At 39.6% G+C, this 72,089-nt stretch overlaps 2 protein-coding genes across 4 annotated transcripts; one reads left to right on the forward strand and one right to left on the reverse strand.

The window, feature by feature from the left end:
* The first annotated feature begins 21,521 nt into the window (after positions 1 to 21,521).
* Positions 21,522 to 22,880, forward strand: LOC149851598 (UPF0481 protein At3g47200-like). The gene has a single exon (XM_090008851.1). It carries the CDS (start codon positions 21,522 to 21,524, stop codon positions 22,878 to 22,880), a length of 1,359 nt encoding a protein of 452 aa, XP_089864977.1.
* A 5,225-nt stretch (positions 22,881 to 28,105) lies between these two features.
* Positions 28,106 to 47,429, reverse strand: LOC149851599 (heparan-alpha-glucosaminide N-acetyltransferase-like protein (DUF1624)). Of its 3 annotated transcripts, none has more exons than XM_090001565.1 (13): positions 46,753 to 47,429; positions 39,940 to 40,077; positions 39,541 to 39,622; positions 39,273 to 39,349; positions 37,630 to 37,736; positions 36,416 to 36,533; positions 36,164 to 36,280; positions 35,382 to 35,473; positions 34,700 to 34,766; positions 34,247 to 34,325; positions 34,064 to 34,155; positions 33,558 to 33,701; positions 28,106 to 28,424 (listed from the first exon to the last, which is right to left on the reverse strand). In XM_090001565.1, exons 1-13 carry the CDS (start codon positions 46,966 to 46,968, stop codon positions 28,398 to 28,400), a joined length of 1,356 nt encoding a protein of 451 aa, XP_089857691.1. In that variant the 5' UTR covers positions 46,969 to 47,429; the 3' UTR covers positions 28,106 to 28,397. The 3 variants fall into 3 exon arrangements, with proteins under 3 accessions (XP_089857691.1, XP_089857699.1, XP_089857709.1); XM_090001573.1 differs by lacking the exon at positions 46,753 to 47,429 and adding an exon at positions 41,656 to 41,846; XM_090001583.1 differs by lacking the exon at positions 46,753 to 47,429 and adding an exon at positions 40,237 to 40,426.
* Between the last annotated feature and the right edge of the window lie 24,660 nt (positions 47,430 to 72,089).

Raw genomic sequence — 72,089 nt, forward strand, 5'->3', positions numbered from 1 at the left:
GGAGATGGAGTGCTCGTGTTTTTCTTTGTTTTTTTCTCTCTCCTCTTTTTTTCCCTTCTCTCTATCTTCGTTCTATTCTCTTAAGTCCTTGTAAACATGGATGACAATGATAATGTCGCCATAAAACCCATCAAGCTCAATGACACAAACTATGTAACATAAGCTTCAATCATGAAGCACCTTGTATGGAGGAAAGGGTTGTGGGGATTAGTGGATGAGTCCGATTCGGAACCCAAGCTAATTCTTACTAAGAAGAAGAAAAAGTACCTTACGGAAGTGGAAATGACCAATGCTATGGTCACTTATGAGAAAAAATAGAAAGAATGGAGAATGATGCATGCCAAGATTATGTCTTGGCTCATTAGTATTGTTGATATCAAGAAGTGCTCGAGTCTAGCTAAATTTGAACATGCAAATAAAGGGATGCAGGGCAGGATGGACTCAGACCCTACTCTAAGACCCGTGACCCAGATCCAGATCCATCAAGAAGAAGACCCGGATCTCGTCTCGGGTCCATGACTGGACCCGAGACCCGGATCTGCCAGCTGAATAGTTAAAACCCTCTCCTAGGGTTTTACGAAAGCAGAGAAGATTAATTCCTGGGCAGCAGCCTTTTCGTTCCAGCATATTTTTACTTTCTTTCCCTTTTGTCTCATTCCTTTGCCTTGTTTGCTATTTTCATTTATTATTCAACATTGTTTCTCGTTCATTGAAGTTCTTGATTTTCAATAAAAGGAGGTTTTAACCCAGTCACCATCAATTTGGGTGACTGTCTCTTATTTTCTGCCCATTGCTGAACGTGAGAGTCATATTTCCTCTTCCGGCCAGCCGGTAAGTTGCAGCCGACCCTCACCACTGCATCAGTTGGTATCAGAGCCAGCGCCTTTCTCCCCGACAGCAAGATGAGTTCGGAGGTGAGGGGCGATCCTGTGACAGAGACCGAGCAAGAGGATGTCGGCAACACAGACCCAATGCTACGGATGATGGAAATGATGACGAAGATGCAGGAAAGCGTATTGCGAGTCAGCCGGGACGTGGCCAGTATATCACGACGATTAGATGGGGTAGAGAGTCGAGTTGCAGTGATGGATTCACCGGCAGTACCACCATCAGCGTCTACTCAGCAGGTTGGTGTTGTCCCTGTCGAATATGTGGCTGTGACCCAACAACCCTTCCCATTAGTCGTGCCATCTGGTGGTACAGGGAAGGAGTTAGGCAGGGACGTCGGCCAGCCATTGCCCCACCAAAGGCCACTGACGATGATTCGTGGAACGCAGTCCACTCGAATGGGGGAAGACAGCCTGCCCATCAGCCACGTTGGCGCACAAGCATGGCAACGACCCACGCAGCAGGGGCTGCCAATCGGGCACGGTCTGCGTGGGCCGAACCCAGAGTTCCTCCCGAACCTGATGTCGAGTCAAGCTGCAAACACACCCACCTCAGTCCAGACTGGGGTGGGTCTGTCAATTTTCCCAGCACCTGTGCGCGGGGGCATTGTTGCAGCGCATTTGCAGACCAAGGGGACTGAACCCCTAGGGATCGGACCTGCTCCAGCAGGGTCCGGTCGAGATCCCACTAGGATCAGACCCATACCCGATTTCCAGGGACCACCCTTTGGGTTCCCGGTGGCGGGTACGGGTCCTGCAAACCCATATCCAGCCTACCCAGTTGGGTTTGGATTGCAGTTTACTACGAATCCAGCCCAACCCGTTATTTTCGAACCCAAAATGGAACCCCATACCGACCCAAACCTGTATCGGACCCGGACGGAGCTCCAGCTTGATGTTGAGCCGGGTCAAAACCAGACCCATCATTGTATGGATCGTGGATCGAGTTCAAACCAAACCTTTTACCACAGCTCGATCCCCGATCCAACCTATTCAAATTTGGGTCTGACAAATAGTCTAGGATTAGGCCCGATCCATAGCCAGTCGGGCGAATCATCTCAGTCCAATACCAACCCAACCAGATACCCGAACCAGAACCAACCCCGTAACCCACTTCAGATCCAAAACCCAATACCATATCCTACCCAATACCGTTATCCTAACCCGACCTATAACCCAAACCCATACTATCCAATTCCTACCCACCTAGAGCCCGAGAGCCGACCCATCCTTCCGCCTATCGCAGGACCACCTGTCATACCGGTACCCCAACGTCGGACACAAATGGCTCCCGCCCATGGGCCAGCCAGACCGAGGCAGATTCAGCAGGGACCGGCGCGACCTGAGTGTCGTCCACACGTCATTGGAGTAGCACAACACCAGCAGCCAGGCGAGCAGAACCACGATGATAGGGCAGTGTGGGACGATACTTTTTGGGATGAATACCCTGCAGGTTTGGTGGAAGCCCGTCAGCAGAGAGCACCAGAGCGCCCCTCCACGTATGGGGTGAAGTTAGAGCTTCCAAAGTTCGCAGGTCGGTTTGATGCAGAGCAGTTCTTTGATTGGTCATATGCCGTCCAATTCTTCTTCGACTACCACGACGTCGCCGAACACCATCGTGTCTCCCTAGCCTCTACTCGGTTAAGAGGTCTAGCACAGACATGGTGGGTTGAGATGCAGCGATCGAGGGAGCGACAGAGATTAGAGCGTGTACAGACTTGGGGAGAGATGCAGCGGTTGATGCAGTCTAAGTTTGTGCCGTCAGATCACGCCGAAAGAGCCTACAAGGAGTACCTGACCTTGCGTCAAGGCACCAATACTGTGGCGGATTACACTGCGGAATTCCATCGTCTCTCCCTATGAGTGCAAATCGAGGAGACCGCCCGCCAGTAGGTCACGAGGTATATTTCTGGTCTTCGTCCTGCTATTTTTGACGACTTCAGTTGTATCACAGTCGAGACACTGGATCAGGCAAGTAGTTATGCTATGAATGTAGAGGAGAAACTGAAAAGGAGGCAGGAACATAGGACATCCCGTAGTGATCAGTCCAGTCAACCCAAGTTGAGTTTCCCAACCAGGGGAGCGAGCTCCCCTAGGAAAGAAGACTCAAAGTCTACCCAAGGAGTCGACCCTAGCAAAACCGATCAGTCTGGACCCGCGTACCACACCAGATCCAAGGGTAAGCCCCATGAGTCCATTGTTCGTTGTTTTAGGTGTCAAGAGTTAGGTCATATTGCGTCCAAGTGTCCCACCATGAATAAGAACACTCATCTAGCAGAGGGCATTGTTGAGTCTGCGTCCGATAGTGAGAGCGAGGGTGAGTCGCTTGTTGAGGGGAATGACGAGGTGAAAGTCGTAGAGTTCGATGGCAGCATTGAAAATTTGTTAACCATCCGTCATGCGTTGACCACATCCCAAGAATCGGCCCCCACGAAATGGTTACGAAATAATATTTTTAGAACCTGGTGTAACTGTGAGGGGCATACATGTGATGTTATCATTGATACTGGAGCATGCGAGAATATGGTGTCCGAGAGTGTCGTGTCCACCTTGAACCTAAAAACAGAAAAATTGTCCCAACCTTATAAAATGACATGGTTCAAGAAAGGTCACGAGGTGCCCATCACCTTGCATTGTCTAGTTCGGTTCTCTATGGGGAAGCATTACCACGATGAAGTATGGTGTGACATGGCGCCCATGAGTGCGTGTTACATCCTATTGGGACGTCCCTGGCAGTTTGACAGTAAGACCATCCATGATGGCCGTAGGAATACGTACACATTTGTCTTTCAGGGTCATAGGATAGTTCTCCTTCCCACCAAGGAGACCGGGTTGCCCCGGCTAGCGGGCCTATTTGACCGATCTTCCCTCCTTGGGCTGCCCAAAACTTGGCACTTTTCTCCTACATCTAAGGTGTCTGATCTATATGCTTATTGTGGAGACAACAAGTCGTCAGAGCCGACTTCTTTCCCACCAGGAGAGAATGATGCAGGGCAGGATGGACTCAGACCCTACTCCAAGACCCGTGACCCAGATCCAGATCCATCAAGAAGAAGACCCGGATCTCGTCTCGGGTCTATGACTGGACCTAAGATCCGGATCCGCCAGCTGAATAGTCAAAACCCTCTCCTAGGGTTTTACGAAAGCAGAGAAGATTAATTCCTGGGCAGCAGCCTTTTCGTTCCAACATATTTTTACTTTCTTTCCCTTTTGTCTCATTCCTTTGCCTTGTTTGCTATTTTCATTTATTATTCAACATTGTTTCTCGTTCATTGAAGTTCTTGATTTTCAATAAAAGGAGGTTTTAACCCAGTCACCATCAATTTGGGTGACTGTCTCTTATTTTCTGCCCATTGCTGAACGTGAGAGTCATATTTCCTCTTCCTGCCAGCCGGTAAGTTGCAGCCGACCCTCACCACTGCATCAGTCCCTCACCACTGCATCATAAAGCATGAGACTATCTTAAAAGAATGTATTCTCTTAAAAATATTGTACACATGCAATTTGCAAGACAAAGTATGCACTATGACTCAAAGAGAAAAAAGTATTAGAGAATACTTTATTGAGTTATCCAACCTTTGGAACGAGTGACTCTTCTTGAGCCTAGATGACATTGTCTCGAAGACATAGAATTCCACCAAAGAAAAATTGATGCGGAGCATTTCTATCAATTCATCAATGGTCTAAGATCGGAGTTTGAGTCTACTAAATCAGTTGTTCTTCATAGAGGGAAAGTCTCCTTTATTGAAAATACCATTGAAGAGCTAAGTTTGGAGGAAAATAGACTAAAAAATAAGACATCTAAAGAAGATGATGACTCGGTCCTAGCCGTATCTAGGTCACAAAATCATGTCCATGCTTACAAACCATCATAATATATAAGACCAAACAATGATCACTATGGAAAACAAAACAATAAGTTTAAGAAGAAAAAAATTATTTGTTATTATTGTCGCCATTCGGGACACGTCAAGATGTATTGTCCTAAATTAAAGAGACTCTATGAGAAGAAGGCTGCTTCAGTTACACAAGAGTCAAGTGAGATCAAAGCTACACAAGAATCAACCACTGAGAGCATGTCCTTGACTCAACTTGTAGAAGCTCTTCAACCTATACTCAAAGGGGCTTCATCAACCAAAGCTGTAGTTTCTTCTGTTGGCATCTCTGATCCCGATAAATCTCTTTGACTTCTTGACTTAGGTACCTTATTTCATATGACACCAAATGGTGATATTTTATTCGAATGTTATAACTCAAGCCAGTCATATGTATTTACTGTAGATGAAATATCTTTTGAGATAAAGGAAATATAAGATTTTATAAATATTTTAAAAAGGTTTTTTATTTGAAAAATTAGATACATTCCCAAGTTAAACCTAAATCTTTTATATGTCTTTCAATTATCTATGTAATACCTATGATTTTTTATGGATATTTTGCAAATAATAAGAAGATAATAATAAAAAGATATGTGAAATAAATAAGTAGATTAAATTCCAATATTTTTTATTAAAGAATTTTAGAAAGAACCAGTTTATTTTGCTCGACCCTAGTGAAATCGTATTCAAAACCTAATTAAGTAAAAATGTCATTTTTTGAAAAAAAATATTAGAGAATTGTGTCAAATTAAAATTTTAGAGAATTACACATGAATTTAGAATAATTTGACATACATATAATGTCATTTCAATAAATTTGAATTTAGTTTTATGAATTTAAAATCTAAATTACAAAATAATGTTAATTAGTAAATTAAATTTCTATAGAATAGAAATTTTGAATTTAACCAAAATTTATATTTCAGTAGGGGCCCATAGGTGGGGCATCCCTTTATGGAACGCATCCTATGTGGCACCTCAAGATTAATTCAAAATCTTAAAAGTTTAAAAACAAAAAGTATTTTGAAAGCTTTCCTAAAAAAATAAAAAGTGGTTAAAAAATTTCAAGCTTACCAAAATGAAAAGAAAGGGAAAATCCCTCCTGGGAGGGGGTGTCCCATCCTAGAAACTTCTAGGGGGCTGTCAAATAAGAAAGAAAGATAGAAAAAAATGTAGTAATATAAAGTCAATGCCTTGCTATTTAAGCAAGTGTATTGGCTTGTTTAAAAAAAAAACAAGTTTTTAGTAAGTAGACAAACAAAGAGGGGGACGTCTCGCCCATGTGGACCCCCTTTGCTTTGCTTGTATAACATATGATGTACATGTTAATGTACATCATATGAATACTAATATGACCTAAACTATAAACCTATAGTTAGCTAAGTAGGAAAATATAACATAAAAAAATATATGAAATACAAGAGCATAGGAAGGAAAGAGGGAAATTTAGAAAAAAATAGAAAAGAGAAAGGAAATTTTGGGAAAGAAAGGGTTTAGGCAGCCCATATAAGGGCAGGGAGGGGCTCATGCCCCCCTTATTTGCTTGTTTTTTTTTGTTTTCTTTTCTCTTTCTCTCCCTCTTTCTCTCGCTTTTTTTCCCTCTTTTTCCTTTAGATTTTTCTTCTTCCTCTTTTACCAAACAAAGAGGATCAGTCTTCAACGTGAACCAGGGCTGCAGCCATATTGTGAAAGGAAGAAGTCGATCATGTAGGCAAACCGGTCTTTTCGGCGATCAAATCCACCATTTTTGCAGAAAAGGTAGGGGGTTCTATTCTTTACCCGTAGATTGGAACTCGTATGCACGAGTATATTCCGAGGTTGAATAGGTAAAACCATATATCGATCCTTTCACACGAGGATTCGATGTTGGATTTATCTTATTTAGCATAGAAACAATTTTTGGAATAAAAAACCGCTTCTCAAACTTGATTCTAACCAGAATCGGTTTCGGGGATAATGTAAATCTTGGTTGTGTATATATGTTGTATGTACATATCAGATCTGATATGTATACACACATATACATATGCAAACATTTGATTTAGGATAGAGGTCATAAAATAAAAAAAATATAGATTTTTATGCATAATAGCCTTATACGGGCAACCTAGGCACAACCGATTAGCCCAAAACTGATGTACGAAGGGTTTTAATCGAAAACCCTTTATGGGTTAGTTTTGTCAGTGAAGGAAGGGGCTGATCAGATTCCATAGGAGGGGGGTTAGTTCAGTCCCTAGAAAATAAAATATAATGTGCAAAATTGTGTGGGTGTTGGCACAATTGGAAAGAAAAAAAAATCGATAAGGGGATTAGAATAAATCTTCGCGAAATTAAGTACGAGATGATGTGCCGAACTGATCCACATGTGAATTAGTTCTGATTAAGACCATAAACCATCCAGATCAATCTTTGGATGGACTGGGTCTGGCCAGTTTTGAGAAAAAATAAGATTTATGGGTTTATAGTGCTCGATTTTCGAGAAAATCGGTAAGTTGGGAAAATCGGTTCGAGAGCCTGAAAGGGGGGCTGATCCAATTATGGATCAAACCCTAGGCTGATATCCATCAAGCCCAGATCAGTTCAGGTTTTTATCCCTAACCAGTTTCATAACTGGACTGATCTGAAGTTGAGGATATCCACGCCCGTGCACCGACTAAAACGTGCCTTCAATCAGGGATTCCAAACTCAGTACGGGCTTTTTACTTAATTACCATGAAAGAACTAAAATTTATGTTGCTATCTCTTTCAATTGTGAACTATAATATCAATAGAAGAAAATTAAAAATAGAAAATAACTGTTGTTCAAAATAAATACATATGGTGTATGATAAATACCAAAATCTTTTCTGAGAAAAACGTTTTTGGGATGATGAGCCATTTTCTTGGTTTAATGGTTGTGGATTTATAGTCAATTTGCAAGAAATTTTATATTATTAATGTTACGTAGCTTCTCGCCTCTAAGGCAAGTTGTGTGCCATATTGCCCAAACTGCCTGCCAAGCTCTCTCTTTGCGTGAGCCAATAAGTGTGGAGAGAAAGACTGTGACAACTGGTATGAGAGCATATCATAACTGGTATAAGAGCTTATCAAACTAGCCTCAGAGTTGTCCCAAGCTGTTGTCAGTGTCTGCTTGTCAGTTTTGGTTTTCGTCGTAGTCACCCAGACTGCTATCGAAACAAAAACCGTCTTGGTTCATATTTTCTCTGCTGGCTATTTGGTCTTTACTAATATCATTGTGTGAACACTTCAAATTCTCTGCATTGTTCATCACCAGTCAATTCATGATATACTGATTGAGACACAATATGCCGCAAGTGTGAGTTATGATGAAGTTTATACTCTAAAGTCTATAATCTACGTCGAAGGTACTTGCAACACTATTTGAGGTAGATCATTTTATGATCAAGTTTCAAGTCCCATAAGTGACTCCTACACTTCCTCCACTCCCTACTGCCTGAAGTCGCATGAGAGTGACCCATGCATGCTATTTTGCCCCTTCTACTGACTGATGATGCTACCCAATTGAGTGAGGTAGTTATGGGATGCTTCGTGGTGATGTTTGTTTCTACAGTTGCTTACTTTCGCAAGAGATATTCGCTCATTGATTGGGCACCTTGCTGTGATTACCCTTTCCTCTTCAAGCGCATTAAGGGGATGTGTTTTGCTTAAGTCTGATGTTCTTGGGTAAGTCTCGTAGGTGGAACTTGCTCACGTGACAATGTGGTGTGGAGACCGCGTAGTGTAATCGGCTGATTCTATGCACCTTCTTAGTGTAGAAGACTTGTCATAATGTCTTTCTCCCCCCACACTCGATCCATTCATTCGGCACCTTGCTTTGGTGCCACACATGCTCATTGATCGTTAGGTCATACAGACTTCCTATCATCAACATCATCTGCTTGGTTCATCTTCACTTGGCTGGTTTCTTCACCTACCTTATGATGGGTCACAAATGACATCGTCAGGATTGCTAGTTCTTGGTGTTTCGTCCTTGCAGCGGGACTTGGTATTACACCTCGACGGCCGTCTTGGGGATATTCACCTTTACTCAGATTTAGCGAGTATCCAGACGCTCCATCACTCCTCTCATGTTCATGGAGAAAACACTCTCTGTTGCACGCTTCGTAGGCCAAACCTCCACTCATTGGTGCATGTGAGTGAACTGTAAAGACACTCCATGCCCAACCTATTACCTGTTCTTCGCTAGGAGAAGTCGACTCTAAGGATCAAGTCATCTGCTAAAAAACTGCATCGCTTATTTGGCACACGTTGCTACGATCTTTTGGGCGATGTATTGCTCATAGTCGCGTTGCCCTGCTCAATGGGTCACTGTGGGTTAAAAGACACCCACTCTGCTAGGAGGACTAGACCACCTCCAACTTAAGAATTTCATGGCGGCTTGTCCACACTGCATATCTTTGTGGGTGACAATTCTCACACTTTGTTGTGACCTTGCCTTAATTGTCATCAAGAACTTTATGGCAGCTTCAGTCTCTTCCCAATCTGTGAAGTATCAAGGAAGACATCAAGTTCATTCTAGTGGGGGAGAATGTGAAGAACTTTATTCATCACCAGTGGGTCGTGTTGTTAAGTTGCTTAGGTCATGTCTGCTCGTGGTCGCGTTGCTCTGCTCAATGGACCACTTTGGGTGCTAAACACCCACTCAACTCAAGAGGACTAGACCACCTCCAACTTTGGAACTCCCTAGGTAGCTTGCTACTTTGTGCATCTTAGTGCTTGGTGATTCCCATATCGACACATCATTGGTAGCTTCTGTGAAAATCTCTATAAAAAGAGAATTTGTGTGCAAACACAAATTTAGAAACAAGAAGTGTGCACAAAGGCACATATACACATGCACAAAGGCAAAAATATAAATTTCAATGTATTGAATCCCAAATGGGGGTTTACTAAAAGCTACAAGAAGTGAGAAGGGGAGCACCCCTATATATACAATGTTGGAGGAGTGGGGGGGCTCCAACATATACGTTGGAGCCCCTCCAATGGTTATAAATATAACCGTTGGAGGGGTCTCCAACATATATGTTGAGGGCACCCCCATGTGCCATGTTACACAAAAGACAAAAAAATAAAAAATAAAAAATAAAAGAAAAAACTAAAAAGAAATAAAAGCATTAAAAATAGTCATATTCTCAAATGAGAATATGCGCAAAATGAGAGATGACTGAAATACCCTTTATCGAGTTTTGAAAAAATATATTTATATATATATACTTAGATAGATACATATATATATAATATATATATATGTAAATGTATCTCTCCATATATATATATATATATATATATATATATATATATATATATATATATAAAAGATCATTACATTTTAACACCCTCCCTCAAACTTAGGGTGACATAACCGAAAGTTTGCCAAGAATGAAGTTAAATCTTGGAGAGTACAACGTTTTGGTGAAGAAGTCTGACAGTTGGTATTCTGATGTAACATATGGAAGGTCTATGGTTCTTCTTAAGTATTATTCATGAACATAGTGGCAGTCCATCTCAATATGCTTTGTGCGCTCATGAAATGATTTTTAACAATGTAAATTACACTTTTATTATCATAACACAGTTTTGTGGGCCCTTGAACTTGGATATTCATATCTTCCAGCAAGTTGCGAATCCAAATGATCTCCATGGTAGTAGATGCCATGACTCTATATTCGGATACTATGGATGAAAGTGAGACCTTCTGTTGTTTCTTGCATCTCCAAGAAATTAAAGATTTTCCTAAAAAGATGCAAAAACCAGTGGTGGAGTGACGATTATTCGGGTCACCTCTCCAATCAGAGTTAGTATATGCAATTAAATTTAATTTAGAAGAAGATAGAAATACCCCATTGTTTACTGTACCCTTTATGTATCTGATGATGCGAAGAATGACGCTCATATGAATTGTAGTAGGTGCATGTTGAAATTAACTAGCAACATGTACTGCATGAGAGATATCAGGCCTCGTAATGCTGAGATACGTTAAAGATCCAACCAGTTTCCTGTAAGGTGTGTGATCTTTTAGGAGAATACCATCATCAATCTTCATCTTCAAACCTACTATTTTAGGAGTTTCACAGACCTTGTCATCTGTGATTTCCGATCTGTCAAGAATCTCACAAGCAAGTTTAGTTTGAGACAAAAACTAACCTCTGTGAGAGTAGGCAACCTCAATTCCCCCAAAATATGTCAGAAATCCTAAGTCTGACATTTCAAATTTGGAAGTCAAGATAGATTTAATGCTCTTGATTCCTTTGGTATCATCACCTGTTATTAACATATCATCAACATATAACAGTAATATAACAATCCCTGCATCAGATTTCTTAACAAACAATGCAGTATCAATATAGCATAAAGTAAAACCATTCTCTATCATTACATTGTTAAACCTATCGTGCCAAGCTTTGGGAGCTTGTTTCAAGCCATACAGAGCTTTACGAAGATGAAAAACTTTATTTTTAAGGATTTCCATACCAGGTGGAGCATCCATATAGACTTCTTCATTAAGATCTTCATTTAAAAAAACATTTTTGACATCCATTTGAAAAATATTTTATTTTCTACTCCGCCTGTGTATAACTGTTTAGTTATACACTGTCAGTCCCAAGCCTGAATAAAGGAGTGCTGCGGTAGGCCAGTGACAGCCAGCATAAAAACTTAGTCATACCCTATGAATATGAACCGATATGAGAATTTCGTTGAGGCGTTCCCTACTGAGCGATGCACTATACTCTATAGGCCCGGAGGCAGTGATACATGGGCAAGGGTGGCTAGGTCGTCGCCCGGAAGCAACGCGTCACACCGACGCCCGGATGTGGTGTCAAATAGGCAAGGGTTCCCTCACTTTGTTGGACAGGTGGGGGTAAAGAAGTTAGTCCAAGACCATAAAATTAGGTTAGCCACTTGGAACATAGGGTCTTTAACTGGTAAGTTGGTAGAGTTAGTAGATGTTATGTGTAGGAGAAAGATTGATATTTTATGTCTACAAGAGACCAAATGGGTAGGTGAGAAGGCAAAAGTGATAGAACCTTGGAGATATAAAATTTGGTATACAAGAATAAATAGAAATAGGAATGGAGTAGGGATTGTTATGAGTCGTGAGTTTATAGATAATGTAGTTGAGGTCCGTAGGAAGGGTGATAGTATTTTACTTATTAAATTAGTATTAGATACAGATATTATTAATATTATTAGTGTTTATGCACCTCAAGTAGGTTTAGATGATTTCATTAAGCATCAATTTTGGGAAGATTTAGATGGAGTAGTACAAGGGATATCTTATGGTGAAAAGCTTTTCATCGACAGTGACCTTAATGGACATGTAGGCATTAGTAGGGATGGATTTAAGAGTATCCATGGAGGCTATGGTATAGGAGAAAGAAACGAAAATGGAGAAAAGATTTTAGATTTTGGTTTGTCCTATGATATGATCTTAGCAAACACTTGGTTTAGGAAGGGGGAGTCTCACCTAGAAACATTTAAAAGTGGGGTTAATACGAGTCAGATAGATTTTTTCCTACTTAGAAAGAGAGATAGGGGTTGTTGCATCGATTGTAATGTTATACCGGGAGAAAGTGTAGCTACACAACATAGAGTCTTAATTTTAGATCTTAGAATTAGACAATGCCGCAAAAAGGATAGACATAAGATAGATCCTAGAATTAAGTGGTGGGCACTGAAAGGAGCTAAACAAAGAATGTTTGTAGAGCAGGTAGTTAAGGAAGTTGATTGGTGTCTCGAGGAGGATTCAGACTCAATATGGAATAATATAGCGGGTGGCATGAGAAAGGTGGCTAAGAAGGTATTGGGTGAGTCTAAAGGCGGTGCACCGCTAGGTAAGGATACATCATGGTGGAACGAGGATGTCAAATTAGCTATTAAAGTTAAAAGAGAGTGTTATAGAAATCTAAGAGTCATGATAATGAGAATTTGGAGAAGTATATGATAGCAAAGAAGGAAGCTAAAAACGTAGTTCGAAACGCGAGGGATAAGGTATATAAGGAGATTTATGATAAGTTGGATACCAAAGAGGGAGAGAATGATATTTATAGGCTTGCAAAGATGAGAGATAGGAAATTGAGGGATCTAGGTATGATTAGATGTATCAAAGATGAAACACAAAAGGTTTTAGTCAAAGATGAGGAGATTAAGGAGAGATGGAAAGATTATTTTGATAAGCTATTTAATGGAAGTCATGCTCAGGATCTTGGAGACTTGTCCATTCCTTTTCATGAGATGAATCATGACTTCATGCGCAAGATTCAAAAGAAAGAAATTGCAGAGGCTTTGAAGAAATTGAAATCAAGAAGGGCAGTTGGCCCAGATGGTATACCTATCGAGGCTTGGAAATGCTTGGGAGAGAAAGGTTTAGAATGATTGACAAATATTTTTAACAAGATTTGGCAGACAAATAAGATGCCTAATAAGTGGAGGAAAAGTACTTTGGTGCCTCTATATAAGAATAAGGGTGATATACAAGATTGCACAAACTATCGTGGTATAAAACTCATGAGTCATACTATGAAACTTTGGGAGAGGGTGATTGAGTCTAGGTTGAGGAAGGTTGTCATGATATCGGAGAATCAATTTGGTTTTATGCCTGGAAGATCAACTATGGAAGCTATACATCTTCTTAAACAACTTATTGAGAGAAATAGAGAGAGGAATAAAGATTTGCATATAGTTTTTATTGATTTGGAGAAGGCATACGATAGAGTACCTAGGGACGTTCTCTGGTAGACAATGATGAAGAAATGTGTTTCTCTCAAGTATATTAGTATAATTAAGGATATGAATGAAGGAGTAGTAACCAATGTCCACACTTGTAGAGGGGTGACAACCAATTTTCCTATAACGGTTGGGTTACATCAAGGATCTGCTTTAAGCCCTTTCCTATTTGCTATAGTGATGGATGAGCTTACGAGATCAATTCAAGAAAATGTGCCATGGTGTATGTTGTTTGCTGATGATATTGTTTTGATTGATGAGTCTAGAGCTGAGGTTAATGCTAAGTTAGAATTATGGAGACAGACATTGGAAGCAAGAGGTTTTAAGTTGAGTAAGAGTAAGACATAATATATGGAATGTCGGTTTAGTAAGCAACGAAGTAGTGATGGGAGTGTAGTGAAGCTTGGTGAGCAAGAAATACCGGTGGATGATTGTTTCAAATACTTGGGATCTATCATTCAAAAGTATGGAGAAATTGATGAAGATGTAAATCATAGGATAAAGGTTGGGTGGATGAAATGGAAAAGTGCAACTAGAGTGTTGTACGATCGTAGAATGCCATTGCGGTTGAAGGGAAAGTTTTATAGGACGACTATTAGGCCCGCTTTACTATATGGTACGGAATGTTGGGCTGCCAAGAGACATCATATTCAAAAAATGAGTGTAGCTGAGATGCGTATGCTTAGATGGATGTGTGAAAATACAATAAAAGATAAGATTCAGAACGAGGAGATACGTAAGAAGGCAAGCGTTGCGCCCATTGAAAATAAGATGAGAGAGAATCGTTTACGGTGGTTTGGACATATTCGGCGAAGGCCTAATGATGCTCCAGTTAGAAGGATGGAGAAATGAGAAAATATATTAGTTAAAAGAGGTCGGAGTAGGCCTAGGAAGACTTGGATGGAGATGATAGTAAAGGATATGAATGCTTTGAACCTCACCAAGGACATGGCATTGGATAGAAATGATTGGAGAAGAAGGATTTATGTGGAAGACCCAAAATGATTTTCTTTGTTGGTTCATATCGCCGACCCCAATTGTTTTGGGATGAAGGCGTAATTGTTGTTGTTGTTGTTGTTTCTAATTGAAGCAATGGTGATGAGACATCTGACAGTAACCATAAGTGCTACTGAAGCAAATGTCTCTTCATAGTCAATTCCATATTCTTGACTATACCCTTTAGCTACTAAGCGAGCTTTATACCTCTCAAGAGATCCATCACTCTTGGTTTTGACTTTGAACACCCATTGACATCCTATAGTTTTCTTTCCATTGAGAAGCGTTTGAAATTCTCAAGTATCAGCTTTCCTAAGCGCTTTGAGTTCACTTTCCATGGCTTCTCTCCATTCAACACATCTTTTGGCTTCTTCAAAGTTTTTTGGTTCAAAATATGAGTAAATGGCACTTAGACAAGCCCGATATTTACGAGAGAAAGAATCAAAGGAAACAAATCTAGAGGGAGCTTTTCTAGTACTTTCGATTCTTCTAGGATTTGTATCATGTGTGGAGATAGATTCGCTAGGTTCACTGTATTGTTCAATAACGCTTCTAAAGGTACTTCTATCGCTATGAGTATAGGTGATAGGGTCTCTAGTTATATCTTCTTCTTGAGAGGTAGGCAGGTTAGAATCATTGTTATTTTCAACCAATTCTTTGTCACTATCATATGTTAATTCATCGTCACTAGAGATATCATCTTTAGATAATAAATCAAATAAAAAGGAATAGTCGGCATTTTCTAAGTGTGATTCATTCTTTTCAAAACCACTATCATTTTCTAAAAGCGTTACATTCCTTGAGACATATAACTTATCATTGTTAGTATCATAACATCGAAATCCTTTTTGGGTTTCAGAATAGCCAAGAAAAGCATAAGGAATGACTTTTGGTGAGAGTTTATCATTTTTATCTATAAGAACAAAGCACTTACAACAAAAAATTCTTAATCTATTATAATCGATTTTTTTACCATATAGAGTCTCAAAAGAAGAAATTTTATCTAAATTTTTGGATGGAAGACGGTTAATAAGATAAATAGATGCAAGAGCTGCCTCGGCCCAAAATTTTTTTGGAATGCTTTGGGATATAAAAAGAGTTCTAGTGGTTTCAATGATATGCCTATGCTTCCTTTCGGTTAACCCATTTTGTTGTGGGGTCTTAGGACACGATCTTTGATGAACAATACCATAGTCTTCAAGATATTTTTTAAATTCATTGAAAAAATATTTGCCTCCGAAATCGGTCCTAAATATCTTTAAATTACTATTAAATTGATTCTTAATTATCATATGATATGATTTAAAACATGAAAACACTTCATGCTTATGTTTAAGGAAATATATCCAACAATATCGAGAAAAATCATCCAAAAAAATCACATAATAGGCAAAGCCTCCCTTGGATATGACGAGTGCCGGTCCCCAAACATCCGAATGAATAATTTCAAAAGGTTTTGTGGTAAACATAGATCTTTGCTCAAAAGGCATACTTCTCATTTTTCCAAGAATACAATCATTATAAGAGAAAGTACTTTTACAAAGTTTTTTAATAAAATGCAAATAGGATAACTTGGTGATGTTGAGATGACCAAGTCTTTTGTGCCAAACATTTATGTCTTTATGTTGGGCCACATTACAAAAAGGAGTTTTAGGAATTTGAAGAGAATCCACATAGTACAAGTCTTCCTTCCTAGAGCCTTCCCCAATCAACTTCCCAGATCAGTGATCCTGTATTAAACACTTATTAGATGATAATTGAATGTCACATCCAAGGTCCGAGAGTTGAGAGACGGAAAGTAAGTTCAAATTTAATTTTGGTATAAATCTAATTTTGGGTTTCAAAGTTTCCAATCCCCTTAATTTCAAGAGAAGTGTCATTCACGGTTGAAACAAAAGATGATGACAAACTTTTGGAATATTCGGAAAGAGAAAAAATGTTTGGAGACATATGAAATGAAGCATGTGAGTCTAAAAGCCAAGAAGTCTTACCTGGAGGGGAAGGGGTATATACGACAACATCAGAAATGGCTCTTTTAAGAAGAAGTTGAAGAGCTTCCATAATTTGATTTAGAGAGAGAGCTTCATTTGTGGAAGTAGATGTACCTTCTTCTTTTTGTGGTTGGGATGTGGTTGTCATAGCTAATAATTTCTTCCATTTGGGACAAACCGGTTTGATGTGTCCCGGTTCCTTGCAAAAGTGACATACAATTTTGCTATAGTCCCTTGTTTCGTCTTGTCCTCCATTGGATCCTTGATTTTGATTTTTAAAATGAGAAGGTTTATATGTCCTCAAGTTGTTCCCGGGCCTAGAAACGACATTCACCCCATCACACTCTTCTTGATTTGTAGGCATTGTAAGAACACTTGGATTTTGCTTGTTAATGCCCATACGAGTTTTCTCTCCACTTAATTTGGTAATGACGTCTTCTAGAGAGGGGGAGGTGAAGGAGGATAGAAGAGAAGATCTAATTTGCTAAAAGTCGAGCTTTAACCCATTCAAAAAATTAAAAAATCGATCTTCTTCTAATTGTTTATGATGAAGCTCTATGGCCTCTCCACTCCACTTTGGTTCGAGCATAGCAAGCCCATCCTAAATGGAAGAGAGTTCGGCAAAATACTCTCTTATAGTTATTTTCCCTTGGAGAAGAGTTAACGTTCTCTTTTGGAGATAATACTTTTGGGACAAGTCCCTAGAAGTGTACATCTTTTCAAGGTACTCCCATGCTTGAGATGCCTTTTTGAACTTTATAATATTGGCATTGATTCATGTCTCAATGGAGGAGAAGATCCATGACAAGATTTTGAAGTTCTTTATTTCTCATTCATGTTTTTTGCTATATTCTTTAAGAGCCTTGGTTCGTTCATCTCTCTCAAGAATTTTGATTTCCCCTCTTTCAACCAAAGTGATTTTAGGCTCCGGTTCCAGAATTGAGCCTTAAACGTAACCCCAAAGCCCTTTTTCTTAATATGGGCTTCCATATTTCTAGCCCATACGTGATAATTGAAGTCATTAAGCTTAAATCCAAGAGAGAAATGAGAGTCTTTTTCACCCATAGGAGAGGTAAGATGCGAGAAAAGGATACGTACCACAATAAGATTTTAAACTTTACATGTAGTAATCTTATAAAATATTGGAAGGAGAAGAGTCTTCACGCCAATCACCAAAAAGTTAAAGGCACACTTTTCGAGGCACTCGATGTTGTGAAGAACCACAAGGTTTTCTTTCTCCAAACAACCTCTCTCTGATACCATGTGAAAATCTCTATAAAAAGAGAATTGTGTGCAAACACAAATTTAGAAACAAGAAGTGTGCACAAAGGCACAAGGAGAACTCTCACAAGTGCACAAAGGCACCGATACACATGTACAAAGGCAAAAATATAAATTTCAATGTATTGAATCCCAAAGGGGGGTTTACTAAAAGCTACAAGAAGTGAGAATGAGAGCACCCCTATATATACAATGTTGGAGGAGTGGGGGGGCTCCAACATATATGTTGGAGCCCCTCCAACGATTATAAATATAACCGTTGGAGGGGGCTCCAACGTATATGTTGAGGGCCCCCCATGTGCCATGTTACACAAAAGACAAAAAAATAAAAAATAAAAGGAAAAACTAAAAGGAAATAAAAGCAATAAAAATACAGTCGTATTCTCAAATGAGAATATGCACAAAATGAGAGATGACCGAAATACCCTTTATCGGGTTTTGAAAAACTATATATATATATACATATATATATATATATATATATATATAAGATCATTACATTTTAACAACTTCTATACGCCATACCCTTAAGGACTGACATTGAACTTCATCTCAGAACCCGACTCTACTCTGTTGTCTTGCACATAGACTTTTGAAAGATGCTTGCTCTGCACCATCTTCTGTGGTTTAGCTTCAGACGCCCCCCAGTTGAAGAAGTATCAACGTGGACGTCAATTTGTTCTAGTGGAGGAGAATGTGCCAAACTTTATTCATCATCAGCCAAAAGTGGTGCATGTGTGTATGTATTGCGGCAGGGACTATACTGACATGTATGTTGCTAAGTGGAAAGTCCATGTCTTGTCTATGGCATGCGAAGACGGCGACACAAGGCAACACAACATTGCTCGTTAACAACTCAACAAACAAGCCTTAGTGTGCGCATTATATCTCAAGTCCATGCTATGAGGGTCTCTCCGGCCACCCACGGCCACGTGCTATGCTTCAGGGGTGCTATACCAGCTGCAGCCCGTATCAATTTCGAGCTCTCAAACAGAGGACATTCATGCAGAATTCATGTGCCACAGTCAAGTATTCTCCTGCACAATCATATGTGGGGACTGCGTCTGTGAAGTCATATACATAAATGAGCTACTTCATCTGGAGGTGCCATGTCAGTGCCTACGCAGGCTTGCTCGAACTTTGGGGTAGCGTACCTCTATGCACATTGAAAATTATAGACCCAAGATCGAAATCTCGTCGACACATTCATATGTGAGAAAGACCCTGTTGCAGTAGTTTCGGTAAAATATGAAGTCTATGTTTGGAAACTCCATTGGGAACAAAAGCATTGTGTTTTCAAGAGATATTAGGGTTCCTCGTACTGGCTGGAGGTCAGTGCCTATAACACTTATATAGGGGTTTTTCATCTTGACTTGCATTGGTGCACTACCATGCGGTCCGGAGTGGGCAACCCCAATATCTCGTGAGTAACACATCAGAGTACATGGAAGTGCTCACGAGTATGAAAATTCCCTATAGGCATCTCAGGCATGTGCGGTGCCTGCTTTTGTCCCCCACCTTGCCGCTCAACCTCTTACTCTTGCGAGAGATTCGATGAATGCAAGTCGAGTGATGGTGATTCATCTTGGCTAGAGAGTTTAACTACGTCATACTAGCAACTTGCTTAGGCTGGGGTCAAAAGGTCTTCTCCATCGTAGCAAAGGGTTTTCCGTTGGGCACGTGTTGCACTCTGCAAGGACAACAGGTCTAAAAAATCAATATGTCCCCCGTTCGGTGTGTCTCGAAAACTCGATGCTCACTCCAATGCCCGTGATGCTCATTCAGATGCGTAGTTGGCTTTACGACCCTCGATTGCTCATGCACTTGTCACAGGAAGGCGACAAGCTTGTCCATTGTTGAATTGAACGCTCATATGCCAAAGGCTTTGGCATCGCTCCACTATTGACCCGTTCGACTCTATTGCTCCAAACATTCCGATGTGCTAAGCGTGCATGGTATATGCACGGTCTCAAATCCATTTTCGCTAGGTTTACGTAGCTCATAGCCTCTAAGGCAAGCTGGGTGCCGCATGGCCCAAACTGCCCGCCAAAGCTCCCTCTCTAAGCGAGACAGTAAGTGCGGAGAAAAAGGCCATGCCAAGCTGATAGCACTGAGCGACTGTTGAACACTGTGACTTTCTTTGTGTTCTGATTAAGTTTAGATAATAATTAGCGCTTGTATGAAGTCCATTTCATATTTTCTAATAACAGCGGGAAGGGATGGTTATCAATCATGGTTGATACTATCGTATTCTCTTTGTTTAAGCAGATCCGAGCTAACCCTGATATATGTTCAAGGGACTCTGTTTACTGCTCAATTAATTTCAAGTTATATATAAGAAATCAGGTTATTTCTTTTTTATGCTTGATCATATTTGAGGATGTCTGGCTTTTATTCCATTAAAAGAAAAGGAATCTTGCGACATATTCATGTTGTTGGCACAAGGGCGAGGCTGAGTCTGGTTTGTGGAGCTTCCGAGTAGGGGCTGAGGGCATTGGGAAGATCTTTCTTGCAAATGTTTGTGGATCACTTTTTTGAGACGCTCAAGGATGGGCATGGACTGACCAAGCCGGAAGGCACAAGTTTTTCCAGCTTCCAGCTTTCATGGCAATTTCTACCTGAGAGCCCTCGCCCACCGCTAAGACTGGGAGTTAAGAGGAGACCATCATGTACCAAATTTAGCATTGTTGAGACACATAGTCTCAAAGCATCCTATGTCAATCCTAGCGGTTCAGCTGTTGCATCTCGATGGCTAGGATCAAATGAAACCCATCCTATGTCAAATCCATGGGATCCCTACTCGGCCACCACCCAAAACCCATCAGATGGTGCGTTGAGCAAACCATAGTTTAGGTCCAAGAACACCCTATCATTTATTCATTTTCCACATTGATTTTCCGCCGAAAGACATTTGTCGATTTATGAGCCTAGTTCAAAACGGCTTCTTAATATCCTTCAACGTGCTGCATAATCAGTCGTTCATATGCTTCAAACTGACAGTCTAAACTGGGGTGAAAAAAAAACGGTCGCCTTGGGCAGCCTTCCTGAAGGCTGGCCAAGACCAAGATAAACAAATATCACAAAGCAAAGGAGAAGAAAGGAGAAAAGAAAAAGAAAGACAACCGACCTCCTTTTTTTTTTTTGGCTGAAGACAAGAAAACCCACCTCTCGAGCTGTAAAGCCATTGGAAAAAATAACCTCAGGAAGCGATAGACTACTTTAGCCAATGATGATCGATGGTTGCTTGTGCCTTTTTTCCCACCAGATAAAACCAACCCAAGGATATTGGACGGTTCTCTGGCCCAGGAGAGCTTAAAAACAACTCTTATGAGAGTTTTCTTCTCCTTCAAAACTTGGCCCATCCTCAAGTATAAGATGCCCGCTTTTTTCTTTTCTCTTTTCTTCTACAAGTGTTAACATTGCGTGATGGGAATGACTTTGGGTTCTGTTCTGTGCCACCGTGCCGCTACAGCACCACGAACGATCTGCCTTCTTGTTTATCCCGCTTGTTAAAGTTATCCATTCTCGTTGATTATTGGGAAAACAAAAAGTACCAACGATATTTATTAACAAGGAAAACTGAGAACAAGGACGTTCATACTTTATATTTTGACCACTACCTCATCACTTCTTCCAGCTGCGGAATGTACTGAAAATCACTGTTTCTTTGGACAATTATAAGATACAGACGTCCGCGTTGTGAATGACAGAAGCCAGCTAGTGGAACGAGCCAAAATCAAAGCATGGCAGAGGAGACGAGTTGGGTGAGGGACATAGCAACAAAACTCCAAAGCTACGACCCAGTTCAAGAGTCCATGGCGTGGAAGAATCGATCGATCTACCGAGTGCCCTCCAACCTAATCGAGCTCTCCAATACAAAAAAATCCTACACGCCCCAGATGATTTCCTTTGGTCCTTACCACCACGGCCGACCGCACCTGATCCCCATGGAACAGCACAAGCAGAGAGCCCTCCTCCACTTTCTCAAGCGGACCTCCGTACCCCTGCAGACCATAGTAGACTCCATAAAACAAGTGGAGCAACGACTCGTAGACCACTACGACGAGCCGGTAGGCGATCCCAGCTCTTTCCTCAAGATGATGGTGGTCGATGGTTGCTTCATGCTGGAGATCCTACGCACGGCGGAGAAGGTGCCGATGGACTACACGCCCAACGACCCCATCTTCAGCTGGCACGGCATGTTATACGTATTGCCCTACATCAAGCGCGACATGTTGATGCTAGAGAACCAGATCCCTCTTCTCGTCCTCGACAGGTTGGTGACCATGGAGACGAACAAGCCCAGATCTGTTGATGATTATGTCCACAAATTGGTGACCGACTTCTTCTCTACCCACTCCCTTGCGAACCAAGAAGGCGCAATGACGGGTGGCGGCCTTGGCTTGCACGTCCTAGGCGTGTTCAGGAAGAGCCTGATCCAAGGGCCGGTCCGTCTGCCGCCGCGCGCCACAGGCGTGGAGAAGCCGAACGTGATCGTGCGAAGCGTGGTGGAGCTATACGAAGCAGGGATACGTTTCAAGAAGAGCAAGACGAGCAGCCTAAAGGACATCGATTTCCGCCATGGACTGCTGAGCCTGCCTTGCATCACGGTCGACGACACGACCGAGTCGATGCTGCTCAACTTGATGGCGTTTGAGCGCCTGCACGTGGGTGCCGGCAATGAGGTGTGCTCGTACGTCGCGTTCATGGACACCCTGATCGATAGTGCCAAGGACGTGACGATGCTGCAGTCCCGGGGGATCATAATGAACGCGCTGGGGAGCGACAAGGCCGTGGCCAAGCTGTTCAACGAGCTGTCACGGGAAGTGACCATCGACCCTTACTCCAAGTTGGGTGAGGTTCACATAAGGGTGGGCAGGTACTCGACGACGAAGACCAACGCCTGGCGAGCCAACCTCATACACACCTACTTCAGGAACCCCTGGGCCATCCTCTCGCTGGTTGCAGCCATTGTGCTTCTGGGGCTCACTGTAGCTCAGACGGTGTATGGCGCGCTTAGTTACTACTCTTCCCTGAGCAGCAGCAATAACTCTTCTTCTTCTCCATCCTCGCTTTCGGCTCCTGCCCCGTCTCATCTCTGAGTAGATGGACGTGGTCCGTCCGTCCTTCATATTTTTGAGTTTTTATTATGTACTTTTTCTTCAGGTTGTGAGTTCCGTGTGTTTCTAGTGGGAGCGGTGTGATGCGCTGACGTTTGCTTTGTGTTTGTCCTTGATTGTTTTGTGCACTGGCACGTTTACAAAACGGTTTGGATTTTTCATTTGATTGCACATGGAGTCCATTTGACCTGTTGAAGCATGTTCTCTATTTACGAGCTCAATGGATTGGATGCTGGTAAACAAGCCCAACGAACCCAGCAACGAGAGCCCAGTTTAAGCTCATGGCGAGCCCAAGTTAAATTCGAGCCGACTTGTTTATAGAAGCCTACACTATTCTCAATATTAAAATTAATAGAGTTTAAACTTTAAACCTGCTAAGTCAAGTTACAAACTAACGTTTTTACAAAACAAATACATTGTTTCAAAGCTGAAAACAATAGAATTTTAGGTCTAAACACATTGCTTATAAGCCAAACACTTCAACTGTCTACATTTTGTTTTGAATGTTGGTTAAGTCGATGGTGCCACATAGGCATGTTTCAACCTATGACAACATACACTTGCCTGTGTGAGCGGCAAGATACATTTGGCCATTTGGTTGGAGGTGTTAGCCGGTATGGGATGATTATACATGTAAGTGGCTATCAGATGCATGGCGACCATGTCAAAAGGATTTCTTAAAAGAAAAGGAAAGTTCACTAAGTTGAAGTTTCACTGTGTAAGAAGATTACGTGTGAGAAACACGTGTTGTGAGGCTGACTAGGTCGTGAGGCCTAGTGCTGCACAAGCATTCTTTGGCTTGGAAGACGAGAAAGTTGACCTTAAAATGTTAGCTCGTGACAACTGGTATCAAAGCAAATTTGGCAGCAATGCCACATTGGGTATCAAGTTTGTTTTCAGCAGGAGCACATGAGTGCCTAAGTGGTGGATGTGTTGGAGAGCCTTTGGCCGAGTTTCTCTTAATGTTGCCAAGGCATGTTCGAAGCACCGAAGTCAAAGTGCGGCGCTTCATGGTGAAGTTAGCATGAAGACTGGATTATTGTATGTGGGTTTGGCTATGTAGTTAGCTCAAGATAGTAATGCACAATTTCAGTTGTGCGCATTTAAAGAGAATGAATCCTTTAGGTCACAGCGGCATTGAAGAGGGCAGTGTTCGCTTGTTACGAGCTTACCAACCACCAAAAAAATACCCTAAGAATCAGGGCTTGTGCGTGACGGAAGGTCGCTATGGAATGCGGTGGACCATTGTTGGAGTTGCTAGAGGCACGCTAAGGTATGAGACTTAGTGTGTTCAAAAGTTGTGATGACTACGGGTTGAAGCCAAAAGTGTAGACATACTTTTAGGTTCGAAGGTGCCTTGGGTGTTGAGGGCATCATGAGGAGAAGCTTAGTTGTCACTCGCGGTTGAGGATAGTGCGAGGAGGATTACCTCGATTGTCGTTGTCGCTCTGAGTTGAGGGCAACACGAGAAGGAGTATCTCGGTTATCGCTCATGTGTGCCGGCATACTCTCCACGAACCATGATCAGGAGGATAGGTGGTTTGTAGTCGAGTATGGCCGAAGTGACGAAACCTAAAGTGATTGAGCCAACGAATGGGCAATGAGGGCTTACATGAGAGTCAAATGAGGAGAACCCTAGAATGAGCTTCACCTTGTTTTGGCGGTCTGTGCATGGGACGCATGGTGGAGTGGTGAAGTCGGGGGCGAAGGGGGTGCCTAAGTGGATAAAGTGGTAGTGTGCAAAGAGGGCATATGTGTGAAGCGAGCTGAGATGACAAGATGTCGTGCGGGCATGGGAGACACGCTTGAGAATTGAGACTATGATGGGGTCCTGTGATTGCGAAAAAAGAAAAGGAACCGAATGGGATGAAGGAGCACAACATCCAGATGGGTTATGTTGTTGAAGGGAACTCCTTGGTTTTTAGCAAAGAGATCGTTGAGGATGATGATGGTTTGAGTGTTGCACACAAAGTCTCGGAGAGCCTTGCAACATGTCATTATTATGGGACTTGGTGTGGAAGAGGAGTGTGCAAGATCATCGATGACGATGATGGCTTGAGTTGGGGAGAGTGTTGCACATGAAGTCTCAGAGAGCCTTGTAACGTGCCATTGATATGAGACTTGGTGCGGTGCCTGGTGCGAAAGAGGTGTGTGCATGCCACAAAGGGTATCTTGTGCCTGGGTTTGGCAATGGACTATACAAGGAGCGTGGCACGTGCATAGGCGTGGTGCAGTGCAGGTGCAACAACAGATGCATGAATGTGTGACGTGCGGTTGAATTGCCCTTGTTTGGGTGAGAATGCACCCTAGCCATGTACATGAAGATGACAAGTTTGTTGTGAAGGTGATGATGACCTGCTTGTGTATGAGATTGCACTGGAGTCTCACAGGCAAAGAATACTCGATGTTAATAAAGCAAAAGATCATCGTGTAAGTGATCGGAGGCACGTCAAGGAATAAGACTTAGCGTGTTAAAGGTTGCAGCGATGGTGGATGGAAACCATAACAAGTTGAGTAGGGTGAAGAAAAAGAGTAAACGAAAGATAAGTACAAAGGAAAACTGACATATCAATGAAGATTGTATTCTTATATACACCGACATTGTTAAGGACGATAATGATTTGGGTGAGAGAAAATGTCCCGGGCTGATCCTTTAGAATGGGGCATGCACAGTGCGAAGCTCTATTGAGTAAAAAATGCATCGAGTGTAGGAATGCACGGTATGCATTGACTTGATCGGTAACATGCGGTGGTAGCATGACACGCGATAGGCAACGGTATCGTCATTAGTGCATCGCTGTATGACGACATAGATGTGGAGCATTGTTTGGTTAAGCAGTGCCAACAGATCAAAGGATGTTGCCTTTAGAGATTTGGTTAAGAACCTCTCAGCTTGCAAGTTTTCCACGCGTAGCGGTTGGATGCACGAGTGTGTGTATGGGTTAGGGCTAATTCCTCCAGAGATCACATTAGGTGATTCCAACCGAGTACGGTGACTCGGAGCAATGCGAGTGAATGCTTATGCGCCGGTGAATGAGTTTGGGTGGTGCTCTTCGCTATGATGTTCAATCATCAACTAGTCTTCGAACTAAGGGTCAAAAGACCTTGTCCCTTTGGTGGCAAGGTTTTGTTGTTCCGTGCGCATGGAGTCACAATCGCTCCATGACACGCGAGGCTAAAGCATCCGTGCGTTGTTGGCTTGGGTGACTGAAATTAAAGAAAGGTGGCTCGCAATGAAACTTGAAAGCTTGGCATGCATCGGTAAAGGCTTTGGGGATGCACCATGCTCCTTATGACTTGAATTGGATGTTGGTTAAGTCGGTAGTGCCGCATAGGCACATTTCGGCCTATGACAGAGTATACTTGCCTATGTTAGCCGCAAGATACGTTTGGCCATTTGGTTGGAGGTGCTAGCCGATATGAGATAGTTATGCATGTAAGTGGCTATCAGATGTGTGGTAACCATGTCGAAAGGATTTCTTAAAAGAAAAGGAAAGTTCGTTAAGTTGAAGTTTCACTGTGTAAAAAACTTACGTGTGAAAAATATGTGTTGTGAGGCTGATTAGGCCGCAAGACCTAGTGTCGCACGAGCATTCCTTGGCTTGGAAGGTGAAAAAGTTAGCCCTGTGACAAATTAATACCATCTACCACTAGGGGTGGCAATCGGGTCGGGTTGGCGGGTCACCATACCTCAACACGAACCCGACCCATTTATTAAACGGGTAACTCGACACGACACGATTAACCCGTTTAATGAACGGACCAGATGGGGTAAACGGGTTAGCTGGCGGGTTGGTGGGTCGGGTTCAGGTAAACGGGTTGGCGAGGATGAGGTCAAGGCCGCCGAAGAGGGCGTTCACGGCAAAGGCGGTGGCGGTGGTGTTGGCCACGCTTGAGCTGAGGTAACTGCCAAGAGGGAGCCCCTTCTCCAGCGAGATCGAGATGCCGACGGATCAGACACTGAGGGCCCAGAGGGCTGCGATCCCCGCGCAGTTGTGGAGTGGGTCGAGGGTGAGCCTGGGGGTGCCATGGACGGCGGCGATGTCCTCGTGCGAGTCCTTGTAGAAGTCGGTCTTAGGGGAGCCACCAGCAAAGGCATCGTGGACCAGGTGGTTCTGGCCGTGGGGGATGGTCACGCCGCTCACCGGTAGGGTGAGTACGCGGGGGATCCCGGCGAGTATGGGCTCGGGAACAAGCCGAAGAGCGACCATCCATGGTGGTACCGCGTATCTTGCGGTGGAAGCAAACGAAAATGAGCAAAAACTGCAAAACAAGACTAAGGATGAGATGAGCATTTATTTATTGCAGTGCAGGCAGAATAAATTAATGTCATGTCTTCTCGGGGCTTGTTTTGGTGTGTTTTCTTTTTTCTCCCTACATTTTTGGTTAATGACAGATATGGTCTTGGTGTTTATTAAACGGGTTGGCAGGTTGACATACCCCTAATGCGAACCCGACCCGTTTAATTAACAAGTTAAGCGGGTCGACCCGTTTATGACACAAACCCGTTTAAGCCAAACCTGAACCCTCCTACGAAGCGGGTTGGCAGGTCGTGTCACAAATTGCCACCCCTCTCTACCACCATATGTGCTTGGGAATCGTGTTTTGGGAGATGAGAGTAGAGACTGGTGGATGCAGTTGACAATCCAAAAGAGAGGCTTAGTCATACCCAAGTTCTGCAAAAACCACTCTTCATTACAGCCTATTAATTAACCTTACAAAGTTCATTCCTTGGAATAACCCACAAATCTACAAACTTCATCCTTTGTGCCATGAACCAATCAAATCCTTTTAATCATCATTTAATACAAATTTTATCATAAAATAAAATATGGCATTAAAAAATTATAAATGGCACTACTTTTTTATTTTTAAACTGGTACATTTATGCATCAATCTGTTTAATAGGCCTTTAATCATGACGCCTTGTTTAAGAGCATTTTTGACCAAGGCGCTTCTCTAAAATAATGTGTCAGTGGAAAGCTCAAGTTATTCAAATATTTTTTAATGTTTTAATTTCATAGACTGCTGTATTTTCTATCCGCCTTGAGATGCGTTCGTTTGTAGGGTTGTCATAACGTTTTCAAAAAGTGAAGCAAAACTCCAATGTTGCTCCAAGCTCGAGATAAACTATGCATAAAATCCTACAACTTCATACACAATGAAAAAATGACGTGGCTACATGGATTGCTGGACCAAATACAAGATTCTCAGAACCATTGACTTCTCGATAGAACTGCAGTTTAGATAAAATCCAACAGTCCCATTGGACATCTTAGATAAATAACAGAAACTAGTAAATGAGATCAACTATTTACAATCTGGAGGTTCAGAGAGAGAGAGAGACCACAATTATCCAATCCAAAAAGGTAAGCGGCTGAAGCTGGCCGTTCTTGTTCCTGAAGCAGCACCACAATTGCTGTCGAAAGAACTGGATGATGCTTTACAGTCCGGAGAAACCTTTCTTCAGTGGCCTTACGATTCTCTTCTCTTGCCAGTCTAAGTCCCAACACCAATCAACTTTAACTGGTACAAATGAAAAGACCAATATAAAAAATTCCTACGATTGATCGGCACATTTGTACAACTGAAATCCACATAGCATGCATGATTTCAAGGCCATAGACAACCAAGATTGCCATCCTCAAATTTTAAGCATCAGCATTCAGCACCAAAATTCCAAAATAGAGACCCGCACGCAAGAGAGAGGGAGAGAAAGATGGAAAACTTGGTCAAAGTCTAGACTAACCGAGTGGCAGGTCATATTGAAACAAAAAACTGATGGATCTTGGAACGAGGTATGCATAGTGAAGGCTAAGTGAAGAGAAGAATGAAAAATAGATTAACGAACTGCTTTAGGGAGATCCTCGATATGAATATCGAGTTCTCTGTTTATTCTACAAAGGCAAGGACTGAGGTACTTAACTTTTCTTGGGCAGCCGTTATTCAGCCCTAACTGACTCATTGGTTTCTCAAATATGCTGGGAATTTAATGTGTAATAGACCCACCGGTATCTTGGACACACCAGTATTCTGGTGTTATATATCTCAATGATCCATTATTCAAGTAAGTCATTGGATTTCATGTGAGACCCATTGGTCACACTGGATCCGTACCAGGATCCAACATCTCTCACTTGGCCATATGGGACAAACACCCACATTTTATCATAACCAGTGCATTATGTATTGCACTCATGACATTATAAGGTTTTACATACGCTAGTTTGATTTCTCTTTCATGATATATTTCTATCATGAAGCTATTCACAAACTTGGTTATTTTTTCATCATGAGTCTCACATAATCATGAGGTTTTTGTAGCTCCTCCATGACTATACTATAGATATGCACACTAGTGACGTACTATGAAATTTATAAATCCATTATTTGCCAATCATAGTTAATACTTTCACTTTTCAAATTTTCACCATAGCTTATACTCTCACTTTTCATGTGCATTATCATATGTTGATCACCACCTGATCATTGCAAATCAGTATATCTGGATCTAATAGTCATAAGTGTGACTCACCAACACCATCTAACATTTCACGTATGAAAAACAAAATATTCATTCATGCATTTATAAGCATACCATAAGAAGTATTATGATTATTTATCATTATTATAGATAAATATGCACGTGAAAATCTCCAACTTTTCCAATGCATTGCATTTAAGCAATATTATATTTGAATATGCAATATTTACAAGGCTTTAATCAAGCCACAAGTTTGAACTTTTAAGTTCACACACACACACACATATATATATCCAAATTTATTGGATTTATAGGATTCGATATCCAAATCTTGAGATGCTATCTATCAAGTCCAACACAATCGATATTAAAATGGATCTCTATATAGGCTTAAATGAAATCATTGATCACTCAGAATTTGACCATAATGCATATCCATATTCAAAACCATATATTTCAAATACAAATGAATCCATGTTACATATTCAGTATTCTACTTATCTGGATCTAACCGTGTCAATCTCGAATCCATACAAAATATATGTCATTATTAGATTCAAATATCTAGCTAGATACTATCCAAATTCAACATAAAACTTGGATCAAATCTAGATCCATATCTCATATTCGGGCATCTAGATTCAACACTAGATCCATTTAATAAGATAATCTAATAACATAGTATGTATCTAAACTTATTCAATTTGATCTATACTCAATCAACTTGATCTTATTCTCATTTTGATATATCCAGATTCATACAAATTTAACCATATCTATAATATTTTACTGGATCAAATCAAGATCAATATCACCTTACTAGATCCAAATATCTGATCTAATACCGATCAAATTCAATCTTGACTCAAACATTATATTTAATAGATCTTATAATTAAACTTGATCAATAAAAAAATTAGCTCAAACTATACTGAATTCATATATTAATATGAACAAAATATTAATGCATATAATAAAAACATATGAAGACAATATTTCTTAATTCAAAAATATCAATGTAAAGATATAAACCAAATCATAACTAGGTCCAAAAAGTTTTACTAGATCCAATCAAGTTTATAAGAAGCTACATGAATAGCTTGACCCAATCCAGATCCAAACCTTTCTGAAGTATTCTTGATAACAAGAACCACTTTTCTGCAAAATCAGAAAAGTCAGAAATATTTTCTGGTAAAAACAACAATCCTTAACAAAATATTCATAAATCTTTGAGTTAAACAGAAAACTCCAGGTGGTCTTTTATAATTTCAGAAAATACGTTCTTAGAGGTCTCGTAACATAATAGAACCTGTATTAACCAAAAGACATTTAAAAATTCCAAAAAATAGAACCTGTATTCTGAAAAATAATAGAGGTCTCATAACATAATATCACACTAAATCTAAAAAAAATCAATGAAAACAAAAATAAATTAAAATAAAGGGTTCAAGAGTTTTCACGAAACCCTTACCCTTTTTGTTTTTACCGTTTTTTCTTTTTCATAGGTTTCTCTGTGGTCGGCGCTGCGGTCGAGGTTTTTGGCAAGCGTCCTATGAAAAAAAGGACCTCGGCCTCCCCTGCTCCACAGCTTGGGATGGCAGTGGACCGAGGGAAAGCGGGGCCCCGCCCCACCTCGCCCCGTTTGGACCGGGGATGAAGGGTATGAAACGGGGATGGAGGCGGGGACGAAGGTTAAAATCCATCCCCGTTCGGGGGGGGGGGGGGTGGAGGCGGGGATGGACGTGCACTTTTCCCCGCCCCGTCCCCGTCCCAACCACTTTTCCCCGCAATATCCCCGCCCCGCCTCATCCCCGTTTGAACCGGGGATGGAGGACATGAAACGGGGATGGAGGATAAAATCCATTCCCCGCCGGGGAAGGAGGCGGGGGTGGAGGAAAAAATCTTGAGGTGGGGCGGGGGTGGAGACCTTGTCCCCCACCTCGCCCCGCCCCACTGCCATCCCTATTACCTGCAGAGTGCCTCTCTCACCCCACAAGGAAGGACTCGAGGTGCCCTCTTTTATAAAAGAGGAAAAAACTAAGAGAGGGGAACTGGAATGGTGGGGCCGGCCGTCGCCACCGCCTTCTACATGAATTTCGGCCGATGAAGGGACCCCACCACCTCTGCTCTTCGCCCTCTGGTAGCTTTTTTGACTCTCACGATGAGCCCCTCTGTCGCTTCTCCTCTTTCGACATCAACTCTGGTGAGGCACAATGCACTGCTGATAGGCGGGAGGGCGAAATCCATAGCTACTGCCTATCACGCCAGCAACTCCCTCACATGGAGGCAGGGGGAGGAGTATCTTCTGCCTCCCTTGTGCCTCTCTCACCCCACCAAGGAGGCCTCAGGGTGCCCTCTTTTATGAAAGAGGGAAAAACTAAGAGAGGGGAACTGGAATAGTGGGGACCTTCGCCGTGAATTTCGGCTGATGAAGGGACCCCACCACCACCTCTGCTCTTCTTCCTCTGGTAGCTTTTCCAATCTCACAATGAGCACCTCTGCCTCTTCTCCTCTTTCGACATCAACTCTGGCGAGGCACCATGGGCGAACTCCTCAGCTACTGCCTCTCACAACAGCAACTCCCACATGGCAGCAAGGGAAGGAGTATCCTCCGCCTCCCCTGCTCCACCACCTACCTGCAGAGTGCCTCTCTCACCCCACCAAGGAGGACCAAGCGAGAGGTGCCCCTTCGATGTGCCCTCTGCCGACAATGTTGCACACACAGGGGAGGTAGTCATCGCCTGCCCAGCGATGACGAAGCCCGACTATTCATTCTCGCTGGAAGTGTCGTTCTCTTCCCGTGGGTTTCTCAACTTCGAAGGGGGGCGAGTCTGATCTCTTCTTCGGTGGATTTGATGCCAGAGGAGCTCGGCGAGGTCATCCTGGGATCGTTGGGTGCGATGGAGGTGCTATGGCCGGCGCCGGTTCCCTATCTGTTTGTCGATTGGTTCGTCGACAAGTGCTCCTTCGAGATCGGGAAGTTTTTTTTCTCCCGACGCCTTCCTCGCCTCCGTGTGAGAGTTCAGCCCTTTCGTCTCGCCCTTGTCGGTTTGTCTCCGTATTTTGTTGCCACTGAGACGATACATCGAGTCTTACTCCTCCTAGACCTAGAGACCGATCTAAAGCCCCAGGTCGCGTTCCTCCGCTCCATCGTCCCGGACCTGATCGTCCTATTGAGGATCCTCTGGCACTTTCCAGTGAAGCGGTGGTTCTCCATTGAGTACCTCTAGTCGCACGTCGACTTCCTCCGCTCGATTGGGTTCTCCGGCAAGAACGTCAGGGCGGTCATCCGGTGATACCCCCAGGTCTTCACCCTCAGCATCGACCGGAAGATCAAGCTGAGGATCAAGTTCCTGAGGCGCTGCGGCCTCGCCGACGAGGAGATCGTGAAGACCCTAACGGACCCTTCCTTCCTGGGCCTCTCCTTCGACGATAACGTCTTCCGGAAGGCAGAGTTCCTGACGTCGTTAGGGTTCCATCCCTACACGTGTGCATTCGCCCGCACGCTGAGCACGGTGACACGAATCTCCTTCTGGAAGCTGCGCCCTTAACCTGTGTCCTAGCTCTAATACCACTGATGAATCTTGGAATGAGGTGTGTGCAGTGAAGGTTAGGGGAGAAGGAAAGAATGAAGAATAAATTAACGGTATGCTTTAAGAAGGATCCTCTATATGAATATGAGTTTTCTGTGTATTCTACTTAAGCAGGAGATCAGATATTTAACCTCACCTGAGTAGCCATTATCCAGCCCCAACAGATTCAAACATATTGAGAATTAGTGTATATCTCAAAGACCCGCTATTCAAGTGAATCATTGAATTTCATATGAGACCCATTGGCCACATTGGATCCATATCATGATCCAACAAAAATCACCTAAAACATACCTGATCAACTCATCTTAGTTTTACTTGACTGACTCAAGTATCAATCGAGACCAAGTTGACATCAAACAAGTATTGGCAGACCTTGATGTTCTCTCTCAATTAAAGAATGAAAGTTGACATCAACCAAGTATCAGCAGCCCTTCCTTCTCCTTTCTCAATTAAAGATTGTTTCTTGACTCAATGAGAATAGCCCCATAGTTTTGTAATAGGATCCAAGTACTTATACCATCCTTAGATGCAACAAATATGGAAATTATGCAAAAGTTACTGTAAAAAGAAGATACTCACAATGTTGTTTTCAGGGATTTTCCAATAAAAACCCACAAGTATAACAGGAATTATGTTGCAGGCCACCAAAATGTATATAGCAAGAGCATGCACCCCCATCCATTCAGCCAACTTTGTTGGTCGCCTGTAGCTATACACATCAACCTTCACGTCAAAAGAAGATGAGTAAGAACATCATGTGGATCCATAACACTTCTCGATGAATAGGATCATCATGTGGATCCAATAACACTTCTCATTAAAGACAAAAATTTCCTTGCTATTCATGCAAGGGACATATAGGAGTTTCAAGATAAGACATCATTATTTTACTTTCTGATAGCGCACAAATATTAACCCAAATAGGGTAAAAAGAGACACTGAAACCTAGCATTAGTAAAAGGATGATTGAAAAGTCTCTTTTCAGATGACATTTTTAAACCTCAAAATTTTCAGGCCCCAGAAATAAAAAATAGAGCAGAAAAGTTGGCTGGCTTTTGGAAAGAACAATACAAGCATGGACTGACCATCACATAAATCCCAGTGAACAGAATTCCTGCAGCACCAGCAGTGACACACATATAACTGAAGGAGTAAACTGCTTTGTTCAAGTGCATCCCTGCAACCAGGAAAATAAAGGACCTACATATAATTAAAAAAAGAGGATAGTCATCATATAAATGAACCCAACAAAGAAAAAAATCACTTACCACAAAGATCCAAGGAAAAGCCAAGCAGCACAAAACAAAAAGATGGGATCATCCATTGCAAAATCCTTTCCTTGTGATCCTGCAAAATTACAAAAAGAATTTATAAACAGTATTTCTAGGAAAGAAGTTGATTGAATATATAGATAGAACTCTTTTTTTTAAGCAAAAAGAAAACTAATAGTCAATCTGAAAGAAATTGCAAACAATGATTTTTTGTGGTACTTTTACAGATCAAATGCAATTTCACAAAGCAACTGGGAAGCAGAATAAAATCATGAACTGAGGAAAAGCAAGAACTCTGTACATCTGAGGAAATAACACAGAAGGATATAAGCACGGAGCAATGAGTTTGAGAAAATTCAAAACTGTTTTGGTAGAAGCATGATTAGACACAGAAGCAACCTACTAAAAAGAAAACTTCAATACTAGCATGCAAGATTTTAAGTGTATTACCTTAAAATGCACGAGAACATGTCCAAAGTGCAAACCGATCATGCATGTCACAATTGCCATAACTGAACTGCATGCCATACAAGAGGGGAAAACGTGACGGTAAAGTTAGAGAAAGGAATTTTAAGTAGGCAATAGCCTCCATACAAAACATTTGTATGGGCATGCCTAAGGTTAAGTCACAAAGGATAGCTTTGTGCAAGACATCATGATTAAATTCCATTCAATATAAAGGGATAGTGAATGGAATCAACCAGATCGAAAAACTGATAATAGCTGAAGCAATTTCCTTCCTTACAGCAGCATGAGGTCTAAAGCAATACATCATGAGATATTTGGGAAATGTGCATACAATCATTATCATGGATAGAAAAGTGCTTCCTTTTGTTCTGCTATCCTAGCTGATATTTCATTTATTTTTTTCTTCGCTTGATATCACATATCCATCCCCGAGGATGCTGAAGCATCTAAGTCCCTGGCTTGGCGAATTCCCCAAAAGTAGGGATCTAAACCGATACCTATTAATCAGCACTCTTACAAGGGTGTGTGGACCTGATTCATATTAAAAAGGTCCCACGAGGTCTAGCCACTCCGAGAAAGCTGCATACTGTAAGCAATTCTGCATATATTTCCATAATTGGACATAAAAAATAACAACAGAAATACAAGCAGTAAGTCTCACAACCTTAGGAGTCCTTCGGGATCAAAAGGTGCAAGACACCATGAAGGCGCATTGGGAGGTAGAGGACCATAATCAGGAGAATATATGCTGCATTCCTGAAATTCAATGAAATTGATTGCAAAGTCTCACTTGTCATACTGAATGGATTATTAAACCAAATGGATATTTTGCAAAATGTGGGATTATGACCAACCAAATTTGATGATCTTTTTAGAATGACTACATCATAGCAAGTTAGCAACTATATTAGTGAAAAACTATGAAATGCCTTCCCAAGTTGGAAATTGCTTTGTCAAATTGAAAACAGAACAGCTTATGCAAAACCCAGTGCATAGAATCACCACGGAGATTATCAATCTGAGAAACAGCTTACTTAACCAAGATGAAGTGTGTTAAGGGAATAGTTTTCAACATTTTTTTTACAAACTTCCAGTAAAGATGACGACTCCCAACCCTGAACATTCCAATAAGACAATGCCATCAAGAATGCAACTCAGTAAATTTATCTCTAAAATGCAAACTGGAGAAGTTATCTAAACTGCATAGTTGTGGGGATTAACAAGCAACAGGGGGTATTTTAAGCAAAAGAAAATGCAAAAGATTTAACAGCTTGAAGGAAAAAAAATATTTGTTTTTAATGTGCACAAAAAGGCAAAATAATGGGAAAATACATACGAACAATTAATATGAAAAATTCTTAAGCATGAAGAGTGAGGGTGACAAATGTTTGACGCATCAGGCTCAAAAACAAAAAATAATGCTTTGAGATGGAATTTATGTGATACCTTTGTGCGTTTATATGTTGGCCGTGTGTAAAGATGGTTTATGCCCAAAATTGTACGATCAATCAATCCAACAGCATTACAAGCGGGTCCAGTATCACCTCTAACTCCACATTTCACCTAAAACATTAAGAAAACACAAAACCACATGAATCCATGACAGAAGTTTAATCAATGTGTTAATAGTGCACATTCTAAAAAGTAAATGTAACAAGCGAAATCAACTGCTCAGTCTGGAAGACAATTAGAACTTACAGAGAATTTCTCCATGAGGATAGAAGCACCCTCTATTGGTATCTGAAACTCCCAATCAGGTATATATAAACCATACAACAGTACCATGTATATAGTAGAAATCACAGCAGCAAGCAACCTTTAAAATAAATGTCAATTAATTACGATGAATAAAATATAGGTATGAAATATTAAGAATGCAATATCAATAATATTTAGGCAAGACATAGCAGCTCATGGAAACAATTTCTTATTCCCAAAAGGGCAACCAAAGTAGAGAAATAAAGCCTAAAAAAAACCAAACAGTTGGTAGCTTACCATGTCAAGGTAGTTAGATGAAATAGTAAAAGCACAGTACAAATTGCAACAAAACAGAGCTGGTTCTTAAAATGTTTTAAGACAATCACAAAAAGGATGATTATCATGTCATATTCAAGCAAGAAGTTTTTTTTACAAAGACTCCAATAAATTTCTTTCAGTATCATGGTTGTCCTTCCTAGCCCAACGGCCCCAACCTCTCCAGTGAAGCCTCTACCTCCACAATTCCCAAATCATAAAACTCTGACGCCAAAAAATGTCGACCTTCAAATTTTGACTTTTAAAATGACAGAAGTACTATATGTGATGAAATATCTCACAAACTAAGGAAAGCAAAGACCACGTTGGTTTTTTTTCATTTTAATAGCCGAGGTATCAGATAGCCCTCAGTAGATGGAAGCGTCAGGTTCCAGTCAACATAGGGAAATTCTCCAAAACCAACTACGACAATTCACCGCATGCCTCTCTGGAAAACTATGTGGCACTTCACAAAAATCCAAAGCTCAGTCATTGTATGATGAACTAACTACAATATTTTAGTTTTCTGTACAGAGTCAAATACCATGCATATCATCCAACATCATTGTGAGCCACTTCCATACACACTATCAAAAGAAAACAGGAATTACATATTTTCTCCTACCCTAACAGTATACCGTAACATTGCATGCACTAGCCGTTTTCATTCAACAGTACAGAAACTATTTGAGAGAACATATAATGCAAAGCCTCATGCTCTTTGGACGTTTCAACACTTCATTAACAAATAATGAAAAGTGACAAATTCATCCGCCTAAATACAGTACCACATGAAAGCGTAAAAACCAATGTCATGAAGGCACTTTCAAACACAAATTGACTATATAATCCTTGCATGATATCTGTTTGACGTGAAGATAATATATATGAGAACGAACCATTGTAGCCGATATTTCTTCAATAAAGAGAATCCATTTTTCACATTCTGATCACCCTTCAGCCAAATTTCACAAATTGCTGCCACTAAATAAGCTATTGCTATCCTCTGGAAGCAAAAATAATAAACAACATTAGTGAATGAAAATGCTGGAGACAAGATTAAATGTGACTCAATGAAATGTTCTAGGGCAACACATGAATGGAATAAAGGAAAGTGAAGACATGACCCATACTACTACGGAATGTGACCAAAGGAAAGAGTAAGCTTCCTGCCTCAGGTGTAGGGGTGTCAACGGTTCGGGTTTGGTTCGGACCCAGTGAAACCAGACCTTGCCTTGATTTTTGGGTATGGTATCAGGTCCAGACCCGGGTTTAATCGGACCCACCATAGGAAAAACTATACTCGGACCTGATAAGAACTACATGAACCAGACCCGGGTCATACCCAGTACAACCATATTTTTTATCATTTTTACATTGAAAATTTACAGGTCTTATTCGCAACTCGGGAATTGGGCCCAGGTATGGTATAAATTTTCAGTAACTATACTCAGGTCCATGTATTGATCGGACCTTCAGGTCTGGAACTGAGTCTTATTATTTATCACCATACCCAGATCCTATAGGGTATGGTTAGGGTCGGGTCCGGGTAAAACCAAACCGTTGACACCCCTATTCAGGTGTGAGGCAAGGGGATTGCTTGTGTGCAGTGCCTCTAAGCAACAATTTGAAGGCTATGTCACAAAGACACGTGGACAAAAGATGCACGATGCGTGTTTGACTCACAATTTCAATTTTTTTTGGAAAATAGGACACGAGGAGACGGAATTTTTTTAATTTTATAAAAAAAAACATTCTTTATATTTTAATGCTAAAAATGCATTTTTCATTGAAAAAACCATAAAACATTAATATATATATAGAGAGAGACTATGCGTACGTTTCAGTGACTGAGCATGTCTGTTAGGGGACACCACTAGAATGGCATGTCCGTGTGACCTAGTGTCAAGGTTTTTTTATTTACATTTACAAGCCTGACCCTACCCAGGGTTGTGGGAATGATTTCAGTGCAATTTACTTTTTTTTTTTCTAATTATTGATCTTCTCTATTATCTTAGTTATACCACCTCAAGGTTTAAACACAGCCTCTAGAGGAGGCTACACTTTCACCTTCAGTAAGAGATTTCAACAAAGTTGCTGATAATTCAGCTTTGTGAAATAGAATGAAGCAAAATAGTTGTGAACCACACAGAAAACGTTTTCAAGATTATTTTGACAAGTACAGATAGAGACCTATAACAAAAAAGTGCTGCAACCAAGTTCAGAATGACATCCTCTTATCTAACACGTAATCATTGGAATCTCAATTTTGAGCAGTGAAGTGCAACATACGACCTAGTGTACCGAACTCCAATGGAGTCATTGTTCCTTCAAACTATGCAACTATGCGAGAAGAATGTACAAGCCCACCGTTACAGCGCCTAGTCATTAGAGAAGTGGCTATTGTGCATTGCATAAAGACATTTTTCCTTCTCCATATGACACTCAATATGGTCGACTTCTCATAAAGAATATGTAGAGAACAAGGACTTAGACTATGACAAGAAGTCTCAATAAAGCAAAACTACCATGTACACCATACCTGAAGTACACCCATCCAACGTATGCGTGACATGTCAACTCCATAAGTCAAATCAAAGACGCGATGAATATACCCCCCTAAAGCAGAAACCAGTAATATAGGTAAACATGACTCTCAAGTTTGAAAAACGTATATGCAACCAAATAACCAAGGATCAGGACTCTAAGAGCGATATATCATTTATCTAGCAAAACAATGACAGTCAACGAAGAAGATAAAACTAGTCAGGACAAGAAATAACGGAAACATCACAGACTACATTAATTACCTTGGAGCATGAGGCCAAACAGCAATAGTTTAATTGCTCGAAGTACTGCCTTTTTAGTTGCAAGAACATTATTTGGGAGCCTCTGTAAAAGGAAGATTTGTAAAGGATGAGAAGTAGGTCATCATGAAAGTACCAATAGTAACTGAGGAAAAAACTTGACTGGAATAGCAAGGCCAACAAGAAACTGCAAGTTATCGCAGCCTAGAGTATTGCAAAGGAGATGATGACCTAAACTAAGGGAGGTCACAACGTAACAGAAACGAGTGCTGGCATTTGGGTCATAATTTTCTGTCAGGATAATGAAATACCTTTGGCAGATTCAAGCAAATAGTATCTTTTGTATTTATGTAATGCAATTGATGTTTAAAATATTCTTGGGTGAAATGATGGAGGGCATACCTTATACGTTAGACCAAGTGAAACTCCAACAATAAATAGGAAAAATGGCATCACAAAATCTGCTAGAGTGACACCATCCCATGGTGAGTGATTAATTGCAGGAAAGATACCGCCAGCATTATCCACGAGTATCATGAGCTGCAGACATAGGAAATAGGCAAAAAGAGTAAGACATTCATCACTTGAAACATGAATGAATGAATTCTTATTTTCCCCAGCAAGGTGGTACATGGAATTACGGTTCTTCAAAGGTGCACAAATAAAATTTCTACGAGTGGCGACGCTGCTCAAACTTACACCAAAAGGAAGAACTTGCATACACAACAAGACCAAACCCATGTAAATTTACGTAGTCGCCCCCTGTTTCTTGGCTGCAACTCACACACCCACGATTGCACAAAGCCCGAATGCGCTCCCACTTAAATTAAATACTACAGCGAAGACAAGATCCACCGGAATATGACTTTGTTGGGTTCTCAGGCGATGATGCTTGTCTCCGGTGCCCGACATGGAACTGGTGGCCCACTTATTCGCGAAGCGCTAATGGCGCCTCGTCTTCCAGCTACCAATTTTCAGAATATATGTGATCCGAATTCATGGCAAAGCTCCTACTTGTCATACCCGAGAGCTGATCTGTGAAAGAGGGACGATTTTTTTTTTTAATAAATAAAGGCGAAACCATGATATCACCCAAAAGCATAGGACATAGGTAGTGGTGGTCGACTGCATATCGGAGCGACGAGGATGATATTGACATGCTCAGCACGTCCATCTGAAAGACGGTCGACGATAAGAGAACAAGGCAGGAGGGATGCGTCCAAATGACGCTGTTTTTTATGTTTTCAAATCTTCACGGGGGCACCGACTGAAGCTACGCGTCGCGAATATGGAAATTAAAGGGCAACTCCTGCTGATCATTTTCCTTCCTGGAGAAAGATGAAAGACGAGACAAGCACCACTTTTTATAGACGGATTCAGCGTGGTGAATTTAATAAGAATCGACCATTTGGATCGTTTTTTTTTTCTTATGAAAAAAATATGGTTTTTTCAATTACAAAATTTTGTGTTTTTATCAAAAGTTGATATTCTAATCTAAAAAAACGTCGGATTTCAACCAGTTAAATATTGATCTTCACTAAATGAATGATGAAGATCACGTCTATGGAGTCCGACGACTTAAGAAAATATCGTAGCCAGAACCAACCACAAAAGAAACCCCCCACCGGCACGACAACTACCGCAAAAGAAAATATCCGAGCTAGAACCAACCTGACACATGGCAGTCCTGTCCGCGTCATTTTTATGTAAATTTAAAATCGATCCGCTTGCGAGAGTCCGGATATGAAATTCATACAAAGAGAGAGACATCCGCCAATCGGCCAATGAGGAGAGCAAATCACATAGAAAAGTGATTTGGCATCCTCACCGTCCACAATGTACACAAGGACTATGGACGGTGAAGCCGAAATCGTGTTCCCTATCAATGTCGTCAGAATCGGTATCGGCTCTGGGTCTGAATCGACGATTCAAAGAATCAGTCGATTTGAACTCTGAACCGAATCAGCAGATGAGACGTGTCATTAAAAAAATAAAAACAATAAAAATAATTAAACCCCGCTTTACAATCTGATTATGGGCCAATTCGCTAAGATTCTGACAGCAATGCACTCTACTGAGCGGACGTTGTGCGCGGATTACGCGTGAACGACGAGTCACCTGGTATGGCACCTCCTCTCGTTCCCAAAACACAAAAAGGGCTTTCGGATTTTTAGGTAAACCCAACTTGGTTGATTGGCCTGTGTAGCTGCGGGGCCTGGCCTCGCCCCGTTTGGACCGACCGGGGATGAAGGGTATGAAATGGGGATGGAGGCGGGGACGAAAGTTAAAATCCATCCCGGTCCGGGGGTGGAGGCGGGGATGGATGTGCACTTTTCCCCGCCCCGACCACTTTTTCCCGCAATATCCCCGCCCCACCCCTCCTCATCCACGTTTGAACCGGGGATGGAGGACATGAAACGGGGATGGAGGATAAAATCCATCTTGAGGCGGGGCGGGGGTGGAGACCTTGTCCCCTGCCCTGCCCCGCCCCACTGCCATCCCTACCTATAATGGCTAAGCTTAGTCACCCAAACCTATCGATTTAGTGAAAACAATGCCAAAAGCAAAGGTCCCGTAGATTACATCCACTCATGCAATGGATGGCAACCGAACATTGCCCTCATTCTTAGCCATCCATTCAAAACGCTCCAGATACATGGAACTGCCATGATTGTGAATATATATATATATAAGAAAAGTGATAGCTACTTAATCCATAACTGCCTAAACCCATACATGCATCGAATGGATAGTCAGCGCATAAAAAAACGCCTTAAAACACAAAATTAGTGGCGCTTCAAAAAGCCACTAAAAGCCCCTGCAAAGATGCACATGTTATTTTTTCAATTGTTTTTAGCTGTGCATCAAAAATGATGTTTTTTGCATTTTATGTGCATTTTTGTGCAAAAAAAAATGAGCATAGCATGAGTGCGTTTTCATCAAGGATTAAGCAGCTCTCTCTCTCTCTCTATATATATATATATAGCTATCTATATATATATATATATATATATAGTTCAACGTAGGTGTTTAAGGATACATGCTTAATGAGTTTTTCAGGTTTTTTTCATTTTATATTTAAATTCTGAACGGTAAGGTGTAATCAATGTATTTGATTTTATAGGGATCAACTCATGAAGTGTCCGATTCAGACACATGGATGAGTTTTTATAAGCTTAGAAAAATCAACTTTCCAAAATATTTGCAAATTTGAGGCTCCAAATATCATTTTTTTCATCGAAAATACATTATCCAAGTGTGGATTCCTCGGAAATCGACCATGCTCAACACATTTATGGGGTCAAAACTGCAAAAAACATATCAAAAAAGCAGAAAAACCTATTAAGCAATATCATTAAGCACCTATGCTCTACTCTCTCTCTCTATAAGTATATTGTCACTAGAAATATAGGCAAATCCAACACTTTTTTTTGCAAATTCAACCATGTGGAGGTGCTTGGCATGGTGAATTTGCTACGAATCAACCATTGGATCGTGTATTTTCGATAAAAAAAATTGATTTTTTGAATGTTTGAATATTTATGAAGATTATGAGTCATTGATTTTAAAATCTTAAAAAATCTCATTAATGCATCAAAATCGGATTATTCAAAACCGGGTTCTTATAAAACCAAGCATCTAGATATTCAATAAAAAACAAAAAATCTATTAAAATCATAGTTCGCACATTAGTTCTTATATTCTAGTCTCTCTCTCTCTCTCTCTCTCTATATATATATATATATATATATATATATATATATATAGTGGAGGTGTTTAATGATACATGCTTAATGGGTTTTTCGCTCTTTTGGTAAATTTTTCACTGACCTCATAAATGTGTTGGGCAAGATCGATTTAAGAGGAATCGATACCTAAATCCAAGGTTGTTAAATGCGATGAGGCGAAGCGAGGCGTTGAGCCTGCACTTCGCCTCTGAGGCGTACTGAGGCGTACGCCTCTCACAACTGGAATGAAAGTGAAGCGGTGGGAGGGGAGGCAGTAAGAGAAGGACCACCCGCCCAGCTGGTACGGAAGTGAGGGATATGCCGGTCGTCCGGTGGTCGGAGAAGACTGAGCAGCAGCTGCAGCACAGCAACTCCAGTGGTCTGTGGTCACAACTGGTCGGAGGTTGATGAGGGGCGCATCACAGCAACGCCTCTGTACCTTGAGCGTGCGCCTCGCCTCTGAGGCGTACGCTTCAGGTATTGAGGCGTAGGCCTCTCACAACACTGCCTAAATCATGTGTTTTTTATAAAAAAACAATACTTGGAGCCTCAAACATTTACAAAAGTTTTTGACAATTCGAACCTTATAAAAACCCACCCATGTATCTCAATCAAAAGTTTCATATCCCTATAAAATTTACATAGATCATATCTGTATGGTTAGAATTTAAAAATAAAACAAAAAACCTTACGTGTGTGTATATATGTATATATATATATATTGTGGGGCCCATCTGAAGAATAAGAAACCCAACCATGGGTTTGGATGCAGGCGTACATTGCAGTAAGGGTATTGAAATTATGGGTATCACTGACCAGACCTGATCCGTTCTCAATTTGTGCAATCATATTTCAATCGATCAGGACTCAGTCATGTACCACATTGACATCCCTGTAAAGTCAAGTAGCGTTGTCCCGCAGAACAAAAAGTTATGACGTGTCCAATGCGGAATACGACAGTCTGACTCGATATCGCACAACAATGGGTACACGCGACGCGACAGTATCAGGTATCGGTTGCGTACATTTCAAGCCCTCTCGTCTCCACTCTTTAATCATAATCTTAATGGCAGCAGAGCAACCTGCCGCTCAAAAAAAAAAATACTCCAAGAACAGGGATCAAATCACTGCAATTATATTCCTTTCCTCCACTATGGGCAAGGGCAACCGCCCCTTGCATGATTCCGCAACAAATCTCTCTCTCTCTCTCTCTCTCTATATATATATATATATATATATATATATATATATATATATATATATATATTAGTGTAATGCTTGAAAATAAGAACACCCCAAGTACTAAGATAATGACGCCAATAATTGATCCTAAAAGTGAACAAAGTTAGCCTTTTTGGGCACGTTGGCCTTATTCTTCTAAGCATCAAATTCAGTTCTAGGAGCGGTATGGTGGACTGCCAATCATCTCGTCCCGGTTTATACTGCAAAAAACTGTGCCTCCAACCAAGATATGCTCTATGCAATACTCTGGTCCAATCGTTATATACTATATTTGAATACAAATATCCGGTCCATAGCAGTGGCGTAGCCACGGGTGGGCGGTTGCACACACCAGAATTAGAAACCGAGTCAAGGGGAGTGGGCATGGGTGAGCCAAGCATTTCTTCAATTCCTTGTTTACCACAACATCCTAGATTTGATTCTCGTCCTCATTATAATTTAGAATGACAATCTTCTCCTTTTGTATAAACCAACATAGAAAGGTCAATATCTTAAGAAAGACTTTGTGTGTGCTCACAGGTGCACACACGTGTTCTCACTTGTCAGTCACCATTCACCCATATTGCTATTAGCAACATTCTTAGTTGAAAAATAGTCACTTTTTTTCAAAGATCTTGTGAAAATTTTGGCAAAGAAAATATAAAGACAAATACCTTTTGTCTAGCTAGCTGAAGTACTATGCCTCAACATCACAAAACATTTTTTAAAAATTAAGTAAAAACCACACACAAAACAGATACATGATAGGGTACAAACTGGATATTTCCTATACTACTTTCACAAATCTGACCGCACATATGTGTTTCACATAGCACATTTGCTAGGAACCAACACATTCCAGACAAAAAAATATAACTTTTTGAGACTTGAATATTAATGAAAGTTCTAGGCCATTTATTTTCAAACGCTAAAAAAACTTGCTGGCATGTTATAATTATAGGATCCAAGAGCCGATTTCTAAAAAAAATCAAGCATCTTTGTTTGTTTCTTTCTAGCTTGACCCACACAGTACTCATACACCCATTTGTCACCCTCCTCAATCAAGAACCTATGGACCTGATATTTGTATTCATCACTCTTGAAGCTTTTTCTGGATTAACATGGATCCAATTATAATGGAATCCATGTTAGTTAATCTTCATTGGATGTAAATAAAGCTTTTAAAAAAGGAACTATTTACATACCTAGAGTCCTGGCAAATGCCCGTGACTAGCTTCCCTTTTCACATTTATGCTAAATATTTCTTTATGATAAATGACGTAAGGATGAGTGGAGTCCGAAAGCTTCGGTACATCATCCAAGTCCACTTGGAGCAAGTCTTTCGCAACTATACCATCACCTAATAACAAGGTCGACGCCTCTCAAGAGGCTTCTCCTTAAAACACGGCTCAAGCTCTACCCAATCTATCTCCATTAGCATGGAATTCAGCCGCTTTCGCTAGGCCTCTGGATTAATTAGTAACTGCACCAAATCCGTCCTCAAGTGCCAAGGCCCCACTGCAACCAAATTCGAAGTTTTAAGCCCCATTTTTTTTTTAATAATTGTAGGGTCATTTCTTTAAAAGAAAGACTCGGTTATCCGGTAAAAGGACAACATGAACCGACTCGACCGAGACGCACAATATTTGTTAGATTGATGGCGACAACTCTGCAAAGACGACGGCGCGGGGCCATGCTTCCTCCTAGATCCAAATAGATAGATTATACGTGAATATCTCTGTTTCCTCGTGGGGGCGAGGACGATGGTGTTTTGATTATGCTCATAAAAGGCCGACGCGACGCAAATAATGACGATAAAAGTTATTCGCAAAATTACTAAAGAAATATAGATACGATATAGAAGAAGAAAAAGGCCGATAAAACCCGGGACAGCATTTTCTAATTATTTATTTTACTCATCCTCCACCATATTCACATATAAGAATTAAATGGCGTATCGCAGTTACTATTCCAGATTAAGCACTAAGGCTACTGTAGGATGGAACCTAATTCCCTTAAAAAGCAAGAGATTGCAATTTAATGCAAAATTAAAAACCATTATATGCAGTCCTACGATTTTAAATAGGACGAAGCCTTATGAGATATGATTCATAAAAAAAATCAACCGTCGTTTTTTCAAGGAAGGAAAAATAAAATGCACACACTTGATAGAAGGAAACACAAACCACTAAAAATACGAAAAGCAGAATTTGGCGATTTTTTTTTTTGTGTGTTCAGGAAATGGATGGGACTGAGAGGAACGTACCGCGACGGTGACGCCTCGAAAGACGTCGAGAGAAACCAATCTCAGGTTCGGGGAGTGGGCCTTGGTCACGAGAGCGTCTTTGGGGTTAGCAGCATTCTGCATTCCCCTCTCCAAATCCTTGTCCTCTCTGAATCCTTCCTCGATCTTCTGGTATCCGGTCTTCTTCGCATCGTAGACGCCGTTCTCTTCCTCCTTTATGAGTTCGTACGCGCCCATTTTGATTTTTTTCTGTCTCCGTCTCTCTCTCTCTCTCTCTCTCTCTATCTATATCAGGCTAGCAGACGCAAACGAGAGAAAAGAGACGGTATTCTTCTCTTTCGTCCTCGAAGGGAGGGGAAATGCAGAAACCTCGAGAAATCAGAGAAGGGAAAATACCCCGCGGAGAAGATCTTATCCAAACAGGAGATTTGCGATTGCGATCGCCAGAGGGCGCATGATTCGGAGGGTGGGGGATCAAAGAGAAGCAAAGCGGTTGAAGGGTTAAGGAAAAAAACAAAACAAAGAGATTATAATCTCGGAATGTGAAGAAGGAAGAGGAGGAATGGAAAGAAAGAAAAAAAACCTCTTCCAGACTCTGCAAAGGAGGTGTCCCTTTGAAGAATCCGGAGAGGTTTCGTTCACGAGAGGAAATCCTCTGAGACGCTAAACCCTCTTTTTATTTCCAACTCTCCCTTTCATTTGTGCTATTAAGCGCTCATATATATATATATAAAAGGGGCTGTGTGGGGCCGCAGTGTAGCCGGTTCCGCCGGGCCCTTCGTCTTCGGATTCATAACCGCTTCATCTCATGGATTTGCATTTTAAAGCAGGAGGGAAATCTTGTAATTATTCCTATCAAAAGAAATTTAATTATGGAAACGGAATATTTTTCTGTTTGTGGTATCTGTAGAGTTGGATATTGACTACCCTAAATCTCTTGGAAGCAGATCAGGTAAATCAGAAACTTTTTTGCTCATGCCAACATCGTGGCCGTCCGTTTGGTATTTTGAAAATTTTAAAAACTCAATACAACAGTTGTATGCTACGTGGCATTCATCCAAAATGCAAACAGACGGCCACGATGTTGGCATGAGCAAAAGGCTCATGTTCAGCATGACCTGATCTGCTTCCGTTTTTTTTTTTCTTTATTCGGAGAAACCGCCCCCAGGTGGCTCAGCCTGCCCTAGTTGTCCTGCCTAAATTTCTTTGTTTAGAAAAAAAAATGAAAAAAAAAAAATTGATTTGGGGAGGTCCAGCCCTGGCTTCAATCACAATTCACTCCCCAACTCAAAATTGCTGGTTTATCAAAGTCAGAATTTTACTTTCTACAGACAACTGTAATAGATAAGGCTGTGCTGCCGACGATATGGGCTTGGGTAGCAATTCTATTCTAGAGTCCCATCAGATCAGACTATTGGAATTCAGGGAATTCGTTGGATTTTGGTGCACACTATTCTACTAAATTCCTCCGTGTGCTGGAAAGTTACTAGAGAATTTAGAAGAATCGGGTTCCGGTTCCACTAAATTTTCTGAATCCAAAAACAACCTTAGGCTTCTTAGGATCCAAGTCCAAGTCTGAGTTCAGATTCACCGAGCACAAGTCCAGGTTCAGACTTCAGACAATACTGTTTATATCTACTAGTGTAATACCTGTAATTTTTTTATAAATATTTAAATAAATTAAAATAATTTTATGTATTAATTATAGATTTTTATATGTATTTGATTAGAATTGATTATGTATATTAACTTTAAGTTTAATCTCAACTGAAATAAAATTTTAATTAAAGTTATAATAAAATTTGAAAGACAAATTAGAATTTCAATCAAGTATGAATTCAGATTTGGATTTAAGTACAAGTAAATTTGGGTATGGTATGTAGAGTTAGATCCAAATTAGGCTTGAAACTAATTGGATTTGGATTAAGTATGAAATTCAAGATTTAAAATGGATGTAAAGTTCAAATTAAAAATTAGGAAATTTAGTAAATAAAATAAAATATAATTAATTATTTTACATGGTAAAGCAATCCAAGAAGGAGGGACGTTCCCTAAGTGTGCTCAGATCTCTTGGCTGAAAATTTACTTTCTAAAAACCTTGAATTCACTTGAAATCTCATAAAGAATAAAAAGGAAAGAATTTCAAAACATACCAAAAGAGAGTTGGTAAGAAAGCCTTGAATCCAACTTGGACTAATTAGCAAACAAGGCAAATAAGGGGACCCCACATGGGACGTTCCTACATACTTGGATGATTTAAGGAAATAAAACAAAAAAATATAACCAAAGAAAAAAAATAGGGAGAGAGATAGAAAGTTTTTTATTTTGAAAAAAAAAATCCAATAAGGGTGGGCGGGGGACCCACTGTCTTTCTTTACATGATTGGGCGACTAAGACAAGCCCTTGAGCTTGACTTAGTTGGACCCAAAATCCATAAAGAGAGGGAGCCAAGAGAGGTGTTCCACCCATTATTGCCTTTTCCATCTCAAACCTTCTTCCTTTTCTTCTTCTTTTTATCTCCTTCAAAGAGGCTGATCCAACAACCATTATACTTGTACCTTGGAGGAGAATAACTGTAGCTTGGGGGTACCTTACTCGAATTTGAAGCCGAAAAATGAATAATTTTGAAACCGAGCACCATAAGAGGTAGGTGCATCACACGCATAGGCTTGCGTTGGTCCAGACACATGATTTATGTGTAGGGGTGATTCCAAGATTTGAGCCAAGGGTGGATCAGACTTTGGAACAATTATAAGGAATGGTTTTTTATTTTTCAAAATCATTTTTGGTAAAATCATGTCACCATATTGGTTTTTGAAAAAAAAATGATTTGACAAAAACAAGTTTGAGGACCTAAGGCAAAAAAAAAAAAAAGTTATGGTGATGATTAGGATTTTTTTTTAAGTATGAGATTTTGGTTATTTTCAGCATATCTAACATGTGAATGTTAGATTTATATGATGCAAGCACGAATTATAGGTTCTGAAATTTATTTGGGCTTAGATCTATATTTAAATAAAACAAAAATATTTTATAGAGGGATTTAGGCAAAATTGATATGGGGTTTTATGTTTTATGGTTATATTAGATTGTAATTAGTATGTTAGTGAGTTAAGCCTATGTTAGTTATGTCAATTATCATGATAATACTTCTATAAAATTATGACGATCATGCTTTGATTTATTTCTAATTGATTGTTGGATAAGTCTATGTTTTTGGAATAAACCCATGAAAGAAACATGATTTCAGAATGATGAATGTAGTTATTTCAATTTTTGTTAGCATGATCTTAGTTATTGGATGAATTATGAGTTCTGAAATTTACTATTATGTTGTTCTTGTTTGTAACCTGACTAGTTTTGTTAACAAATCTATATCTTCCAGAATATAAATCCAATAAATACAAACAAAACTACTTAGATGATTTGCATATCCAGGGATTGATTTTGAAATCTTATTTTGTTCTGATAGTTTTGAGGACAAAATGTCTATTGCAACATAACATAATTTTTTTGTCCTGGTGGCAGGACTGTTTTGACCTATTATTTTGAAAATTATATGAACCTATTCAAAATGATTCAAATTAAATTATGAACAATCTGAGTAGAAGCAAATACATAGTAGAAGACTTTGTAGAAAAAATTTTATAAAAAGAGTTTATAGTAAATCTCAAGAAATTCGATAAGTTGGTAAAAAGTTTTGTAATTTACAAAGTTTGTCCCATAATTTTTATGGACAGGGGTGTTACAAAATTTTCATGAATTTATGGAGAAGAATTTGGGGCTGAGATTTTGGAGATTTGTTCCTAACATGTTAGGTCAAATCTAGTTAAATTTTGAATGTTAAAATTATTATTTGTAATTTTTTGTGATTTTGTCAAAATCAGGTAAACATGGAGCCGAATTTTCCTAAGTGCATGTGTTAATACGTAATCATTTTTCTATATTGCTAATTAGGATGGGTGATGGCTAAGACCTATTCTGTAATATTTTGTGCATGTTAAATGAATGTGTATCATGCTGAATCATGTATGTTAAGAAGTTATATGTCATGAACATGAGAATGTGCAATTATGTATCATTGAGCATGATTTTAAAATAGGATAGATGCATATGTGACTTTCATGAATAAGCATGAAAGTGATTAGGATTATGCATACTGCCTATATGTGATTGTAAGCATGTAAATTAGTGCATGCATGATGATAACGTAAAGTGGTATGTATGACTTGAAAAGTGTAGCATGATTAGTGAACCTAATGTGGTAAAATTAGTATATAAAATACACTTTTATGCATTAATGTCTCGTGTTGTGATTTTCTATCATTATGCATCAAATATATGGTATGGAGCATGTGCATGGCTCGTGAGTGGGCCCGAGTTCAATGAAACCCACAAGTGTTTGTTGGGCACTAAGCGAAAAAGAGAACATAGCAAAACATGCACATAATCACATAAGCTTCAAGGAAACCGAGCTCAAAGTTACCCAAATATGAGGTATATACTGTGAGCTATTTGAATGAGTTAATGAACAATCTTGTGTTATGAAAGCATCTCAGAGTGAAGCTTGGGCTAGGGAGCCTGTGTGCTGAGAGCACTTGGAATTAAGATATGAGCCTAATGTTGAATAACATCTAGTGACCCATTCAAATCCGAAACCACTTTGGAGTGAGTGGTGGTACACTCGATCGGTCGACAATTTGTTATTTTGGAGAGCAAGGCATCTATGCTAGCTCTCAATCATCAATCATAGAGAGTTAGTCATAGAGAGTTGTACTGTCGTGCTGCCTAGGTGGTACCAAAGTAGGAATCAATTTCGTACACACCACTGAAAGTTCTTTCGATCACAAATCACTCCAATGAAAAACTCTGAGGAGATTTTGTAGATTCTTCTAAACAATGAAGATAATAAATCATATGGCATTACATACACCCATTGACTTGGTTGCATCAAGTTAGAATTACTGAGTATATACCCTTCAGGGCGAGAAAAGAAAAACAAAACACCAAAATTCAGACTTACTGGGCATTATTACAATATGTACATGAATGCGGGGTTTATTATGAATTGTTTGTTTACTTCTGCAATTATGCATAGTAGAATACTTGTCATGAATGTTGCATGTTATGAGTTTATGAAATGTGTTCATATTGATATATTGTGTTGCATGATTCAATTGTTTATCGAAACATAAACCTATGTTTATTTATTGTGTTCGGATTATATCTAAATGTATGTCGCTTGGTGTATCCTATCGGGGTTGTGGTTTAATGCCCCCTACTTTAAAATTTTACAGATAATGCATGAGTTGGCGTGATGGCAGGTTGCTCGACGGCGTCATATATCATCGTTCTCTTACTAGAGAATCCAACTTGTTTTGGATATTTTTATATTAAGTTAGATTTTTATTTGAAAGTTGTAAACTCTGAATTTATTTGAGTACTGGTTTGAATTAATTTCGTAAGTTAAGTTCTTTAAATCCAATTGGGTCCGTGTTTAGGGTTATTGTAACTCGTTCAAAGTTTGAATCAGTTTCAAATCAACTATTCTGCTGTGTTTGCAAATAGATAAGTTGAATTTAAAAAAGATTTCTAGGTTCATAGTTACTATCAATTTCCATTTACATTTTGTTTTTCGACCAAAGAGCTAAGGGAAGGCCCTCTTCCATTCATTAACAACAAATGCTATACATCAAACTATACAAACATAGACTACAAAAGAATATGAGCAGATTTCCACTCAGTCCTCACCCACTGCCCCATCGTTGGGCTTAGAGTACCACCATTTCTGCTCCCCCTCACCTACAAGATTGATATCAATTTCCATTTACGTTGCAACTAATGTCTACAATTTTCGTGGACTCAACTAAAAACCACTGTCCTACTACAGGAAGAGCCCATAACTCGATCAAATGATGTGAGCGTTTGGTTTGGATCATCAGGGTCACGACCCCGGCATGGTTTGACAACCGAGTACTGAAAGTGTGTGTATTCAGAAAGTGCAATGTGTCCATCATTCCCAACCTGTGGGGTGAGCTCACCCACTATTGAAAAAGGTTGTGTTGAAATGAACGTTTGATCATTTTTTTGGGAAAGCACCGAAGCAGAGCAGAGCATTGGGGATGGGTCTCCTTTTCTTTGAAACATTGCCAAGGGAGGACTTGGGGCCACATGGCCATCTTTTCTGGCCGAATGATACTGCCGACCGTTTTAAGCACTTATTATGGGTACCTCAGCTCGGGCTGCTAACCGAACTCTGATGAGTCCGAAGAGGTTCAACGTTTTGTTTTTAACAACCCCCCCTCCAAACAATATCTTGCCCAAGACTTTGCTGCAAGTCGCCAACCAAGGCCACATCACACGCGAATATTTAACAAAAAGCCAAAAAAAAAACAGGTGGGGGCCCAGAAACGCTTTTTCCTCTGATCTCATTCTAATGAATTACTTGGCCTTCGTGTGGGGGGAGGTGCTCCTGAGTCCTGATGGACCACCTTATCATGTTCATGTATAAAATTTATATGATCTGAGAGGAACATATCCTCATATCTAAGTATTTGACATAATGTAGAAAGCATGATCGTACAACCCCGGAGAATAATGCTATTTCACAACATAGTTACAGGATATCACAATATTTTTCGAATATCTACCTTGTCCATTTCTGCTGAATATAAGGGTATTTCTGATGATATGATTTTACCCTTCACCTGAAACATTAAAAAAAATGGCTTTCACCCTCACGACACTTTTTGTGAAACTCTCTTCTGTGAAAAAAAAAACATGTAACACGTATAGAAACAACCAAAACCTATGGAACTCGTTCAAAGAATAGTGAAACTCAGTTGTTTGCAGAAAAACTAAAAAAATATGTATAGACAGAACATGTATAGGAAGAACTGAATAACGAAACTCAGTTCCGTGAAAAAAAACTAATAACTACCTGTAACAACAGTTATGAACAAATATGAAAATGTACACATACTTAACAAGCACATAGTTGATAATGAAGTGAGATGTGTCTTTGAGTCTTCCGAGACATCATCTAAGTGATCTTCCAACTCACTGTCCACCCAATTGCCTCAGTTGAGCTTTGACCTTCTTTATCATAGATTTCAATTTTTTATATTTTTTTTTGAAGCTTGGAAATCTTCTGCAATTTCAAATTTGAGAAATATCATATGAATGTTACATAATTAACACAAATATATAAACTTAATCCTAATAATACACAAGAATATTTCAAAACTTACAGCGCTAGGTTGCTTTCATGCATTATTGTCACCAGAGTTATCATGGAAAATGACTCTAAAAGACTTCTGCCTATAGGCTTCCACGTACCATGGTTTGAACCCTTGGCCTTCCCAAGTCAAAAGTTCAAGCCTGAATATGCTGTCAAAATCTCGGTCATGCTTTGTATTGCCCCAGAAACTCAAGTTCTAGTTGTGCATTATAAAGTCGATGCTAATGAAATTGGTTGACACATTCCAGGTTGCCGTACTACTCGGCTGGCATGCTGGCACTCAACCTCCATCATGTTGTGCATCTATATAACTCACCTTGCCAACTTCATGGCCTACACGATTGCCTCATGGTCCATGTCCTCACCTTAGTTATATGGTCTCCAAACAACAAACAACTTACTTCATACAACATATCATATGATGCAATATAAAATTATGACAAAGAAGAAAAATATATCTCTTAAATAACAATTGCAACTTACATCATCCTCACAGAGTCGATCTATCATGCAAGCAATTTTGCACCATTCCTCTTCCAATGACATTTGCTTCTCATGCACGCTCTTGTAGCGCTTTGGGTTAGATTGTTCATCCTCGTCATATGCACAAATGAGGAAACTGATGGACTACAGACTATTGTTCATATGAGTTTACGTCAATGTGCTCCCGCCTCCAAATTTGTCAATATAGTAACAATGACAAATGTCATTTTTTCATACAATTCAAACAAACAAAAAATCAAACAGTTTGTAAACATACCTCCATAAACAAAGTCATGATGCAAAGATCCTTTAGATCTTTATGTAATGCAACAAGTGACGCATAGACATGTGTAAGGGCAGAGGCACCCCATGCATACTCTCAAACCTTGTCCAAGTTAATAACAAACTATAAATATGTTGCAGTGACGTAGCCGTTAGTCGCATCAACAAATAAGCATAACCCAAAGAAATACAGGAGAAATTTTTGTAGCTCCTTGTCTGCATTTGATCCTAGAGCTTGAACTAGTTTTTTCTTCTTCTCATGGTACATACATCGCAACCATCTTAGCGAGATTTTCTTTCTTTTAAATGATGTCTCTAATGCTCTCAAATATTGCCTCGCCAACTTTTTTCACATCCACCAACCTACTACCAAGGCTAGGTCTACCATGACACTTCAAACTCGTAATGCACACTATATCCTTCAAAGTCATGGTCATCTCAAAATTTAGAAACTAGAATGTATTTGTATTTGTATTTGCATTTGCATTTGCATTTGCATTTGCATTTGCATTTGCATTTCATCTATTGGCCATTGCATCTACTTTGGTGTACTTAAATCTCTATGAATTAACCTCCAAAAACTTTCTGAAGTACATCCCATTGAGTTGTGCCTTTTAAAACTCGATGAGTGATATGTACCACTCATGAATCGAATGCCAACTCCAATGTATATGAAAGAACCACAATGTTTAAAAAAATAACAATGTTTGACATCATTATAGTTAGTTAATTATATGATGAACTACTCAATAACATGCAGTAAATTTTGATAAACGTACTATTATTTTCTCTCCTTGAAAGCATTTCAGCCTAGGTGGTTAGAGGACAAGTATCATGACATTCTTAACATCTTTCTTAGTTGAGTGTGAAAACACACTCTCCTATCTTGTATCCTCCTCTCATATATGCAGCATTACTGGTGATTTATCTCCCTCAGGTGACTAGTGGACCACTACTTGCATGTACTCTTCTTTATGCACTAACACTCATTCATCCTGCACTTGTCCATATATTCCCTTTGACTGTTTAAGCTCTACTGTTGTTTGCTCCTACTGATGCTGACTCTTCCCCTTTACTGCTTCTATGTCCTCTATTATTACATGTGCAAACATCATGAGAGGGTTTTTTTTTGTAGTGACTGATTTTCTGAATCATCATGCTTTGTTATAGGTGTTAAATATTGTAACCAATCCTCATTGACAAGAAGAGCACCAGGAGCTGGTGGGCTCAAAGCAACATTAGTTGTACTATAAATAGTCTCAGTGCCCAGAGAATAAATGACCTCACTCTCAATAGTTATTCTCCCCAAATTCACCGATAGGCTTAAATTCAAAGTGGCCTCGAGATGAATAGTCGCAGCACCCAAATCTACTGAGCTCAAATTCACTATGATGAAAGTGTCAACATCAAATACATGCTCATATAGCTTGACATTTCTTCTTTGGTTATCTTCTTTACTATGGTTTTCAGCTTGTCTAACAAATATGTTATCATCTAAATTGTCATTTATTTCATTTTTACAATCATAACATGGAAGCCTAAAACTATCTTCACTCAACTTTACTGCATCAGAAGCTAGGTCTCCAAAAGAGTAGATCTTATTGGCAGCCATCTGCATACAAAAAATATAAGGTATTGTTAAATGAATAAAATTTTCTATTTTGCCTATACAAACATGTTAAAAGTGAAACATATGTTAAAAGTGAATCTTCTTTTTGGTACATGAAACCACAACAAATAACAGTACACTATTCTCCAAATTGATACAAAAAAGAAAAATACAATAAACAGAAAGAAATACCAAAAAATAACCAATAATTTGCAAATATGAACCGTATTAGCAAAGCCCATGATAAAAGAGAAACTCTATTTTGGTACATAAAACCACAACAAGCAAAAGTACGCAATTCTCAAAATTGATACAGAAAAGAAGAAAACAATAAGAGAAAGTAACACAGAAAAACTATAAATAATTTGCAAACTCAAACCCTATTAGTCAAGACAGTGGTAAAAGCAAAACTTTATTTTGGTACACAAGACCACAACAATTAACAATACACCATTCCCAAAATTGATACATAAAGGAGGGAAACAATAAACATAAAGGAACACCCAGAAACAAATAATAATTTTTAAACTAAACTCTATTGACAAACCAATGTAAAAAGCGAAACTCAATTTTGCCAGAAAACCACAACAAACAACAATACACCATCATCACTATGCTACAAAAAAAGTTAATAAATAGAAAGAAACACTAAAAAACAACCACTAATTTTCAAACTTAAACCCTATTTATGAAACCCCAAATTAATAATGACAAAGAAAAGAGAAACTTCTCGATTTAAAAGTGAAACACCATTTTATTTACTAACTCTTTGTAACTGCAAAGCACCACTTCCCACAAAAAAACACCCAAACACCAAGGAAAAATCCATTCACATGAAACCATTATGGGGACACTCCATTACCCAAAAAAAAACACAAGAATAAGAAGAGAAAAGAGAATACATGTGCATAAATATCTTAGTGCCACTTTGCCAAAAATCCTATACACCATACAACCATTAGTATTGCCTCATCAAAAGGTTGTCGACTGATACCTTTTCTGGGTGCCTCTTCACTAGTGTCGACTGCCTTTTTATTGCGCAAGTAACACACATTTCACATACACAATGCATTGTTATGAGTTCCAAGAAAATAACTGACTTTCAATTAAAAGAACCGATGAAACAAAGTTTCGCTAAAAGTGGTACAATAATTCACTTTTCATAATCAGTAATGAACTTCTCATTCATTGAAATTGAAAAAACTGAGGTATGCATTAGACAACCAATAGTGAAACTCTGACATTAGTATAAATCGATGCAACTGAGTTTTGCTTTCACAAATCAAAAGCAAATCTCATTTTGCAAATCCATTCCAACCATAGAAACTGAGAGAAATGAGATTCATGTTAGCAAATTTAAAAAGAATCTCTAACATTCGTATAAATTAAAGGAACTAATCTTCATTATGGAAAATCAATGGTGAAACTCATTTTGTATTTCCATTCCAACCACATAACCAAAGGAACTGAGATTCGCGTTAGCCAATTGAAAAGGAAAACTCTGACAATGTTACAGATCGAGTAGACCTTGATCCAAATCCCATTTGGCTAGGGCAACTAGGCCTGGTGGAGCCTATCCAGGGGTCATCTTTCCCTATTTTTGGCCATGCTTGGGGGGCGTAAAACCCTCTTGAAGGTGGGTTTATGAGAAAGCTAAGAAAGGTTGTAACATCCTAACTTTTTTTTATATTACAAAAGAAATATATGTTAGGTTATATTCAAGAAATTTGGGTTATGAATGCCTTATATGCGATAAATATTCATTTATCATGGTTTTGGATCTCAAATCGGTTAAAATTTGAGTTTGGATCAGCACCATTTGGATTTGGGGGCATTGTCATCATTTTCCGACTTTGTGCATGACTTTTTGGGCAAAGGACATGGCCGATATTCTTGTTTTTTGTTGAGTGCATTTTTGTCATAAGGATATAGAAGGAATTTCTAGAAAATGTTTTGGTTTATAAGGAAGATGGCATGGTGGTTAATTGTAGTCACAAATGGGCATTTTAGGTAGTCAAGGGACCTACATGGAACCTTTTTGTTGTGTTGAGGGCAAGGGTGTCTTTTGAGGGAGACAACTGGTACCCTTTTCTCATTTTGACACCGTAACCCCTCTTATTAGAATATGATTATAAGGGGTTATATGTTGGGATAGCCTTAAGCTATCTCCTTTTATGCGCCTCACCTTCGTCACCTCCTCCATCTTCACTAACACAGAGAACAAAGTGCTTCTATTCCACTCCCTTTCACCCAACTTCTTCTTCTTCCCTCCTTCTCTCTCTCTCTCTCTCTCTCTCTCTCTCTCTCTCGTTGGAGGGTGTTGAACCTGAGGAACTGACATTTTGGAGAAACTTTTGGTACCTTGAGGATTTCATACAAAGTGGGGACTGATCTTGTACAGTTTTGGGAGTGTATTTTTGGGTGTTCTTGCATGTTTAAGAAAGGTACAATGCTCTACTCCCTTGACTTCTAGGACATATGTAGCATATAGATGAACTTGTGAGCATGTGCTTTAGAATCCAAGTAAGGAATGAGTTTTTTTGAAAATTTTATGTATATGTTGGTTAATCCATGACCTATGTTTCTGTTCATCATGATTGGGTGTTCCTAAGCATATCTTTTTGAGTTTAAGCTGTTAAATTTTGGGAAAATTTCTGTCAAGAGGTTAGCATTTTCTAAAGTTTATGTACAATGTTCTCCATGTTAGCAAAGTTGGTTTTTTCAAGTTTATGAGTTTAAAACTGTGTTGGTTTTGGTTCTTGGATGAAAAAATACACTGGAAGTGAAGTTTTGCATATATACCTGCCAAAAAAATGGAGTTTTTGGGCTGACTTTGTTTTTGTTTAAACACAGGAGTCAACCTCTGTTATGCAGGAGTCGACCCTTGTTGTTGAGCCCTTTCGAGTGGCTTGTTTTGAACCACAAAAGTTGGCCCCTAGTAAGGAGGAGTTGACCCTCTGCTTATCATAGGGTGTGGAAGCCAACCAAGGGTCGACACTCGTGTTCAGAGAGTCGACCCCTACAGTGTAAGGGTCGACCCTTGATATCTTGGGAGTCGACCCCTGTAGCTGAGTCAACCCTTGAAAATAGAGAGTCGACCTTTGTGAGCAAGGAGACGACTCTTGCAGTAAAACAATAGACCCCTATGAGCAAGAGTCAACTCATGTCAGGCAAGAGTCAACCCCTAAACTTCCAGAGTCAACTCTTGAGTTTTCCAAATAAGTTTTCTTGGTGTTTTGAGTTCGGGTACAGACTGTTAAGCCTATGTTTTAATGGATGCAAGCTCGAACAATTGTGTATGCATGTTTAATATCAGTGTTAGTTAATTTTGAACAATCTTTATGAAATAAGGTATATTTGATTTTGGTTGGTCCTAGAAAGAACCATTTTATGCATAAATACATATTTTTTTATTGTGTTATATGCTGCATTGAGATGTCAAGTCCCGTGTTTTAGTTGTGGGTATTACAAAGATGGTAATACCAATGAGGAAAATAAATATACAGTTGGTATTCTAGGGTAATGACCCTAGAGTTGTCTTGTTAGAAGATCATGTTTGGATGTTGACCTCGGGAAACAAGAGAGAACATTGTGAGGTTATGTGATGTATAGGAAATGAATAATTAAGAATGAACTTCACTAAAAGATTGGTTTATGTTCGCCAAAATGTGTGGTTTGAGCACGCTTGTCAAAGATGGACGAACATTAGCACCAACCTTGTGGCAAAATGTGTAATGTTAGTTGGTCAATTGTTGACCGTCCCCAACCACAGAGATTAGGGAATCATGACTTCGATACTCGAGGCAGAGGTGGAGCTTTATCGTATGCCTAGTAGTGCACTACGTTAATTTCAAAAAAGAGATAAGGTTCCTATATTCTAGGTTCTAAAGAAAGGGATGCCTTGACGAAGGGTCCTAAACATTGGTGTAAGTGTCTCGGTATTTTCAAGGGTTAAAAGACATAAGGAAATGATTGAATGAACACATTTGATAAGGCCGAAGATGCCCATAGGGGCCAAGAAAGTGGTGTTTCTTGGATATAAAGAAGGATGGTAACGAAAAGGTGTATGTTAAACATCTCATATAAATCAACAAAAATTAAATGAAAGATTTAATAAAATATTCATGCATATAGGTCGACATAGCATGAGTTTGTGAGCTTGGTGCGTGAGGCATTTGAGAGTTGACCCCTATGGTTGAGGAGTCGACTCCTTTTTAATGTCGTTATGATTTTTTGTACCGAGAGTCGACCCCTCTATTAGAAGGGTCGACTCCTCTTGCATAATTGATGTTCTATATTTCTAAGGGTTGATCCCTCTGTGTGAAGGGTTGAATCCTTTTAGGGTCTATTGATGTTAGACCTATTTTTGAGGGTCGACTTCTGGGATTGTAGGGTCGACTCCTCATGAGTTTCTTATATATATGTGTGTGTGCTCTTTGGTTTGTGAGTCGACCCCAGTTGGGGTGAGTCGAGTCTTTTGAGTTGTTCTCTTATGTTGAGTAAACCTGACGGTCAACTCCTATAGAAGGGGTCAACTCTTCATATTTGAGAATTAAGGACTTTTGACAAATGGACTTTTGGTTCAGCTCATACTCACTGGTGATCATGTGAGTAGTGAGAGTGTACGACGATAAGTTGTTTTTCACAATCATCATTAAAATTTTTAGGGACTAAGGTGAAGGCATAATAGAGTGCAGTGGATACCGGAGGCTCATGGACATTCTTTTGGGGAACCTTTTGGATTTTTGGGTTTTGCTGTAATTATAAACAATGTGATGTAAACTTCATATTTTGTTGTAAATGAATATAGATATTTTTATCAAAATGTTGAAACCCATTTCCTTTATTGATCTTGGGATGATTATTTAAATGGTATTTTATGAAGGTTTTTATTAAATCTATTTAAAAAAAATACTCTTGGGGTTTCGATGTCAGTTTTTGGTATAAGAGCAGTCCAGATCCAGTCTAAAAGTTTTAGCTCTGAATTCTGCTGATGTTCTATTGTCAATAAATAGAGTTTTGTGCTAGGAGATATAGTACATTTTAAGAATATATATGTGTTTTCTTGGTAATTAGAATTGAGTTTCTTCCCTTTTATCGATAGATGCCTGACACACCTCCACTGCGAGTTTAGTCGAAGGCTCGTCAACCCCGTAGTTGGGCCAAGCAGAGGGATTTTATGATGGGGCCATCAATGCATTGGCCCAGGCACAACAGCGGTGACCGAAGGAGGTGTCATATAAGTGATCCCTTGAGATTCATCCGCTAGCATTTTTGGGAAACGTGGGTCCAAAGAAGGTCAAATACTGGATCAAGGAGTTGGAGAGGATCTTTGCCATCCTTGAGATTTCTGAGGATAAGATGACCATGTTTGGATCCTACCAACGGAAAGACGAGGCAGAGTAATGTTGGGAGACCCTCCAAAAAGTTTGATTCGAGTCGGTGCCACTAATTTTCTAGGAAGACTTCAAGGAGGTGTTCTACGACATCTACTTTCATGTTCACGAGCGGGAGCATAAGATGCAAGAGTTCCTTGATTTGAAGCAAAATACATTGTCATTATCCGAGTACACCAGTCATTTCAGATGCCTGGAATGTTATTGTTCAAACACTTATTCCACTAAGTGGGCTCAGGCAATGAAGTACACCCAAGGTTTGAAGGATGGACTTCTAACCATGATACTGTCGCGAGGTTCGCAGACGCTAAACGAGGCTATAGAATTAACCACCATCATGGAAGAAAATTGGGCAGCATCGAAGAAGGCTCATAGGCTTGCAGAGTCATTAGAATCAGGGCAGGAAAATAAGAGGTCTATCCCCAAGAATCATGGAAAGGCTGCAATAGTCAAGAGGCAACGTCCATAGAAGAAGAAATATGAGCATAGACCACCTGCCACTTGAGTTTGTTCAAAGTGTCGAAGAAAGCATGATGGGCGTCCTTGCCCACTTAAGACCAGCGTATGCTTCTAGTGTGGGAAGTTGGGGCACTTTGCTCAAGATTATCCCCAAAAGAAGATGCAATCTCAATCGTAGCAGCATAAATACCATCAACCACCACCACAAATTCAACAACATGAGAAGCTAGTTGGACGTGTGTACGTAGCCACCGCAGAGGAGGCAGACCCAAGTAGCCATGTGATTGAAGGTATTAATGCCATCATTGATTTTTTTGCTCGCATTTTGTTTGATTCGGAGGTACACACTCCTTTATGTCATATGATTTTGCTAGACTCTTTAGTTTACCAATGAGAAAGTTGGATATATATCTTGAAGTGACTACACCTCTAGGAGTGAAGTCGAGTTGTGTGCAATTTGTTCTGAATGTCGATATGTTGATCGAGGGACATGTGTTCTCCGCATATCTTATTCTACTAGAGATGGTTGAGTGCAACATAATTCTCAGCATGGATTGGTTGTACATGCATTTTGTGAGTCTGCAGTGTTGCATTTGGAAGGTCCTATTGGAGAGACCCGACTACCTTGTGATTGAATTTAGTGCTTTGAACACTTCTAGAAATGGGAGGTTGATCTTTGCTCTAAAGGTTTAAAAGTACGCTTGATAGGGATGTCAAATATTCCTTGCAAGAATTACAACATTAAATCACGATGTGACAATGATAGAAGAATTAGAGGTAGTTCAAGATTTTGGAGACGTATTTTCAAAGAATTTGCCCGATTTACCATAAAATTGAGAGACCGAGTTTGCTATCGATCTGGTACCTGGAACGACTCCAATTTCAAAAGCATCATATCATATGGCCCCAACAAAGTTGATCAAATTAAAGAAGCAACTGCAAGAGTTGTTGGATCTAGGCTTTATCAGACCTAGTGTATTGCCTTGGGGTGTGCCAGTATTGTTCATAAAGAAAACGACAGATCCTTGGTGCTTCGTATCGACTATCAGATGTTGAATCAAGTAACAATTAAAAATAAATATCCACTACCAAGGATCAAAGACCTGTTTGACTAGTTGAAGTTGGCAAAAGTATTTTCTGAGATTGATCTTAGGTTCAACTAACATCAACTGTGAATCAAGGCAGACCATGTGTCGATGACAGCTTTCCAGACTAGATATGGCCACTACGAGTTTATAGTGATGCCATTTAAACCGAGTATTCAGGAACTTCTTGGATCAATTTGGGATCATATTTATCGATAATATCTTAGTATACTCCAAGGATGAAGAGCAACATAAGATTTATTTACAAATCATTTTGGAGACAATGAGAGAGTATAAGCTATATGCTAAGTTCTCAAAGTGTGAATGTTGGCTGTATCGTATTGGATTCTTGGGTCAAGTCATATCAGGTAAATGTGTTAGGGTAGATCCAACCAAAGTAGAGAAAGTGTTGGCATGGGAGCCACCTAAGAGTGTCATAGAAATTTAGAGTTTCTTGGGACTCACAGAAAATTATCGTAGATTTATCTAAGATTTTGCAAAGATTGCAACTTCTTTAACAAAGCTCTTGAGAAAAGGAACTAGATATGAATGGATACCTTAATGTGAAGAGAGTTTTCAGGAACTGAAGATAAGGTTGATTACAACACCAATGTTGGCCTTGCCAAGTGGATCAAGAGGCTTCATAGTTTATAGAAATGTCTCAGGCACATGTTTGGGTTGTGTTTTAATGCAACACAAAAGAGTGATTGTCGATACTTTCAAACAATTGAATATTCATGAACAAAACTACCTTATACACGACTTAGAATTAGAAGTAGTCATATTTGCTTTAAAGATTTGACGACATTATTTATATGAAGAGAAATTTGAAGTGTTCTCAGATCATAAAAGTCTCAAGTATCTTTTCTCACAGAGAGAGTTGAATCTAAGATAGAGGAGATGGTTGAAATTTCTAAAAGATTATGAGTTTTCCGTTTCATACCACACTGGTAAGGCGAATATGGTGGCAGATGCTTTGAGTAGGAAGGCATCAATATCGACCTTGATTGGTCTGAGTTGGGGTTTGTTGAAGGATGTTATCGATTGACAATCGATCATTGGGAAATCCAATAGTGTGTGGTGTTCACACATAGTTGTCTGACCAAAATTTTAAATAAGATCGCCCAATCTCAGCAGAAAAGACCTGATTTTGGTAGATTCAGGTATGATGCTAGTAAGCCAAAGTCTTGATTCACGTGTGACCACAATGAGATTATTAAATTCATGAGAATATGGTGAATCCTTGATGACCTACCCCTGAAGAAAGAATTGCTTGTCGAAGCACATTGATCTAGATATTCCATCGATTTGGGGAGTACAAAGATGTTTAAAGATTTATAGTCATTTTTTGTGGTGTAACATGAAGCGTAGTGTTGCAGATTTTGTATTGAGGTATCTCATCTGCCAAAAGGTAAAAATTAAACACCAAAGGCCTGGAGGTTTGTTGAGACCCTTGGATATTTCATAATGAAAGTGGGGTGACATAACTATAGATTTCATAGTTGGGTTGTCGTGGGCTCATAGACATAACAACTATATTTGGGTAATAGTAGACCAACTCACTAAGTTCATACATTTTCTGTTGATCAATCAAAGTAAGAATTTGAAAAGTTTGGCAAATCTTTATATTGCAAAGATTATTCGACTACATAGAGTGCCATGATCTATCGTGTCTGATCGCGATCCTCGTTTCATATCCTGTTTTTGGAGGCAGTTGTAGAAGGCCTAGGGACAAACCTGAGATTTAGTACTGCTTTTCACCCACAAACAGACGGACAGTCAGAGAGGGCCATCCAGACTTTAGAAGATATGCTCAGATCTTGTGTCCTAGAATGGTCAAGCGAATGTGATCAATACATGAAACTAGTCGAGTTTGCATATAACAATAGTTTTCACTCTAGCATAGGGATGGCACCGTTCTATGTAAGGTCTTGTTGGAGCAACGTTGGTGATAAGACGATCGAGTCACCTGAGATTATACAACACTACTCAGATTAAGTGAAGATGATTTGACAATGTTTGTTGATGGCCAAGAGCAGACAAAAGAATTATGCAGATCAAAGATGCTAAGAACTTGAGTTTGGCATTGGAGGCCATGTGTTTATAAGGATTGTATTGACCCGAAGCATATTCAGGTTCGGTAAGAAGGTTAAACTAAGCTTGAGGTATATTGGTCTATTCGAGGTTCTTGAGAAAGTTAGACCAACGACATATAGGATTGCGCTACAACCACAATTCACTTAGGTACATGACATATTTCATGTATTGATGCTAAAGAAGTATGTTCTAAATCCTTTGCAAATCATCTAGTAGAAGTACGTGCGGATTTGATGATGGAGGAGCGACCAATGGAGATTGTAGAAAATTTCATGAGAAAGTGTTAAGAAACAAGGTTGTTTCCTTGGTTAAGGTCAGATGGCAACACCATGGCCTACAAGAATGCAGTTTGGAACCCGAAGTTGAGATTCAAGAGCATTATCCTTACCTTTAATGGTTTTGTCTGATCTAAATTTCAAGGACAAAATTTTCTTTTTAGAGGGGTAGATCTAATTTTTTTTTAGAGAGCATTACCCCTACTTTTTTTTTATATTATAAAAAGAATATATGTTAAGTTATATTCAATCATTTCGGGTTACGAATGTCTTATATGCAATAAATAATTATTTCTCATGGTTTTGGATCTCAAATCAATCAAAATTTGGGTTTGGATCCGCCCTATTTGGATTTGGGGGCATTGTCATCATTTTTTACTTTGTTTATGGCTTTTTGGGCAAGGGACATGCCTGATATTCTTGTTTTTGCTGAGTGCATTTTTGTCATAAATATATAGAAGGAATTTCTAGAAAAGGTTTTGGTTTTTAAGGAAGATGGCATGGTGGTTAATTGTAGCCACAAAAGGGCATTTTAGGTAGTCAAGGGACCTACCTAGAACCCTTTTGTTGTGTTAAGGGCAAGGCTGTCTTTTAAGGAGGGACAACTAGTGTTGCATTGGGGCCAAGTGGCCCCACACTTTTCTCATATTGACACTGTAACCCCTCTTGTTAGAATATGATTATAAGGGGTTTATATGTTGTGTTAGCCTTAAGCTACCCTCTTTTATGCACCTCACCTTCATCACCTCCTCCTTCTTTACTAATGCAGAGAAGAGAGTGCTTCTCTTCCACTCCCTCTCACCCAACTTCTTCTTCTTCCCTCTCTCTCTCTCTCTCTCTCTCTCGTTGAGGTTGAGTCTGTTGCAAGAGGAGGAGGCTAAATGCGAGGAACCAACGTTTTGGAGAATTTTTTCATACAAAGTGGGGACTGATCTGGGATAGTTTTTGGAGTGTATTTTTGGGTGTTCTTGCACATTCCAAAAAGGTACAATTCTCTACTCCCATGACTTGTAGGATGTATATAGCATGTAGATGAACTTGTGAGCGTGTCCTTTAGAAACCAAGTAAGGGAATGAGTTTTCTAGAAAATTTTACGTATATGTTGTTTAATCCATAACCTGTGTTTCTGTTCATCATGATTGGGTGTTCGTAAGCATGTCCTTTTGAGTTTAAGCTGACACATTTTGGGAAAAATCCTGTCAAGAGGTTATAATTTTTTAAAGTTTATGTACAACATGCTCCATGCTAGGAAAGTTGGTTTCTTCAAGTTTATGGCTTTAAAACTGTGTTGGTTTTAGTTCTTGGATGAAAAGCTATATTGGAAGTGAAGTTTTGCTTATATACATGCCAAAGAAACAAAGTTTTCAGTCTAATTTTGTTTCTGTTTAAACACAAGAGTTGACCCCTGCTGTTGAGCCCTTTCAAGTGGCTTGTTTTGAAGCTTAGGAGTTGAGCCCTTGCTTATCACAAGATGTGGAAGCTAGCCGAGGGTCGACCCTCGTGTTCAAAGAGTCAACCTCTATTGTTCTTGCGTTTTAGGCCAACCCGAGGGTTGGCCCTCGTGATCAGAGAGCCAACCCTTGCAATGTAAGGGTCAACCCTTGATATCTTAGGAGTGGACTCCTACAACTGAAGAGTCAACCCCTGCAGTGAAAGAGTTGACCCCTGTAGTGCAAGAGTCGACTCCTGCCAGGCAAGAGTCGACCCCTAAAATTCCAAAGTCGACTCCTGAGTTCTCCAAATAAGTTTTCTTGGTGTTTTGAGTTCGAGTACAGACTGTTAAGCCTGAGTTTTGATGGATGCAAGCCCGAACAATTGTGTATGCATGTTTAATATCAATGTTAGTTAATTTTAAACAATCTTTATGTAGTAAGGTATTATTTGATTTTGGTTGGTCCTAGAGAGAACCATTATATATATATATATTATTGTGTTATATGCTTTATTGGGATGTCAGATCTCGTGTTCTAGTTGTGGGTATTACAAAGATGGTAAATATGCAATTGGTTTTCTAGGTTAATGACCCTAAAGTTGTCTTGTTACAAGAGCATGTTTGGGTGTTGACCTCGAGTAATAAGAGAGAATATTATGAGTGTATGCGATGTATAAGAAATGAATAATTAAGAATGAACTTCACTAAAAGATTGGTTTGTATTCGCCAAAATGTGTGGTTTGAGCACGCTTGTCAAAGATGAATGAACATTAGTAGCAACCTTGTAGCAAAATGTGTAATGCTAGTTGGTCAATTGTGGACTGTCTCCAGCCACAGAGATTAGGAGATCGTGACTTCGATACTTGAGGAGTTGGTAGAGTTGTTGCAGTATGCCTAGTAGTGCACTACATTAATTTTAGAAAAGAGATAAGGTTCTTATATTCTAGATTATAAAAAGAGGGATACCTTGACGAAGGGTCCTAAACTCTGGTGCAAGTGTTTTAGTATTTTTCAAGGGTTAAAAGACATAAAGAAATGGTTGAATGAACATATTTGAACAGGCTGAAGATGCCTACAGGAGCCAAGGAAGTGGTGCTTCTTGGATATAAAGCAAGATCATAACAAAAAGGTGTATGTTAAACATCTCATATAAAGCAAAAAAAATTAAACTATAGATTTAATGAAATATTCATGCATATAGAGCGACATAGCATGAGTTTGTGAGCTTGGTGCGTGAGGCATCTTAGGGTCGACCCCTATGGTTAAGGAGTTGACTCCTTTTTAATGTCGTTATGATTTTCTGTACTAAGAGTCAACCCTTGTGTTGTAAGGGTTGACTCCTCTTGCATAATTAATGTTTCGTATTTTCAAGGGTCAATCCTTCTATGTGAAGGGTCTATTGATGTTAGACCTATTTTTGAGGGTCAACTCCTCTTGAGTTTCTTATATGTGTGTGTGTGTGCTCTTTGGTTTGTGAGTTGACCCTAGTTCTGGTGAGTCGAGTCTTTTGAGTTGTTCTCTTATGTTGAGTAAACCTGAAGATGATCTCCTATGGGAGGGGTCAATTCTTCGTATTTGAGAATTAAGGGCTTTTTAAATGGACTTTTGGTTTGGCTCATACTCACTGGTGATCATGTGAGTAGTGAGATTGTATGATGACAAGTTGTTTCTCACCATTGTCATTTAAAATTTTAGAGATCAAGGCAAAAGAAGAATAGAGCGCAATGGACCCATTTTCTCACCATTGTAATTATGAACTGTGTGATGTAAACTTCATATTTTGTTATAAATAAATATGGATATTTTTATCAAAGTGTTGAAACTCATTTTCTTTCTTGATCTTGAGATGATTATATAAATGGCATTTCATCAAAGTTTTTTCTTAAGTAAAATACTCTTAGGGTCCTGGTGTCATAAAGGCCTAGGCTAATTCTTGAGAACCTAAAAGTAGAAAAAAAGCTAAACTAAGCCTAGTCTAATTTTGGGAGATCTAAAAGTAGGGAATGCTAAGAATGGGCAAGAGGAGATAAGAGGTTTGGTTATTTCTGGAGGTCAGGGTACCAAAAATAGCTTAGTCAACTTGAAGTCCAAGAAGGCTTAACTAAAATTAGGAGATTTTTATTATTTTATAAAATTTGTGTATGGGTTTAATGAGAGCCTTCTATGCCTATAAAAAGGCCTTGTATTTCCCTTGTTGAACATGAATGAAAATCAAAATGTCTCCCTCAACTCTCTCTGGTTACTTGACCTCTTGTAGGTCGTTCAAGCCGGGTGCTGCCCTAGGTCTAGCCTAGCCTCTGCACTGCCAAGTTCATGAAACAGGTGTGATCAGACCACTTCAAGCCTTCCTTGGTGTAACATAACTTGTCCGATGAGTTCAACCTTATGGAAAATCCCTTCATATGATCTCTGAGGTTTGTGTAGGTTTGAGTCCCTTTCCCTAATCACCAAAATCTAGTTGAACCTATGGTAACCTAGTTCAACCTACCTAAACCCTGCAACCCTTGTAAAACCCGCCAGACTTTGAAAAATCTCCTAGACCAAACTATAGGGAATATGGTTCTGATTTTTAGATATAAGGTGCTTCATAGTATCCTTAGTCAACCCTCCAATTTTTAGGATTTATTGAGTCCCTAGTGCCAAGAATCAAATTTTACAAACTGGACTGTCTGAACCATAACCTGTTTGCCCTTGTCCAGTTTTGAATTTTTCAATAACTTTAAAAATCCATAACTCCCTATTTTCATGTCCTCTGACATTAAAACTTGAACTAAACCTACCTTAAGGTGTCTAAAACCATCTCACCAAATTTGAGATTTTTGTGTTGCACCAATTGGGAGAATCAATTTTTCTACCAGATCCTGTCTGAACCCAACCACCATGTCTACCCGAGTTAACCTATTTTAGACTTACTAATTCTTGTATCTGAACCATTTGAACCCCTCAGCCCAAACACACATAAATTGGTATCAAAGTGAACGTTCCTATAAATTCGCTCGAAAGTTAAGCATTGAAGAGAAGGAATTACATGCTTTAGAACATAAACTTGTAAGGCTCGAGATACGCCTTAACATAATGTAGATATGGGTGGCCTTGAATAGGCAAGTTCCCATGAGCGAGGACTGGGATTCGGTGTTTGAGGATTGTATAATGTTGCAAGTTGAGGTGATCTTCCTCACGTACACCGAAGTCTCACCAGAAAGCCACAAGCACTATTTAGTAATGGCTCTTGCTCTTGAAAAAACATGTTGTACAATAGAAAATAGACATTTTGGACCATAACAAGTTCACTAACGATATTGGCAGTGATTCCTTCCTCAATGATGCCATCACCGATACTACAACAACATACCATGGGTAGAGAGCATGTCCAGCTAGGCTGGCAGCAGGACCAGACCATGACACCCTGCTACAGTCTTGGTGACAACAACTCCATGAATAGGGACACCCTCTTGTGCACACCAAAAGACTAGAGCCGCCACTCTGTAGAAAATTGTACACTCCCGGAGGATGAAGATGAAAAGAAGCACGAATAATGGTGCTAATCAAGTTTACTAATGACTTGATAATAGTATTCACTCATAAAAAGTGCACTAAGGCATAAGAAATACACTAAAGACACAAAAAATATTGCAGCTTTATTATGAGGAAAACCTCACTTGAAACACACTGTGCAATGGGGCCTAACACTCCTTATTTATACTTACATATGAGAGGTCTAGCCGTTGGGAGATAGCCCAACAGCTGGTCAAGAGTCAACTCAAAAAGAAAAAATAGAAAAGAAAAAGAAAAAAGAAAGAAAAGAAAAAAGATAAAAAATATAAAAAGAAGAAAATAAAAAACACAAGGAAATAAATAACATAAAGTGCCACCTATATATGTATATTCTTAACTATATATATTTATATATATGTCTATATATAGACATACTCTTACATAATTGAATTAAGAAGATTATATGTATATATATATAAGCACACACACACACATATATATATATATACATATATAGTTAAGTATATACATATTGTACATGTATTTCTAACACATCCCTTCAAACTTACGGTGCAATCATCTAAAGTTTGTCAAGAAGGAAATTGAATCTTGGCGAACAGAGAGCCTTCGTGAAGAAATCAGCGAGTTGATATTCTGATGTCACATACGGGAGATCAATTGTCTTCTTCAAATATTTTTCACGAACAAATTGGAAGTCCATTTATATATGCTTAGTCTGTTCATGAAACGTGTGATTCCGAGCAATGTATATGGAACTTTTGTTGTCACAACATAATCTCATGGGATTTTGAAGATGTATTCCCATATCTGTAATTAGTTGTTTGAGCCATACGATCTCCATAGTGGTGGTCTCCATTGCTCTATACTCAGCTTCTGTAGATGACAATGACACCTTTTGTTATTTTTTGTATTTCCACGAAATCAGAGACTCCCCTAAAAATACACAGAAACTAGTTGTTGAACGCCAGTTAATCAAATCCTCTCCCGAATCAACATCTGAATAAACAATAAGATCTAATGAGGAAGAAGAGGATAGAAAAAATCCCTTATTGATGATGCCTTTAATGTATTTGATGATTCTCATGACTGCACACATATGAGTCGATGTTGGAGTATGCTGGAACTGACAGGCCACATGAACTGCATGAGCTATATCAGGTCTTGTAATACTTAGATACATGAGAAATCCAACCAGTTGTCTGAAGAGAGTTAAATTGTCCAAAGGAACCCCATCATCAGCTCACATCTTCGTTCCAACAATTTCTGAAGTGTCAACAACTTTGTCATCTGATAGTCCTAACCTGTCAATAATATATAAAGCAAACTTTGTTTATGACAATATATATCCTCTGTTAGAATACGACACTTCTATTCCAAGAAAGTATGTCAAAAAACCAAGATCGGTCATTTCAAAAGTATTTTTCAAAAACTGTTTTACTTTTTTAATTCCTTCTTTGTCACTTCCTGTAATTAACATATCATCA

This window comes from Nuphar pumila, chromosome 1, assembly GCF_984573655.1.
Source record: "Nuphar pumila chromosome 1, dmNupPumi1.hap1.1, whole genome shotgun sequence".
Taxonomy (NCBI): Eukaryota; Viridiplantae; Streptophyta; class Magnoliopsida; order Nymphaeales; family Nymphaeaceae; genus Nuphar; species Nuphar pumila.

What these genes read in the sequence shown, in the direction of transcription:
- LOC149851599 (XM_090001565.1), bottom strand. Translation starts at nt 46,968, where the DNA reads ATGGGCGCGTACGAACTCATAAAGGAGGAAGAGAACGGCGTCTACGAT. An exon ending in AAGAAATATCGGCTACAATG is followed by an intron (nt 36,534 to 37,629) that starts GTTCGTTCTCAT and finishes TTTATTTTAAAG; the next exon opens with GTTGCTTGCTGCTGTGATTT. An exon ending in TCACTGGGATTTATGTGATG is followed by an intron (nt 33,702 to 34,063) that starts GTCAGTCCATGC and finishes TTTGACGTGAAG; the next exon opens with GTTGATGTGTATAGCTACAG.
- LOC149851598 (XM_090008851.1), top strand. Translation starts at nt 21,522, where the DNA reads ATGGCAGAGGAGACGAGTTGGGTGAGGGACATAGCAACAAAACTCCAA.